This window comes from Cherax quadricarinatus, chromosome 50 (assembly GCF_038502225.1).
Source record: "Cherax quadricarinatus isolate ZL_2023a chromosome 50, ASM3850222v1, whole genome shotgun sequence".
In the NCBI taxonomy this organism is placed as follows: Eukaryota; Metazoa; Arthropoda; class Malacostraca; order Decapoda; family Parastacidae; genus Cherax; species Cherax quadricarinatus.
Genome location: NC_091341.1, coordinates 25,246,548 through 25,318,636, shown reverse-complemented (window position 1 = coordinate 25,318,636; position 72,089 = coordinate 25,246,548). Strand labels below are relative to the sequence as shown.

The window sequence follows — 72,089 nt, the reverse complement described above, 5'->3', positions numbered from 1 at the left end:
AAATAGACCACAAAGTCGGCATTTTAATTAAAAAAAACGGTCAGTTTTTTTTTTTCTCATTATGCACTGCATGCTGCAGGATTTTTTTTATATGGTGCACACTGACCACACAGACCCATTCTCTCACATGTGGGCCTACCAGCTTTCTCCTGCTTGATTTGAAGCCAATAAAATTTATGAGTATATATACGCCAAACACGGTACCTCGTAAGACGTATATATATGACCAAAACAGTCAAAGGGTTAATCAGTAAACTGATTAACATTGCCTTGCTTCTGTATTAACAATCAATTCACCCCTTAACTGTCCAAGTGTAGATCTACGTTCGCTCACCCAGGGCTCCAAATAGGCATTATTCTACATATTATAAGACGGCATTATTCTACATATTATAAGATAAAAAAAAATTTAGGATCAGTACTTACTGAGATATAAGCCCACGAAGTTGGCTCAGGATGCTCACCTGATGGCAGCATGGAGTCCTGCCACTTGCAGAAGTGTTGCCGATATACCTTTTTTCTCATTTTTATATTATTTTATATAATTTTTATGTTCTGATAATTACAATTTATAGTAGTTCTTGTGATTTCATAGCCAATCTTTGCTCTGACACTAATATTAGGTACTAAAATTGTACTCAAATAGTCACAAACACACTGACAGGTGAGCATTTTCATCTGTCTTGGTCATTTACTATTGTCTAGAAATATATACAGTACTACAAAGTAGATCCCAGCGATGTTTTAGATATGATGGAGTATATATGAAACTCCTTGAAGCATAGTGTAAGACTGACTGTCACTAAACTGCTGACAGTGCACCAGTGGTTTGACACTTGATAATCGTGCATTGCTGCAGAGAACTCCTGGCTTTGTTTTCACTGTTACACATAAACATGTCTGTCTGTCTTTTTGTCTACCTGTGTGTGTGTCTTTCTGTCTGCCTGTGTGTCTGTCTTTCTGTCTGCTTGTCTCTGTCTCAGAGTGGCTCATGAACCAACAGTTGTTACACACGATGCAGTCACGTCTGATTCCTGATCAACTGAACATGCGTATTACTTGCCAGTCATGCTTATTATGCCTTATATCTACAAGCACAGTGTATAGCACTGGATTTTTTTTTTTGGGTTATCCTAGGTAATTTACACTATGTATGATAACTGTACTTATGTGTACCTGTGAGAGAGACAGAGATAGACAGACAGACAGACAGATAGATAGATACAGATGGAGAGACAGCCAAACCAAGTCAGCCAGCTGGCCTGACGAATCATTTCTCTTTAAATAGGGCATAGGTTTTTTATTTACCTGGCAGGATGACATTACCAGTGGTATCAAAAATGAAAGGATGTTGCAAAAATATTGCACATGGGTTATTATCAAGGTTTTTGATATTTCCTCGATCACTTGTGGCCACATCCATCTCAAAGCCACCAAACTTTGGATCATCATCACTTTCCTCTTAAAAGGGAAGTATTAATACGACATGACATCAGTGAATCCCTGGTGTTTGCCATGCTATTTGCTCTAGCTGGTGCTCAGTTGAACTGGTGCTCCCACAAGGTACTAAGTGGTCCCAAATTTTTTTAATACTGCACACAGGCCAAATTTAGAGGTAGGAAAAATAAAACGTTGATCAATGTTTGGACAGTTAAGGGGTTAAGGCACAGCTTTGTTTCTGTATTTACAAAATGCAATACACTACCTTATATCATTACACAAGCCTGAGCATCTCAGACAAGCACAGCACAGCACATCACTTGAGGGGTGATGCGAGATCCCTGTAGCTAGCATGCAGTCTTTGGAATACACTACATATACAGTTGTAAAAAAAATCAAGATGCAAGTACTTTGTTTTGAAGAAAATACAGGTATTATTTGCATGCCCACATTGATTGTCTTTGGTATTTTATGCCCAGTAATATAATTAGTTCACATTCCAGCCAGTTAAAGACAAGTTCTTATAACTAGTGAGTGATAAGATCTTACAAAGTTGTTTGTCTCAGACAGTACAGGCAATCAGCCTCATATCAAAGAAAACACAGTCGCAAGAATTTACATTTATTATTTTGTATATCAATTACTTTATATTCTGCTGTTGTTTCCAGGGACTGGAGTGATGGCGTAAGAGCAGCTAAGGTTACATCACAACTACAACAAATTATCAACTAGGCTGGATTAGAAAATTGCATCTATGGAAAGTGATTTGTTAATGCCCAAAACTGAACAAAGTCTGTTACAAACAGCTTAAAAGTGACTTGTGTTAACTTTCACAAACTGTAGTCTGCAGTGTACAGTACCACTGATTAACATTAATCACACTGTTGATTCAATGGAGTGTGGCATCAACATTTACGAAGTGGCCCGTGGCAAGCCACACTTGTTAAGAGGTACATATCTTGTAACCCAGCACACACTAGACAAAGGCTGATATTAGTGCAGGTACTGCAGAGACCTCATGTAACCCAGCACACACTGGCTGAGGGCTGACTGCAGGTACTGCAAAGAGTTCGTGTAACCCAGCATACACTGGATGAGGGCTGACTGCAGGTACTGCAGAGAGGTTGTGTAACCCAGCATACACTAGACGGGCTAACACTGGCGCAGGTGCTGTAGAAATTTTGTAACCCATTGGACAAGGGCTGATGTTAGTACAGGTAATGTGGATACCATTGTAACCCAGCACACACTAGATGACAGCTAATGTTAATGCAGGTAATGTGGCGACCTTGTGTAACCCAGTACACACTGGACAAGGACTGATACTAGTGCAGGTAATGGGAGACCTCACTTGTCACTTAAAATGATCATCGACTCCAACAATACACTACAGACCTGCATCTCTCTCACTGATCTTAACCATTTACAAATATAATTTGTTTATGGTGAACTGTGAAAAATATTAGATGCCTTACAGTGTTGGGTTGCTAAACTAGGCTCAATGCAAATCATATGTGATGTACCAGAGAAATACATTTCATATTAATAAGGCACTGCAGGTACAGGTATTTTGCTATAAAAGGCACAGTGAAGATGTATACAGAATCAGCTCTACAATATAAAACCATTATAAATTCTTCACTTTGTATTGCAGTATAATACAGTAGGTGTAGAGCAATACAGGGATGAGAGCCAGTTAATGCTTGATTAAAGGACTTTTCTGGAAAAAAGGCATTGAAATGTTTTGATACTTGATATTAGTGATAGAATACCCCCACCACACCCAAAAAAAAAAAAAGAAATTTAGATGAAATTGATACCCTCAAAAATTCTTCCACTCTTTAATGAAAATAAAATGGCAGATATTTCAAAATTTCATGACAAATTTTGGACATTTGTGGATTTCTTCAAACATTTGCTAATTATGATGATATATTGCCAGCCAAGATGATATCACAGTATATCAGTTATGAATATACTCCTAATTTACATAAAATGTAAATAAAGGACAAATATCATCACTTATTTATGTTATATATATTACATAGTATGTATGTGCACACATGCACTTACGCACGTGCACGCACACACACACACATGCACTTACGCACATGCACACACACATGCACACACACATGCACACACACATTCACACACACATGCACGCACACATGCATGCACACATGCACGCACACATGCACGCACACATGCACGCACACATGCACGCGCGCGCACACACACACACACACACACACACACACACACACACACACACACACACACACACACACCAGCTGGGCTGTGGCTTGTACGTTGGTTTGCGTGCAGCCAGCAGTAACAGCCTGGTTGATCAGGCTCTGATCCACCAGGAGGCCTGGTCACAGACCGGGCCGCGGGGGCGTTGACCCCTGGAACTCTCTCCAGGTAAACACACACACACACACACACACACAAACACACACACACACACACACACACACACACACACACACACACACACACACACACACACACACATACACACACACACACACACACACACACACACACACACACACACACACACACACACACACACACACACACACACACACACACACACACATACACACACATACACACACACACACACACACACACACACACACACACACACACACACACACACACACACACACACACACACACACACACACTGTTAGGAAATATTTCTTCAGTCATAGAGTCGTCAGGAAGTGCAATAGCCTAGCAAGTGACGTAGTGGAGGCAGGAACCATACATAGTTTTAAGAAGAGGTATGACAAAGCTCAGGAAGCAGAGAGAGGACCTAGTAGCGATCAGTGAAGAGGTGGGGCCAGGAGCTGAGTCTTGACCCCTGCAACCACAATTAGGTGAGTACACACACACAGAGTAAATACATGTTTAGAGTAGTATTTCAGGTTCAGAAGGAGAGGTTGAGAAGCAGCTAGACTTGTTATCAATATTATTATTATAATCACAGGGAAGCGCTAAACCCATAGGATTATACAGCGCATGTGAGGAGGATGGAAGGTATTCAGGCTCAATTCAAGGAACCGGAGCACAGATCCAATTCCCCTCGCCAGCGTTAAGGAACCTCCCTTGAGGGGACCAGACTTGTTATATCCAAAACAGCAGTGAAAACTTAACTTGATCTGAGGGAGAGTTAGAAGAGACAGTATCGGAAACATAACTTGATCTGAGGGAGAGTTAAAAGATACAGTATTGGAAACTTAACTTGATATGAGGGAGTTCAAGAGACAGTATCAGAAACTAACTTGATCTGAGGGAGAGTTAGAAGCAGCTAACTCAGAAAGAAGTTCACAGATATTAAGAGTTAATCAAAGTTGTGAACACTATAAGAGAACCTGTTACCCACTTTAAATTAAAAATTAATAAATAGGCCCGCACATAACATGCCATGTAAAAATATACACATTATTTCTCCAGGTAACTGAGGGGGTCTATTAAACATTTAAAAAGCACATACTTTATGTTCAGACAATTTCCATAATAAATGTGTAATATTATAATAATTGTATATTTTTGGGGGGGGAAGGATTAAGTTTTTATGAACAGACCTTAATTGAATACAAATGTTTTTTTGCCATAAATAAGTCTGTAAAGATGGCATACATTTACCATAAAAAAAATGCGAGAGAAGAGTGGCCATCAGAAAAAGACATCATTGAGACGGCCTCCATCAAAGTGTTCATTGGTATAAATTCCACATAAGTAACATAGGAGAAAAACTTCCAGTAATGTCGTTAATGTTCATCAATGGAAAATCACCTGCTGCAAGCCTTAATTATTTTATAATAATAAAAAATAATGAATTACTAACAAAAGAATTGATGAGCTATGCAGGTTTCCAAAATAAGGACAGACAAACATTTCATAAAGTACATAGTTACTGGAATGAAACTAATATAAAACTACTGAAAGTTATATATCAAAATATGCAGATGAACTGTAGTCTATAGTTGTGTGTACAAGAGGGAACTCTTGTGTTGGTCACCACACTAAATAATTACTTAGTGACTAAAAGAAATTGAAGTGTTATGACATTACCTATACTGTAGTAGATTATACAGTATGTATAATGAAAATATAATGTGCTATATCGCAACACTTGAGTGTTTCTCATGTATTATTAAAATATGACCCAGACAAACTGGTGTGACTGCCAGATATTGGAGCCAGGTCCAGATGCAATTTTTATTCACACAAAACATTATCCCAGTTTTAATGGGAAATATTTTTTGTTTACCTGCAGACCATGTTGTGAATGATAAATGCGTTTAGCTTATGTAGACCAGGGTCTTGATTTACAGTCTTCTGGGCTTCATGTTTTATGAAAGCTGATTCCAGAATGTTACAGTTCAACATATGACTGGCAAAGAATGATTGATTTTGGAATGTTTTTATTCAAGAGGATATTATGTGTTTGATAAATGCAGGAAAAAAAGGAGAGGCACTTAATTCCTGTTTGAGCATATTGCATATATATGCTGTTGAAGTCTAGTTAGCTTCAGGAAATCTTGTTTGACCAATGTACCTTTTGTCACATTCCTTATATGGGACCAAATATATATATATTATATATATATATATATATATATATATATATATATATATATATATATATATATATATATATATATATATATATATATATATATATATATATATATATATTTTTTTTTTTTTTTTTTTTTTTTTTTTTTTCCCAACAAGGCAGGGTGGCCCGAAAAAGAAAGACTTTCACCATCATTCACTCCATCACTGTCTTGCCAGAAGGGTGCTTTACACTACAGTTTTTAAACTGCAACATTAACACCCCTCCTTCAGAGTGCAGGCACTGTACTTCCCATCTCCAGGACTCAAGTCCGGCCTGCCGGTTTCCCTGAATCCCTTCATAAATGTTACTTTGCTCACACTCCAACAGCACGTCAAGTATTAAAAACCATTTGTCTCCATTCACTCCTATCAAACACGCTCACGCATGCCTGCTGGAAGTCCAAGCCCCTCGCACACAAAACCTCCTTTATATATATTTTATATATATATATATATATATATATATATATATATATATATATATATATATATATATATATATATATATATATATATATATATATATATACACACCGTCGTATGCTTAGGTGAGGTTTTAATTAGATTATGCTTTATAATGCTACTGCCTTTAAAGGCCTCTAATATTCAAAATTTTCAAGGAGTGTGGAGGTCAAGAATAAATCTCATTAAATGGCAGTGTGAAGAATGTCCTCATATTTACATTCAACTTGTATTTTTTACCTTTTGAGGCCATTGTTAATGTGTAAACTTAGGTAATGCAGGCTGCTGGTTCATCTTCCTTCAAAGAACTGATAAAGCTTTCAAAATCTTTAAAAAAAAAAGATACCAAAATATTTTTTTTTATGAGAGTAGTGTATCTTGCAAATACAAATACAGGTATATGTTCACATAAGGAATAGTTATACATTGAGCTAAAAGCTGTTTAATTACAGTTTCAAACTCTAGTGAACAGTTATTTCAAACTGATCAGTTCCAACATGAATCCAATTATGCTATGCTATCTTTACAGATGTGCTCATGCCAAAATATTGTTTCCTATTGTTCAAGTTTTATATAAGTAACATAACATTTTGAAACTGGATTTAGGCCTGACATTTATGAGAAGTTAACCCTCCCTGAGAGCAAGACATGTTTATTGCTACTTTCTTGAACACATTCCACAGTGTCTTGGTGGTTCTGCAGACTCATAACCTCAAGTTGTATCCTTTATTAATTTAAAAAACTTTGGCACAGTTTTCCTCATTTCCTTCAGTGCTTCAGTAATATGGTACTGTACTAAATAAAGTAGGACACACCTTAGAAAGTTAGGTAGATATAATTAAGCTTCAGTGGATTATACACAAAGTCTAGGAAGGGTTAGTTTAAGTTTTTTAAGCCTGACTTACTGCACAATTAAAACTTTACATACTGTGTTAAGTCTTGTGAATAATTCTGTCAATACAAAAGAAAGTAAGTTTGTTTTGAAGAAAATTTGACCTAAATTTACATATAATATCTTATACAGACTATTTAAGGTCTGCCTAAACTTGATTCCTTTTTAATATTAGTGGCTTTTATGTTGCTGATTATATGTTAAGTCTGCAAGTTTTGGCTAAAAACTATAAAGCAAACAATATATATACATATCTACAGACGTAAATATTTATTTAACACACTGGCCATCTCCTACTTAGGCAGGGCAACCCTCAGTCGCACTATCACTGCCTTGCTAAAGGTGCACAGATACAATGATTCAAATGTCTCTCTAACAACTAATTTCTCCACTCCTCATCTATATATATATATATATATATATATATATATATATATATATATATATATATATATATATATATATATATATATATATATATATATATATATATATATATATATATATATATATATATCTAGGTAGTAGGTTGGTAGACAGCAACCGCCCAGGGAGGTACTACCGTCCTGCCAAGTGAGTGTAAAACTGAAGCCTGTAATTGTTTTACACGATGGTAAGATTGCTGGTGTCTTTTTTTTTGTCTCATACACATGCAAGATTTCAGGTATGTCTTGCTACTTCTACTTACACTTAGGTCACACTACACATACATGTACAAGCATATATATATACACACCCCTTTGGGTTTTCTTCTATTTTCTTTCTAGTTCTTGTTCTTGTTTATTTCCTCTTACCTCCATGGGGAAGTGGAACAGAATTCTTCCTCCGTAAGCCATGCGTGTTGTAAGAGGCGACTAAAATGCCGGGAGCAAGGAGCTAGTAACCCCTTCTCCTGTATATATTACTAAATGTAAAAGGAGAAACTTTCGTTTTTCCTTTTGGGCCACCCCGCCTCGGTGGGATACGGCTGGTGTGTTGAAAGAAAGAAGAAGATATATATATATATATATATATATGTTATTTATTTTCTTTTTTTATTAACACATTGGCCGATTACCACGAAGGCAGGGTGGCCCGAAAAAGAAAAACTTTCATCATCATTCACCCATCGCGGTCTTGCCAGAAGGGTGCTTTACACTATAGTTATAAAACTGCAACATTAACACCCCTCCTTCAGAGTGTAGACACTGTACTTCCCATCTCCAGAACTCGAGTCCGGCCTGCTGGTTTCCCTGAATCCCTTCATAAATGTTACTTTGCTCACACTTCAGCAGCACGTCAAGTATTAAAAACCATTTGTCTCCATTCACTCCTATCAAATATGCTCACACACGGTTGCTGGAAGTCCAAGCCCCTCACACACAAAACCTCCTTTACCCCTTCCCTCCTAACCTTCCTAGGCTGACCCCTACCACACCTTCCCTCCACTACAGATTCATACACTCTCAAAGTCATTCTGTTTTGTTCCATTCTCTCTACATGTCTAAACCACCTCAACAACCCCTCCTCAGCCCTCTGGATAATAGTTTTGGTAATCACACACCTTCTCCTAATTTCCAAACTAAGAATTCTCTGCATTATATCCACAGCAACCAGGTGACTGTGAAACAGAAACCTGTAACTGTTTTACATGATGGTAGGATTGCTGGTGTCTTTTCTCTGTTTCATAAACATGCTGGATAACAGGTATATCTTGCTACTTCTACCTACACTTAGGTCACACTACATATACATGTACAAGCATATATATACACACCCCTCTGGGTTTTCTTCTATTTTCTTTATAATTCTTGTTCTTATTTATTTCCTCTTATCTCCATGGGGAAGTGGAACAGAATTCATCCTCTGTAAGCCATGCGTGTCGTAAGAGGCGTTTAAAATGCCGGGAGCAAGGGGCTAGTAACCCCTTCTCCTGTATATATTATTAAATTTAAAAGGAGAAACTTTAGTTTTTTCTTTTGGGCCACCCCACCTCAGTGGGATACGGCTGGTACGTTGAAAGAAGAAAGAATATATATATATATATATATATATATATATATATATATATATATATATATATATATATATATATATATATATATATATATATATATATATATATATATATATATATAATATTGTGAGTGTGTGTGTATACACACACACACACACATGGGGGCCAGGAGCTTGGACTCGACCCCTGCAACCTCAACTAGGTGAGTTCACACACAGCAGACTGCTATATTACATGGTAGTTACGTTCCTGAAAAGGCCGTATTAGGTAAATCTGTGTTAGATAAACTGAAGAACTTATGGGAAAAATAGGGTTACGTTCCTGTGAGCCCCCAAAAATTGAACAACTTTTTTATAGACCTCTAGATCTTACAAATATAAAAGTGAATATGTAATTGTAATTCACTGTCGTGATGTATTATGTTGTTTTTATTGCTTAAGACTACAAATGGAACAGAAATAATAGTATTTCTTACCTTAAATTGTGGGTGCTGGTGTTTGTGGATGATTGTGAAGAGAGTGGAGAGTTATGCTGTGGGCCTACTGGGCTGAGGTGGATGGTAGAGGTTCTGGTACTGAAGTCGATGGTTATACTGGAGTGTGAATAAATTCTGTAATGATTTCTTCTCTATTTTACCCTGCAGTACATTATACAATTGATGGTAAGGCATCAGCTGCTTTAGACACCGTTTCAGGGTCCTCTTAGTGAAAAAGTCTAACTTTAAGTCAGTCAGTCAATAAATCAGTCAAGTCAGTCAGTAAATCATTCAGTCAGTTATTCATCACACAAACTCATACCTCATTCTTATAGGAGTCAGGAATCACGGGAAGAACTAAAAGCCATAAATGAAATCGAAAAAAAACCCAAGTGTTTCTTTTCTTATGCCAAATCAAAGTCAAGAACAACATCCAGTATTGGGCCCCTACTTAAACAAGATGGGTCCTACACAGATGACAGCAAGGAAATGAGTGAGCTACTGGTTAGCAAGCCACTAACCAGACTGAGAGTCGAAGATCTAAATGAATTTTTGTGAGAGAGCCACAGAATTTGGTAAACACAAGCCTATCTGATGTTATCCTGACGCCAAATGACTTCGAACAGGCGATAAATGACATACCCATGCATTCTGCCCCAGGGCCAGACTCATGGAGCTCTGTGTTCATCAAGAACATGTGCTTTTAACATCCTATGGAGAGGGAGCATAGACACTGGGGTCGTCCCACAGTTACTAAAAACAACAGACATAGCCCCACTCCACAAAGGGGGCAGTAAAGCAATAGCAAAGAACTACAGACCAACAGCGCTAACATCCTATATCAAAAATCTTTGAAAGGGTCCTAAGAAGCAAGATCACCACCCATCTAGATACCCATCAATTGCACAACCCAGGGCAACATGGGTTTAGAGCAGGTCGCTCCTGTCTGTCCCAACTACTGGATCACTATGACAAGGTCCTAGATGTGCTAGAAGACAAAAAAATGCAGATGTAATATACACAGATTCTGCAAAAGCCTTCGACAAGAGTGACCATGGCGTAATGGTGCACAAAATGAGTGCTAAAGGAATAACAGGAAAAGTTGGTAGATGGATCTATAATTTCCTCACAAACAGAACACAAAGAGTAGTAGTCGACAGAGTAAAGTCTGAGGTGGCTACGGTGAAAAGCTCTGTTCCGCAAGGCACAGTACTCGCTCCCATCTTGTTTCTCATCCTCATATCTGACATAGACAAGGATGTCAGCCACAGCACCGTGTCTTCCTTTGCAGATGACACCCGAATCTGCATGACAGTGTCGTCCATTGCAGACACTGCAAGGCTCCAGGCAGACATCAACCAAATCTTTCAATGGGCTGCAGAAAACAATATGATGTTCAACAATGAGAAATTTCAATTACTCCGATATGGTAAACATGAGGAAATTAAAACTTCAGCAGAGTATAAAACAAATTCCAGCCACACAATAGAGCGAAAAACTAACATCAAAGACCTGGGAGTGATCATGTCAGAGGAACTCACCTTCTAGGACCATAACATTGTACCAATCGCATCTGCTACAAAAATGACAGGATGGATAATGAGAACCTTCAAAACTAGAGATGCCAAGCCAATGACGACACTCTTCAGGTCGCCTGTTCTATCTAGGCTGGAATATTGCTGCACACTAACAGCACCTTTCAAGGCAGGTGAAATTGTTAACAGAGATAAAACACCTCGGTTACTGGGAGCGCTTGAAGTTCCTGAACCTGTACTCCCTGGAATGCAGGCAGGAGAGAGACACGATTATATACACCTGAAAAATCCAAGAGGGACTAGTACCAAACTTGCACACAAAAATCACTCACTACGAAAGCAAAAGACTCGGCAGACGATGCAACATCCCCCAATGAAAAGCAGGGGTGTCACTAGCACGTTAAGAGAGAACACAATAAGTGTCAGGGGCCCAAGACTGTTCATCTGCCTCCCAGCATACATAAGGGGGATTACCAATAGACCCCTGGCAGTCTTCAAGCAGGCACTGGACAAGCACCTAAAGTCGGTACCTGACCAGCCGGGCTGTGGCTCATACATTGGATTGCATGCAGCCAGCAGTAACAGCCTGGTTGATCAGACCCTAATCCACCATGAGGCCTGGTCACAGACTGGGCCACAGGGGCGTTGACCCTCGGAACTCTCTCCAGGTCAACTCCAGTGATGCTTCATTACGGCCACAGGCTATCTCTTGTCTAATATCTCTTTTCTTCGTTAACTCTAAGATTTAAACACTCGTACCCTTTCTTGCCACTTTCAGCAAACTGGTATGCCTACTGGGTGCCATTATTGCTTGGCCCACAACAAGGTGGCAGCTTGAGCTGGGGAAATTTTATCCGCACCCACAAACAGAACCGTGTAAAGTTAATTTTACAAAGTGTTTTATAAAATTGTGCCACAATTTTTCAGTAATGCAATAACCAAAATGTGGCAAATAAATCTGTGTAATATAATGGTGTACTATATATGTGTGTGTGTGTGTGTAAAAATAGAAAGTTGAAAGTGAACAGAGATAAGAGTAAGTTGATGAGGGTATCAAACGATTTAGATAAAGAATAATTGTACATCACATTGGAGGGAGGGAGTATGGAAGAAATGAATGTTTTCAGATATTTGGGAGTTGACTTGTCAGCGGATGGGTTTATGAAGGAAGAGGTTAACCCTAGAATTGATGAAGGAAAAAAGGTGAGTGGTGCATTGTGGTATCTGTGGAGACAAAGAAAGTAATGTACAAGAGTATAGTGGTACCAACGCTCTTATATGGGTGTGAAGCTTGGATTGTAAATGCTGCAGCAAGGAGACAGCTGAAGGCAGTGGAGATGTCTTGTCTAAGGGCAATGTGTGATGTAAATATTATGCAGAGAATTCGTAGTGTGGAAATTAGGTGTGGAGTTACTAAAAGTGGTTTGGTCATTTAGAGAGAGTGGAACAGAGTAGAATGACTTGGAGAGGGTGTAAATCTGTTGGTGAAGGAAGGTGGGGTAGGGGTCATCCCCAAAAAGGATGGAGGGAGGGGGTAAAGGAAGTTTTGTAGGCAAGGGGCTTGGACTTCCAGCAAGTGTGCATGAGCGTGTTAGATAGGAGTGAATGGAGACGAATTATTTTTTGGGGACCTGACGAGCTTTTGGATTGTGAGCAGGGTAATATTTTGTGAAGAGATTCAAGGAAACTGATTAGCTGGACTTGAGTCCTGGAAATGGGAATACAATGCCTGTACTTTAAAGGATGGGTTTGGGATATTGGCAGTTTGGAGGGACATCTAACCTATCATATCTGAGCGCCTCTGCTAAGACAGTGATTATGTATGATTGATGGTGAAAGTGTTGAATGATGATGAAACTTTCTTCTTTCTTTTTTGGGTTTTCCTTTCTTTTTGGGTCACCCTGTCTCGGTGGGAAATGGCCGACACATTAACATACATACATACATATATGCATATATATTATATAATATATACAGTGGACCCCCGGTTAACGATATTTTTTCATTCCAGAAGTATGTTCAGGTGCCAGTACTGACCGAATTTGTTCCCATAAGGAATATTGTGAAGTAGATTAGTCCATTTCAGACCCCCAAACATACACGTACAAACGCACTTACATAAATACACTTACATAATTGGTCGCATTGGGAGGTGATCGTAAAGCGGGGGTCCACTGTGTGTGTGTGTGTATGTATACGTGTGTGTATATATAATATATATATATATATATATATATATATATATATATATATATATATATATATATATATATATATATATATTATATTTAATTTATTTATTTATTTATTTATTAAGCAAATATCGCAAACCAAGCAATACAAAATGCAAAACAACCATAGGGGGAGCAGAATGATATATACACCTACACACACACACATTCACTTACATATATACACATATGTACATGTCTGTAAACACACATACATATATATACACCTACATGCATGCATACACTTACATATATACACATATATACATGTCTATAAACACACATACATATATATACACCTACACGCACATATACACTTACATACGTACATAAATACATATGAATGAACTAGCTGTGCTCCTGTAACTACATAATTTATTTAATATACTGTACGTTGCTCTCAGAGTGAAGACCAAAATCATTCAAGTGAACATTTATGCCTGGATGTATTATGGGTATTTATTATGGAACCAAGAATATATAACGAAGCAAGAGTAATTCTCATTTGATAACAGTTTCAATAGTTATTTAACATTGTAAGATTAATTCAAATTTATTATTTTGTCTTGTTTTATACAAAACATCATAATAATTGTGTATATAACTACAGAAGCTTATGATGTAAATAGTAGCAGTGATATTAAAAGCAGCAGAAGCAATGCATTTGTTGATAGCAATGTTCTCCTGGTGTGGAGACACTTCAATCAAAACACTAGTTGAAAGTTGCCCAAGGTTCAAGTACCTGAAACATTTCAGATTCCAACCCCCCACTCAACGAAGGTACCTTGATGCCAGCAAGGGGTTCTTGATTCAAGGAATTGGATCTCTTCTCCCATTCCTTGGATTGACTCCCAGGTGCTGTATGACCTCTACAGGTTTGACATTCACCGTTTATACAAATAATTTGGACTCCACTCAATATACTGATCTGTAAGAGGCACTGTTGACCAAGGTAACATGACACAAGTGAAGGTCCACTTGTGTTTCAAGCTTAACATTTTAAGCATTCTAATTCCTGCATATTTGATCATTTTTTGAGAGTACTGTATGCCATTTTTACTAAACCATCTTTAATTTATATAATTTTAAAAGTGGTACATTCATCGTTATCTGTTTCTAGGACTAAAATTGCCCAATATGAAATTCCAGAAGTTAAAATATTTCAATTAATGTTTAATAGAGGGGGCATTCACCACTTGTCTGAAAACTATACATATTGTAGGTTATTATATTTCTCAGAATTGCTGCATACATAACAAAAAATTAACTTCATGTCAACAATACTGCATTCTGTTCACTCCCTGGGTAGCAGAAACATGCATATATTTTTCCTTGGTTAATATACATTTAATGAGCATCATTCCACAATAGTCTGTTGGAAACTGAACTGCACAAATTCATTGTTTATTTGCACAAAACTTATCCAGATACAGAATTTAGAAACAAAAATAAAAGATAATATAAATCTGCAAGACTATTGTTCAGATATAAAAAAATGTGTTGGTATGGAGTGTAACAATCTATTGGAAAATATCAACAAAATTAGTGGATAATGTTTCCTGCAACTCTTGGAAGAACTTAACTGATTCAATCCTTGGAGGAACCAATAACTAGTGGAACACTTGGAGAAACTAATAATTCGTTCATATGTGAGAGGATCAAGTACACTCATTTTGACCATTTTCATAACACAATGCTCTCTTCCTTCAAATGGGCTCCTCATCCAAGAAACTAGACCTACCCTCTTTTTCCTTGAATCAGAATCGATTACATCCTTTTTCCCCATGTGTTGCATGACCCCTGTGGGGTTGGCTTTTCCGTGAATGCAATAATAATGATAATCAAGTACAGTATTACTTTATATAAAATACTAAGTAACTTTGCACACTAGTAAAATATACAAAGCACAGCTAGCAAATGGCAGAGGAAAATAATAACATATCAAAGTATACTATCAGTCTGCAATCATAATGCTTACATTAATAAACACATTTTTATTTTTTTATGCTAATCTTTACAATAAATGTGATTGATAAATTATGGGAAACAAAGACAGTCTACACGTATGTATCTGTATATGTGTGTAAATGTATATGCACAACTTTTAACAGTTAAAAAAAACTTTTTAAAGAGTTTCATATTGATTCATTAGAAAAAGTTATAATTATGTTAAGAAAATATTTTTTATTTTATTGAATCTTGGAACTGAATTTAATACACTGTACAAGTAATCGCATACTTACGAGATACTTATCTATTAACAGCAAACATTTTATACATGACAATTTTCCACATTGAGGATTTGAGTATCCAAAATTGATAACACTCTTGATCCCATATGCCATTATTGAATAAATACAATATAGTGACATAAATATTTTAACTTTCATTTGGTAAACTTAAATTACAATTAGTTCCACCAAGTTGTGTGAAGATGTCATAGAGCATGGATCTGAAATTAACAATAATGATAGGTGTGAATATAAAGTACAGTAATTCCTCCTTATTCAGAGGAAGATACATTACTAGAGGTGCCAGAAAACCCTGAAACTAAATGTCACTAGAAAAATGTGTTTTAATATTAATCTGCAAGAAAATGCAGCTACAGTACTTACCAATAGAATGGATGGTGACAGTGATAGACAAGATGACTGATTGATATGGTGGTGGTAGATGGAAAATCAGCAGGATGGTTCCTCAGTAGGATCATATGAAGACAACTGTCTTACCCCAAACCTATATTATAAATCTGAACTAATTAATTTCATCATAACTGTCTTCCTTTTAGATGCATAATTATTATTATTATTATATTTAGGGGAAAGCACTAAACCCATAGTGGCCATACAGCACCTGGGAAATGAGTCAATTATGTGTAAACCAAAGGAGAGGATAGGCTCAAAACCTAACATCAAATAATCTCTCTTAAGTGCAGGCTTACTTTACACACACTTGTTGCACTTTGGAGCCATAATGGACACTAATCCAGTGGAGCAGAATAATTACTATAATAAAACACTGCAATACAGTAGCCACATTCACAGGAGAATGAGCAAACATGTTTGTGGTACAAGGCCAATACACTGTGAGCTCAGAAAAACGACAACTGATGCATATGTGCATGCATCAACTACAGAATACCCCCATAGCATCCTTCGTTTTGGTTGCACTATTCATATTCCATAGACTTTAATCCCCTATGAGTTGAAGAAATGAACTGGTTCTTCAAATGGGATCCTTGTGGCTTAGCGCTTCTTTTTGATTATAATAATAATAATAATTCAAATGGGATGCAAAGACAGATTTAGAAAAATAGTAAAACAAAAATATTTTGCCACCTGCAGCTTGTGATGCACTTAGTGTTGGTGTATGTATATGGAAAAATGAGTGTCCACCATTTTTTTAATCAGGATGTTTCAGAGATGGGACACAGCAACAAGGGGTCACAATTGGAAGTTGAAGACTTGTATGAGTCAGATTTTAGGAAGTATTTCTTCAGTCACAGAGTTGTCAGGAAATGGTACAATCTGGAGAGAGATGTTGTGGAGAGTGTATCCATACATAGCTTTAAGAAGATATATGATGAAGCTTATGGAGTAGGGAGAGAGTGACCTAGTAGCAACCAGTAAAGAGGCAGGGACAGGAGCTGTGACTTAACCCCTGCAAACACTAATAGGTGAGTACACACACACACACATGCACACATTCATTCTCTCTCTCCCCCCCCCCTTTATCTCTCTCTCCTCCCCTCTGTTTCTCTCCCTTTCCTCCCCCCCCCCCCCTCTTTTTCTCTCACTCTGAGTTTGTATTCATCAGCATTATAGACTTGTGGTGAATAAGGAAGATGCAACCTTAATGACCCCTCACATAGTCAGTGGCACTTAAACTTCAAATACATCAGTTCTCTATACAGTAACAGACAGGACAGTAGAACAAAATATAATACATGATAAAATTGCTAGTAACATCAATTCAAACAAAATTGGAATCTGTAATATTTCAGGTACAGTATATCAGGTGTTCATTTCTGAAATTCTTGAAGAGATATCCATCAATTCAAAAAATTTGTACAGAGTATATCTCAGTAAGATATAAAGAATTAGAGACTTCAAGAAAGCCCATATAAAACTGTGAAGACAATATTAAATATTGCTTGCTATTTTTAGCCAACAGTTAAGTGGGATTCTTACTGTAATCATAATCATAATCATAATCTTTATTTCAGCATGATACAATGTTTGTACGGAGATGGGTAACAGTAGGTGTGCATGCAGAAAGCCCTTTGTTATGCAGAGCATTTTGGGCAAACTTAAGCCTGTATTAACACTCAAAAGCCAATAACTAATCGACTGCTTGTATATACGGTCTCAAAGGGGTCATAAACAATAAATTTATTAATTACAAGGAACACAAAAGTACTGCTTAGCATATTAACACATTTTATAACCCATTTATCAAATTTAATTGTTATAAGGCTTACAGGTTGGATTATGATTATGTTTATGAAGCACGTGATATAGTGTTATTAAATGAGTGAGAGTCTTCACAGTCTATGTGCTTTGAAGAATGTTGGTGACTGGCCTTGGATGCAAGTTCTGAAGTGATACTGGAATTGAACATGTATTTATCAAGAAGGGTTTGGTTATGTGCTTGCCTTAAGAATACTTGTACACAAGAAAATGGTAACTTTAACTGCAATGTCAATAGAATATAAATTTTGCTAACTCAGTAATGAAAAAATGCATTCCTGCATTACATATACAAATGGATCATAAAGTGTATTTCTGTCTAGAAGCAACATTACATTTTCAATATGAACTGCACAAATGTTTATTAGATGCAGAACCAAACAAAATTCTACACAGTATGTGATTTGCTTATTATATGTAAAACCAAACAAAATTATATACAGTATCAGTGATTTGTTTAACTTTTACAAAGGCAAAAATTAAGGTTCTTTTACACAGAAGATAATGATTTACACTTCAGTGATTTGCATTATTGCTTTAAAATAAAAAAATCAGTTACTGGTACATTTTCAACCTGAATAATTCCATTACATTTATTTGTAGAATATTATTCTTAAATGACATCTTGCACTCTTGAACAAAGCAAAATTTATGTTGTATTCAACAATTGCAATTTGCAAAAAAACTTTACTCTAGGTAACTGGGTAAAATCCAAAACATGACGACAAGAAAATAAAAACCCAGGTTGATACACGATATACTGCATGGGTTTATATTATCTTGTATTACTGGTCTTTATATTATTATGTATGAAGTCACATTTTATCAGACAGGTTAATACATTTGGGCAACGAACCGAAACTAAACTGTACGGGAATTTGGTATTGGTGATTCAGGAAGATGCATCAACCGGATGTGCTGAAGCTTTTGTTGTTCCTTCAAGATGTTCGTGCTACACAGCTGCATAATTTGTCATAAGATAGGTGTAGTCTGCTCCATTACGTAAGGTTGTAAATAAAAATATTCAGGATAGCATTGAGGCGCAGATGCAACACCTTCCTTATCATGTTGTATACTGCAGGTGTTTTCGTATGTTATATAATAATGTTAATGTTAATACAATTAGAACAAAAAATGGCCTTAACATACGGCCTTCCATTTAGATCGGAGAACTCTGAATAACCTGTGCATTAATGAAGAATATTTAGAATGGGGAACTCTGAATAACCCAGTACATTAATAAAGATTAGAACAGAGAACTCTGAATAACTGGGTATTTTAGAAAAGAATATTTAGAACAGAGCTTTGAATAACTAGATACTTTATAAAAGAATATTTAAAAAAAAGAGAGCCTTTTTTAACCATGATTTACTTAAAGAATATACCAATATTGGGAAACCTTTAGGACCAAATTTCAAAGCAAAGAATTTTTATTTTAAATTAAGTTTTATATAGATTTTAAAAAGAAAGGAAAGAATGAAAGTTTTTTTTTACATTTCTTTTAAAAAACCTTTTGGGGAGATAGCAAGAGGTTCTTAATGAAAGCAAATTTAAAAACTGGAGGGGAAAAACCCCATTTTCCTGGATATTAACTTTCTTATGGGGCCCCCACAACATTTTAAATTTAAATTTTGCAGTGAATACCAAAGAACCTTAAAAAAAATAAAATGATTAGGCCAAGGGAAAAAAAAAGGGAAAAAGAACACATTCATCAAAGGGAAAAACCAATACTCACCTGTTTAAAATCAATATCATTATAATTATAATTATTGAAAGAATAAAAGGGAAAGTTTTTAATAATTATTAAGGGAAGTCCCATAATTTTAAGAAACATGGACAAAATTTCCCGCACCGGGGCCGCTAAAAAGAAGTAGTTCAAGTTCCAATTTCCTAATTTACCGGGGATTTTAGAATAAAAAAAAATTCCATTCTTATACATCTAATAACCCCCATAATGTTTTTCTAGGATTTTAATTTGTAAAAACCCGAATGCAAAAGGGGCTTTGAAAAAGCCCGATGAAGTTTCCTTTTACTGGCAACCCCATTTCACCCTTCTCTGTTGTGGACTAGTGCAGGGAAAAGTGGTGACACAATGAATTTTTCTGTCTCGATGAAACTGTTGGGGGTAGGGACAACCCCGATAATGCCCACCATCTCAAACCAAAGACTATAAGTGGTAAACCCAAAAGATTCAAGAAGTGTTCTTTGGGGTATGGGATAAAATAATGCCATTCACACAGGAGAAGCTTTTATTTCAACTTTACTTAACTTCCCGATGCCAAAGGGGCCAAAAACACAATACTTCCCAAAACCCCTTTTTCCCAATCAAACCAAATTTTTCATTTCCCCCATTTGAAATATTTAAAATTCTGTGTACAACTTTGTTTCTTTTTTCATGTCCCAGGGATGAATGTATTTTTTGTAAACTTAGATGTCAACATTACAGTATTACCATTGTTTTAGGGGCCCTGTCTTGGAACAAATCACAATTTTTTCTAAGTAAGTTTAAAACAAAGGATCACTATCAAAAAGGGGACTACTTAAATTCAGGTTTTAAACCACTTGATTAAAAAATCCAACATCCAAAACTTTTTTAAAATTTGACCGGGATTAGTTTTTGTAAACCCCTTAAGATTTCAATGCTTTTTACTTTTCTACTTTTTAAGGATACTTTTTGGAACCCGAAAGGAAATTAATTTACAAACATTTTTTTAAACCCCAAAAAGGTTAGAGAAGTAAAAGTGGGCCCCAAGAGGATTGGTTTAGGGCCCCGTTCCCCACACACTCAGGTCACTAAGAGATTCAAAATGCATGTACCACAAACTTTATGTTCTTTTGCCCCATATTTTTCCTCATTGGTTTATTTTTACTTCAAGATACACACTGTGTATACAAATAAAAATTTTTTATAATTTTAATTTAAAATGCAAGGGGGTAAGTTACCAGGTGTTAAGTACATGGGGGAGGTATACCTTTCATTGGTGCATTGATTTAATGTTTAAGGAGCCCCTTGGGGTGCCCTTTTGTTCTGAGGAGAGTGCCCCCAAACCCCAATGTACCGATATCACTAGAATACAAATATGTAAGGAAAAGTATTTGGAACCTGATGGTTTGATTGACAAATTGGGTTTTTTAACCCATGAATGGGTTTTGATTTTTAAAAATATTTATGTACAAATAATTTAAGTTTTTTTGTGGGGGGTGGGTATTTTGTGTATGGCAAAAGTATTTACAAGGGCCCAAAAAAATTTAGGTCTTTAAGTATTTAATTAATATTAAAACCAATTTTTTCTGTTTTGATTGTGATCCTTTGAAAAAATTTGTCAATAGATTAAATGGAAAGGGGGCAAAAGAGGCAAAACCCGGGGGTAAGTCTTTTAGTATACCTGGTAAAGGTATGGTAGAGTTATTATTGAAAGAATTAAGAGTAAGACGGAGAATCAGATACGATTTTTTCAAGGAGGCTTTAGGAAAGGTGGGGGGGTGGACCGGTGTTTAAGGGGAAAATATAAGAACATAAGAACGGAGGAATACTTTTTGAAACCCATGGCCCATGCGAGGCAAGTTTCCGGGGGACCCGGGGAACCGGGGTCAAATTTTACGGCCCAATTCAGACCAGGCCTGGGATCAGGTTGATCAACCAGGGTTGCGCCGGCCACCCCAACCAACGATTTGGGACAGCCCGGCCGGGGCAGGAAAAAAGGGTTTTTGGGGCTTGTCCAGGGACCAAGACCGCCAGGGGGCTGCAATCCCCTATGTATGCTGGGAGGCGGAAAAGTCTCGGGCCCCCGACACTTATTGATGGTCCCCCTTTAAAGTGAGTGACACCTGCTTTTTTATTGGGGATGGAAAAATTCGCCAAGTCTTTTTCCCTTTTTTAAATGAGTGATTTTTAAAAGGCGGGACTAGTCCTCTTTGGGTTTTTCCCCGGGGATATAATCATTATCTTCCCTTGGGGTTCCCGGAAGAGGTTTTAAAAACCCAACCCCTTAAATTGAGGTGGGGTTTTTTTCCCCCTTTTCCCCAAGGGCCTCTGTTTTCATTTTTGGCAATTTACCTTTTTAAAAGGTGGTGTATAAAATTCCAAAAACCCCGATAAGAAGTACCCGAAGAGGTTATGGCCTTCCCCAGTTTTAAGGTTCTCGACCATCCCCATTTTTCAGCAGATTTATTGATACAATTCATTCCTTTGGGAAGGAGATCCTCCGAATATCACTTTCCCCGGGCTTTGACATTTGGGGGTTTTCGCCATTTTTTTGAATTTTTTTGGGACTTGATGAAAATTTTAATTTTCGGGATTTTTATCTGAGGGATTTAATTAAACCTCTTTTTATCAAAAACCCCCCTTTTTTTTCTCAGCCCACTGAAAGATTTGGTTTAGGGCCACTGGAGCTGCAGTGTCTCAATGGAAGACACTGTCATGCAGATTGGGGGTGTCATCCTGCAAAGGAAGACACTGTCTGTGGCTGACATCAATGTCCATGGGGATATGAAGATGAAGAACAAGAGGGGAGCAGTACTTGCCCTTGTGGAACAGAGCTTTCACCGTATCCTCGGACTTTACCTCTGACGCACGCTGATACCCCTTTGTGGCTTCACCCTTGATTATAATAAAAATTTCTGTTGACGACTACTCTCTGTGTTCTGTTGGAAGGAAATTATAGATCTATCGACCGACTTTCCTGTTTTTCCCTTTTAAGGGATTTTGTGCGCTTTACCCATAACATTGTATCAATCGATCTGCTAGAAAAATGACAGGATGGATAATGAGAACCTTCAAAACTAGGAGGCCCAAACCCATGATGACATCTTCAGGTCACTTGTTCTATCTAGGCTGGAATATTGCTGCACTCTAACAGCACCTTCGCAGGTGAAATTCGACCAGAAAATGTACAGAGAACTTCACGCCGATAACGGAGATAAAACACCCAATTACTGGGAGCGGAGGTTTCTAAACCTATTCCTGGAACAGGAGGAGAGATCATGATTATATACACCTGGAAATCCTAGAGGACTAGTACCGAACTTGCACAACAAAATCACTCCTACAAAGCAAAAGACTTGGCAGACGTGCACCATCCCCAATGAAAAGCAGGGGTGTCACTAGCACGTTAAGAGACCATACAATAAGTGTCAGGGGACGAGACTGTTCAACGCCTCCCAGCACACATAAGGGATATAACAGACCCCGGCAGTCTTCAAGCTGGCACTGGGCAAGCACCTAAAGGCAGTTCCTGATCAGCCGGCTGTGGCTCGACGTTGGTTTGCGTGCAGCCAAGCACAACAGCCTGGTTTATCAGGTGCGATCCACCAGGAGGGCCCGGTCACAGACCGGCCGCGGGACCCCAAACTCTCCAGGAAACTCCAGGTCACACTTGTCAAGGCTTTTGCAAAGTCTGTATATATTACATCTGCATTCTTTTGTCTTCTAGTGATCAGGACTTGTCGTAGTGATCCAAGCTGAAAGAAGGAGCACCTGTTCTAAAAACCCCTGTTTCCCTGGTGTGTAACTGATGGGTTTCAGATGGGGGTGATCTTGCTTCTAGGACCCTTTCAAAGATTTTATGATAGGGATGTTAGTGCTATCAGTCTGTAGTTCTTTGCTGTTGCTTTACTGCCCTTGGGGAGTGGGGCTATGTCTGTTGTTTTGTAACTGTGGGACGCCCCGTGTCCAAAAACTTCCTCGTGGAACAGGAGTTCCACGAATTTCGGGCCTTGGGCAGAGTGCATGGGCATATCATTTATCGCTTTCAAAGTCATTTGGCATCAGGATAACATCGGATAGGCTTATTAGCAAAAATTCTGTGGCTCTTTCATAAAAATTAATTTGATTTCGACTCTCAGTCTGTTAGGGTTGCAAAAACTGATCATAGGGACTTAGTAGTCATCTTGTTGTAGGCCCAATACTGATGTTGTTCGATTTTGATTTGGCAGAGAGAAAAATACTTTTGGTTTTTTCGATTTCATTTATTTTTAGTTCTTCCGCGATACCTGACTCCTATAAGATTCCTTTAGTTTGTTCCCGATGCCTGTATTTCTCTGACCAGTGCCTCTCGATTTCAGATATATTGACCTCTTAGCTGTTTGTTATTCTTTTCCGTGCCTATAAGGGAGCCCTGCCCTCTTTCTATTTTACATCTACCCTCCTTTTCTTAGGAATAAGGCTTGTGCTACATAGAGTGCCACAGCAATCTGTTCTAGGATAAGTTGGGGTCTGTGTTGTTATATATTTCCAGCTTAAAATGTTAGACTTGGTATTTGGTCCCACTTTATTTTTTATTATTGAAGTTGAATTTGGTAATGCTCTCGTCCCAATCTCATTAGTCGGTTGCTCCCCAAATACATGCTGAACCTAAATAAGGGGACCCTGAGTATATTGTTTGAATGGGACATTTCTATCAGATCAATCAGAGTGAAGATGAGGTCAGTGTATTCTCCAGTCTAGTAGGCTCTATTATTTGCTGGTTTAAATTGAATTTTTGCAGAGTTTTAAAAGCTGTGTGAGTGAGATTTTTCATCAGAGCTGCCTCCTGGTGTTATTACTGCAACAATATTATTTGCTATATTCCTCCTTTTAAATTGCCTTAGTTGAAATCCCCAGGAGCAAGATGTTGGGTGCAGGAGCTGGAAGATTTTCCAGACAGTGGTAAATTTTTTAACAGCTGTTCCTGAACTGGAATGTTGCATCCGGAGGCTGTAGACTACCACAATGACTAGGTTTTGGTTCTCACCTTTACTGCTAAAACTTCCACTACATCATTTGAGGCATTAACAGTTCTGGGAAACAAGTGACTTGCAATGTACAGGCCAACCCCCTTTGCCTGTTCACTCTGTCACATCTGTAGGTTGTAACTGGGGTCCATATTTCGTTTTCCAAATGATCCTTATGTGGTCTAGTGAAAGCTGCAAACATTGCCTTTGCCTCTGCAAGCAGTCCACGGCTGAAAAGGGATTTTGTTGTTTGTTGCTGGCTTTAGACCCTGTATATTTGCAAAGAAGAATGTCATCGGGCTGGTGGTATTGGGAACTGGGGGGATTTTTTCTGGCATTAGTATCTGTATCTCTTGGTTTGGAGTGGAGGCCATGACGTGGTTCCACTCCAGGAATGACTGGATTTGGGGTACAATTTCTGCCATTTCCTGCCAGTTTTTTTCCTTCCTGGCACTAAAAACCCTCCCCCTTGGGGTGGCTGTGGCTACCCAGGTTTCCCAAGCCTGATTTTTATCTTTTGTCCCCTTTAGATGGTGTGCCTGGAATTTAAGTTATAGCACATTCTTTCCTGTACTGGGAAAAGGTACATTTCCCGGGTGAAACTTACAGGAAGGGAGTTTCATTTTCCTGTTGTCCTATGGGCATGGCATTTTCTAGGGGGGTCAAAGTTGACGTCCCGCCTGTTTTTCCAGATTTTCCATGTCTGCAGATACCAAATGCATAGTATGTGCACAGGCTTTGGGTTTTGCTTGCTTGGTTTCGGGACTGTATTCCATGTTGGGGCATGTTTCCGCCCTTTTTCCTATCCTCCCCAGACCAACAATGGAGTCCCACCAGTTGTTTTTGAATAATCCTCACTATTTCTAGTGGAGTCCTCTTGTTTGCTATTTCCCGTGGTATTTTAGTTTGCAATATTGGTTTTATCTATCTTTGACTACACTTGTTTCCCACTCGGGCCCCGTCCCCTATGAGGCATTTTTATGTATTCCTTCCCACGATAATCCCGACTACCTGGGCAAAAATCCAGTTCACCATATGTCTCCCAGGACAGCACCTCCAGCTTCACCCACTGTCTCCCAGGACAGACTATCAGCCCCACATTACTGGGGCTACCAGGGCATCACCTCCAGCCCTTAGTTCTGACTACATGGCCAGTATCAAGGGAAGTACATTTCAGCCCCGGGCTTTTATGTTCCCATCTGTTGTAGAAAGCTTCCAGGTTTTCATGAAAGCTTGATGTTATCCTCTTTTAATACCTTGTGATTTTAGTCCACAGATTTATCTCATTTGGGGATACCCAAAAAATTTTTTTTAATACTGTTTTGTAGTGTTCGGATATCTGCACGGGGGATGACACCACCAAAAAATGAAATTTATCCATGTAGCCCGTTTGTTTGATTGACGATACACAGATTTAAATTTGAAGGGATTTACTTAATTTTAAACCTCTTTGAAAAATTTAAAACCCCCTTTAAATGAAGTCCCCAAAGTTACTAAAAAAATCCCCCCATACCCAATGACACCAAAAAAACCCGCCCCTCCCCTATATTTTTGCCCAAACCCTTTTTAAAAAGCCCCACAGTTTTTCACCCCTAAATTTCCCACCCTAAATTGGGAAACTGTTTGGCCCCTTTTGCAACCTTTTAAAAAACCAGATTTCCCCATACCCTTTTCAAAATCTAAATTTATCCAATTAAACCATTTTTTTGGTTCTTCCCTTTTGAACCCAATACTTATTAAAATTTTCCTTTTGTTTATGCCTTATCCATTTTAAACTTAAATGATATCTCCCTGACCCCAGATGGAGTTTTAATTTAAAGAGATAACAAAGATTTTTGTATTTTGGGATTTGGAAAAGGGAATAAGGTGGAAGGGGGCAATATGTGTGAAAGGTCAAAGATGAAGAGTTTTACGAAATAGTGAGGCCCAAGAGATGTAGGAAAAGGGAGATTATTTGAAAAGAGGTTTTGGACAAATGTGATGTCCCCGTGGTTTTTTAATATTTTTAAAGATGGGGAAAGAGAAGTAAATGAAGGGTTTTGCAAGAGGCGGGGGTTAAAAGATGTAACATAAAGGGAGTTGCACAGGTTTTTTGCTGATGACACTGTCCCTTTTTGGAGATTCTAAGAAAGGCAGAGGTTGGTGGATGAATTTAGGTATGAAAAAGGGGAAAAATTTAAAAAGGGAATAGGAAAGAGAAGGTTAAGGGAAAAAAGATTAGTGATGAAAGTTTGGGATATCAGATTGGAGGGGAGAGTATGGAGGGATTTTTTCGATATTTGGGAGGGATGTGTGGGAGGCCAGGAAAGATGAGGTGAATCAGAATTGAGGGGGGAAAGGGGAGGTGACTTGGGGAGTTTGGGAACAAAGAACTTTGCCCTTTGGAGGAAAAGAGGGAATGTATGAGAATATAGTTTTCCCAAATGCCTTATATGGGGGGAAGAGGGGGATGAATGTTGCAGGGGGAGAAGGCGGGAGGCAGGGAGAGCCATGTCTGAGGGCAATGTGGGGGGAATGTAATGAGAAATTTTTTTTTGGAAGTTAGGAGGGGGGTTCCCAAAACGGTCCAGGGGGCGGGGAGGGCGGGAGGTGGTTGGACAGAGAGAAATGGTGCAAACAAAATGACTTCAAGAGTGTCAGTCTGAGGGGGAAGGGGTAGGGGTCGGCCAGGGGCTGGAGGGGGGGGGTAAAGGAGGTTTTGTGGAGGGGCTTGATTTCCCAGGGGCATGGAGCTTTTTGGATAGGAGGAATGGAGACAAATGGTTTTGATATTTGATGTGGGGGAGGGAGAAAAGTAAATTTATGAAGGGGTTCGGGGAAACGGCAGGCCAGACTGAGTCCGAGTAAAGCATTTTGGCAAAAAGTGATGGAGGAATGATGGTGAAATTTTTTCTTTTCCCTGCTTTGAGGGGAACCCCATTTAAAATAAAAATCACATAAAATGATAAAAAAGATTTATTTTTACCTTTATGGGTAGTGATAAATCCACAGAGATCATTCATGCCAAAGAGAATAGGGCATTCAAATTTTTCCAAAAAAGGGGGAGAGTAGGTCCACCCTGGATCAAGAGTTGCTTATACAAAAGGCCCCTTCCGAGTTGGGAAAAAAAATTAACTGATGATCTTTTCCCAAAATGAAAACGTAGAATGGATTTGGGAATGATAACGGGAAACTGGTCTGAGACCACGAACTTTTACAATACCGGAGTATAAAAGATTTTTGGAGGTAAATCCCCCACACCCCGGTCTGACGGGCCCTCATGGGGTAAAAATTTTAGGAAAAAAAAGAAAACCCGGGGGGGAAAGCCAACCCCGGGGCCGTCCAGCACCTTCTGAAGAACCCGGGGGTCTTTTGGGTAACCCCCGTATTTATGTGAGCAGTTGAACAGATTGAACCCCTGACATTTATTGTGTTTTTTCTTTCATGCTAGTAGTGCCTTTTTTTCATTGGGGGGATGTTGCCGTTTGGGTCTTTTGTTTCCCATAGGAGGGCTTAGCGCTTTTTTTTTGTTTATAACAAATTAAAAATTTCCAAGGGAGGTTTTTCATGGAAAGTTTTGGACTAATCCCAGGTTTTTTAAGGATATAATCATGTTTTCCCCCCGCCTGGTTCCAGGGAATACAGGTTTAGGAACTTCGGTTCCCAGAATTGAGGTGTTTTAATAAGTTAGGGATAAAGGGCTCTTACATTTTCAGGCAGCTTTTCACCCCTGCCCCAAAGATAAAAATAAAAAAAAAATTTTATTTATGGGGATTTTACATTTTGGTTTTTTTAAGTGTAATAAAAAGACCCACAGACTCTGGGGAGTTATTTCAATCAGATAAAAATTATGGGAAATTGTGCTTTTCTGATAAAAAAAGTTCGATGACTCAAAATCCAAAAGTGCAGGATGTCAGATATTTCCTGACCACCAGGTTCACGAGCGGGCCCTTGTTTCACGCCCTTCCACCATTTCTCACTACCACATTTTTCACATACTGAACGACGCAGCATACTGAGCCCCCCGACACCCGGGATGATGATTGGAGTCATCCTTGCGTCATGCAGCTGACGATGTGCACCAATGATGTAAACCAGAAATTGATGACTAGAGAAACCCCCCCCCAAATTCAAATCTTGCACTTTTTTCTTTTTTGGATCTATTCAATTTTTGTATAATGATGCCAAATATTTTTCATCATTTGGTGGGGGGGGCCCTCCTCCCCTCCCAAATCCGCCGTAAAAAGATGGTAAGTAGTGTTAGGACCATGGTGCTGGAATGTAGGTCATGGACGCCCTTTGGGGGTTGACCTAAAAAATATTTTCAGATATATATATTTATATTATATATATATAAAATATATATATAAAAAAATATAAAAAAAAAATATATATATATATATATATATATATATAAAAACTGCACTACCCAAGGACTCAAACCCATGTGCTTTGGCCTGCCCCATAGTGGGCAAAAACACGACGCCCAATCCACTGAACCATACATCTTGCACCAACTGAGCCCACGGAAGTCACGAGATTATAAAGTCTTTTCAAATTCAAAGTTTATTTTTAAAAATTTTTCAATGCTGAGTTTACAAAAATTTTGGTTATTGTGTTTTTAAAATGTAGAAAAATTTTGGAAAAAAATTACCCGAACCTACATGGCTAGGCATTTGGGGAAATTTTAGATTCTTAATTTAAAATATTACAAATTATGAGGAAGTTTATGGCTAGATAAAAAGTTTGTGATTTTAAAGTAAATGTTTTTTTTTTGGCACAGTACATAGTTACAGATTGGAGATCACGGGATTCTTTTTTTTTTAAGATTGGTTAAATTTCGTTTTTTTAAAAATGAGCATGAATGGGTGAACCACCAGGTGGTATTTCTGTTTTTAGTTGACGGGTGTATCAGGGGAAAGTTTTTTTTTCAATGGTAGTTTTGAAGGTGATGAATGTCTGCAGTTCAGATTTCCCCGGTGGGGTTTCCAGATTTTGGGCCCTTTTGACATACATTAAATTTTTTGTAAAGGTTTAGTCGGACAGGGGGAATGTCGTAGAGATGTTTGTGTCGGGTGTTAGCCTGGGGGTTCTGTCACAACTATCAAAAAGATTTTAGGTCAAGGAATATTAGAGTTTAAGGCCCTGTAGAGTAGATTCACAGAGTGTGGGGGGATGTATGAACGGGGAGTTTTTAGGTTTGAAGATTTTGGGGGGGGGAGGGGATTTAGTGATTATTTTTATGCAGCTTTTTGTTGGGTTAATTTTTTGGGTGTGTTTTGAGTTGATCCTCCACAAAGCATGGGGTAGGTTGGAAAATAAGGAGTGGTATAGTGTGAGAAGGGCATTTTGCATCACGTAGATTTATCTTGAGGGGATCCCAATTTTTGGGAAATTTTTTTAAAAGGGGAAGGGGTTAAATTAGGTTTTTCAGTATTTTTGAATTTCCCCCATTATTTCGGTAATTAGAGGTTTAATTTTAAAGAAGGGCTTTCCCCGCTCTACCAAAAAATATAGTAGGTTTTTTATGAAGGGAAGTTTAGGTGCATCCAAAGTGAATTTTGACAGCCTCATTCAATTTTGGGGAGGGGGGGAAGATTAGGTGAAAATAAAATCAGTGAAAAAAAATATATATATATATATATATATATATATATATATATATATATATATATATATATATATAATATATGACTGGGCTCGGGGAAATAAGTCATTTCTGTCTGATTTTTTGGGGTTTTATTTTCAACATATGTGCTTTATGATAATTTATGTAAGTTTGTGTATACTAAAAAATTTTTATTTATTTTTTCATTTCAATGGGGTCCCCAGAAAACCCCTTCAACCCAACACGGGTGTATGCCCTCTCTACCACCTACCTTGCTGTATAATCCTGGGGGTTTTTCTTGATTATAAAAAATACCACCTACCTTAACGTCAGGTTGAATTTCTGTTTTTTTTTTTTTTTAAGATTCCACCCTTTGGGATTAAAACTGAGGACCACCATGATTTGGGTTTCAACAAATTACCCGCACATAAGAGAGAAAGTTTGACGACGTTTGGGTCCACGACCTTTGACAAAGGAACAAACCCAGAAGTTTTTAACGAACGAAAAAGTTCATAACCCCAAAAGGGATGAGCGGGGAAGAGGGACAGACGAAAAAAAAAAGGAGAGGAGTGTTTTTAGTCGTAAAAATAGAGCGGGGTTAACCCAGCAGCGAAGGCGATCGGGAAGATATTGAGAAGGAAATTCACCTTCTGTTGAACTGGGGGGGGTAGGAGGGGGAGCAGGCGAAGTTTAGCCCAGAGGGGGGAAGAAGAGCCCCAACCCAAAACCCAAGGCGAACTGGGTGAGAATGGTACCGTCATAGAAGGTACCCAAATCCGGTTATTTGTAGATAGGTTAGAGCAGGATCATGCGGAAAGAAAAGGTTGTGTTTTTTGGGTCTGGAAGTCTTCGCAAGAAGGGGTCCAGTATCATGTCGTGTTTCAAGTTTGTCTATCTGTCTGTCACTGGGGTCTTCCAACAGATTCAGCGCGGGGTGCAATTGGGCAGGAAAATTCGGGGGGGAAGTCCCCCATCTGACATCAGCCCCCACCCAGCGCCTGTTCGGACATGCATTTTTAAAAGTTTGTTTTTCCAAGAGAGAGGGCAGAGGAGAGGTTATCAGGGGGGCATTTAGGGTTTTGTAGAGGTGTAGTTTGGTGGTTGGGGGGCATGTTTCATTTTGTAGAGGCCCCCCAAGGGCCTTACTAGCATTGAGCCGGAGGAATGTGCCCGGGAAAACGAAGAAGGAGCAGTTTAAACACCGACAGTAAAGATTGTGTGAGGGTTTAAGGGGGTCATGTTCTGAGCTCAAGGTAATGGAGAATCACGTTTCGTAATTAAAATACGTAATGCTGATTTAGCTGCATTGGTTTTGATCCTCCATTTTTTTCCCCAGATGGTATCCTGTGCCCTCATTTTGTTTTTTTTGGGGAGGATCTATTTGGCATGAGTGATGTTTTTAATGTCGTCTGCATAGGCTAGGGGATGGATTTGTGGAAACAGGTGTTGAATGTCGTTTTTATAAAATTAGAGGGTAGGGGGAGGACAGATCCGGGGTACCCGGATTTAGTGTGAAGTAGACAGAGAAAGTTTGGAATTGATTTCATGGTACGGCCGTTAGGAAGTTAGGGGAGTTTAGAGTTTGAGAGGGGGGGTTTATGCAGTTTTTGTACTGCCCCCTCTGTGCCAGAAATGTCGGTTTTTCAACGCTTTAAGGGTGTCCTGTTTTTTTTTTTGGTTGATGTGGATGGGGAGAATGAGAGGTATCCGGTTTTCTGAAGCCAAACGGGCCCATCAGAAAGTAGGAATTGGCCGGTATCTTGAAGGCGATGATTGATGAGTTTTTCAAAGATTTTTCCAAAGTTTGAGGAGGCTAAAGGGGCGATAGTTTGGTTCAGAGTGGTCTTTTTTAGGGGAGGTAAAAACAGTTTTGAAAGGGAAGGGTATCAGAGGAAAAGGGGAGGATTGAGGAGGTTTGGGAGGTGTAGATAGGGGAAAGGGGTTTCAGGGTAAAATTTAAAAAGGACCAGGGGCCTGGAGGAAGGTGTCTGGGGGGTTTCCCTTTAAACCCCCCGGGGGCCCGGTCTGGACCCGGCCCCCGGGGGATGCCCCCCAACCAGGTGTTGGCGGGTGCACGCAAAACCCAAATTAGAGCCAAGCCCGGGATCAGGAATGACTTTTGGGCTTTTCCCTGCCAGCTTGAAGACGCCATCTGTTGGTAATCCCCTTTTGTGCTGGGGGGCAGTTGAACAGTCTCGGCCCTGACACTTTTTTATGGTTCTAACGTGTAGTGACACCCCCGCTTTTTATTGGGGGATGGTGCATGTCGCCAAACTTTTGCTTTTTGGGAGGATTTTGTAAAAATTCGGATTATCCCAGGATTTTCCAGGTGTATATAATCATGATCTCCCTCCTGAGGAGAGTTTAAGTCTGTGGGGGAAAGGAGGCAAGTTCTTGGGGGGAGGAAAAGAGTCCAGATGGGTGTCTGTCTGGGGTTTTTTCGTGTGTTGGGGTCTCCAGTGTTCTATGTTTGAATGTGTTTAATAGGGTTTGGTGGGGTGGGGGAGGGAAGATGTTTTCCCCGATGTTTGAAGATGTTTGTAGCAGCCTGTGGGTCTGAGATTTTGTGTTTTTTGGGGGATGTGATTAATTTGTTGGTGGGGGCCCCCGATTTTTGAAAAGTTTCCAAAAGGGTTTGTGTTTTTGATACGCTGTTTTTCCGCTTTTAGATGACCGAAGTGATTTCGGGGGTCTTGGTCAGACTGTAGAATGTTGTTTTTGAGGTAAGTGATCTAATGGGCTTGGGTTAACCCATGTGTTGTATAATATTTTATACCATTCTTTACTACTACTACACTACCTACCACCACCCCCCTTCCTGCCCATATATAGCCGTCCTGCTCCACTTCCTAAACCCAATAAAGACCCCTTGACCCAGAAACTATCGCCCCATCAGCCTCCCTGAAACTTTAGGAAACTTGAAAAAAATCAATCATCGCCTTTTGCAGATACCTGGGAAAACAATTCTACTTTCTAGACCAGTTTGGTTTAGAACACAGATCCACACAGGATGCCAAACATCATTCCAACTACATCCAATCAACACAAAAAAAAAAGAAACAGGACAGCCCTGGTTGCAAAAAAACGTTGAAAAACCTTTTTACACTGTCTGGACGAAGGGCCGAAAATTTTCACTAATCCAACCCGCCCTCAATACTTAAAACCCCCTGCAATTCCAGAGGGTACCATGAGAATCACCCGGCTGTTACCTGTCTATTTACATAAAGCCGGGGGACCCAGGACTGTCCTTCCCTACCCTTACATTTTATTAACTAACGGATTCCAACACCCAGACAACCCACACACCCAGCCAACAGACGACATTACACAACTTTTCACTCATGCCAAATAGATACAACACACACAAAAACAAAATGAGGCGACAGGATAATAAAACAAAATGGAGGATCAAAACCAATGCAGCTAAAAACCCCATTACGTATTTTTAAATTTCAGGAAACGTGATCCTCCATTAGTCGAGCTCAAAAAAGTAACCCCACTTTAAACCCTACAACCCGACTGTCTTTGGGAAACTTGACTATTTCTTTTACAAATTACCAAAGGATGCATTAGTAGTAAAGGTTTTTTGGGTTTTTGAAGATGTCCAACCCCCAAATAACCTCTAAAATCCCAAATACGTTTTATAATTTTTTTCCCCGCCCCTCTTTTAGCAAAAAAACTTTTTAAAATGGGTTCCAAAAAGGGTGGGGCTTGATTGATGGGATTCCCACAACCGATCTCTCCATGCCCAATTAGACATCCCCCGCGCTGAATCGTACTGAAGACGCTCAGTGACAGACAGATAGACAAAATTTAGACACGACATGACTACGACCTCTCTTCTTTACGAAGACATTCAGACCCACAAACCCAAAAAGCCTTTTCCTCCCGATGATCCCCTTTCTCCAACCCCATCAAAACCCTTGATTGCGAAGGTACCCTTGCGGTAATTCTTTTTACCACGTTCAGAAAACACTTGCCCCACCTTACCCAACCCCCCCCTTTCCCCCCCGCCTCCCCCCCGGGGGGCCCAACAGAAGAGCCTGAATTTTTTTTTACTGCCCCATCGCCCCTCTTTTGGCCCCCTTATTTCTACGACTAAGAACACCCTTACACTATTTCGTCGTCCCGTCTTCCCGCTCATCCCATTTGGGATCTTACCGAACTTTCGTTCGTTCGTTCGTTTCTTCTGGGTTTGTGTCACTTTTTCATTGGTCCAAGTCGGACCGAAACGTCGTCGTGTTTCTTTTTGTGCGGGTTATTTGGTATTGTTCCAGTCACGGTATTGTGCCTTTTTTTTTTATTTATGACTTTGGGTTTCAGCGCACTCCCCACACACACTGAGGCCCCTGGTTTTTTCCCCGTGTCCGTGTTCACCAGCAAAAGGGATTGGGTGTTAGTTGACTGGTGTGGGTCGCATCCGGGACAAGATTGAAAGGGCCCATTGGAAATAAGACAGACAGCCCTCAATAAACTGACTTTATTTAGTTATCCTGGCTGATTAATCCTTCCCCATTTTATCCGATAGGGTAATTTACCCCAAAATGCCTTTCTGGGCCTTAGTTTTGTATGTCCTCCAGTAAATAAATTAAAAGATCATAGTCGATTTTATTGAACAACATTTTAATAACCACCTTAAAGTTTTGGAGAGTTTAGATTTTATTATGACCGTGTCAGCCCGTGGTTTAGGCTTTTTTTTTAAAAAAATTTTTTACACCCACCCATCTTAGTAAAGTTAAGGGGAAAGGGCCAGGGGCTGGGGCCCAAAAAACAAAACCTTTTCCCCAACCTGACCCATTATGACTCTGAATCTTTTTTACTACCGAACATAATGGAAATTTAAAAATTAAAAATGATGGTATACGACAAATTCAACTATATAATAGGGAAAATACAAAGAAAGACCCGGGAGGATAATGTCAGAGGGTCTCGCCTTTAAAGACCACAAGAATTTATCTACCCATCCCCAGGAAAAAAAGATAGGATGGATAATGAGAACCTTTAGAATTAGGACGCCAAGCCCATGATTTTTCAAACGCTTTTTTGCTCTCTAGGCTGGGAAAATTGCTACACTAACGGCCCCCCAAAAGGGGAAAATTTGACCTGGGGAGTATACAAAAACTTCACGGCCCCACAAGAGATAAGGCACCCAAATTCCTGGGGAAAGGTTGGGTCCTTGACCTGTATTCCCGGAAGCAGGTGAAAAGACACATAATAATATTTAATTGGAAAATCCAGAGGGATTGTACCAAAAATTTCCAGAAAAATCACTCCCCAGAAAGAAAGACTGAGGAGATGCAACATTTCCTAAAAAACAAGGGGGAGATTGAGAGACAACACAAAAAGGTCTCCCAAGACTGTTAACTGCCTCCCAGCATACATAAGAGGGATTACCCCAAAACCCCCTGGTTTTCTTTGAAACACTGGGAAGGCACCCGACCAACTTTCGGGCACATCAGTTTCGGAAGGGGACATCCTGTTGATAAATGATCCCAATAAGGCCCGGTTCCCCACTGAACCGCGGCTTTCCCGAAACCTTCTCCAAACCCCGGATGAGGGGCAAAGTGCCATTAATAAATCTCCAACTGCACCAAAAAGGTTTTTCCCCAGTTTAGCGGGTGCCGGTGGCTCGGCTAAAGCCCGCTTTACACGGAGGCCCGGTTCGATTTCCCCGGGGGGAAAAATTTTGACACGTTTCCTTACACCTGTTGTCCTGTTCACCCCGAGCAAAAGGTACCTAGGTGTTATGATTTGGGGCGACCCGGGGGGCAAGATTAAGGACCCCAAGGGAAATAATTCCCTGATGACGCACTGACTTCCTTGTATCCTGGGCTAACCTCCGGGGTTAAAAACGAACGAAATCTTATCTTTAAAAATTTGATTGTAAAACTTTTTGTGATAGGAAGGGTGAATAATTATAATGTGAAAAGGGGGAAAAAAACCGAAAGTTGATGTAAGAACATGAAACAGTTGGGATTCAACCCGAAGAGACCTGGGGTCAACGCCCCGCAGCCCGGTTTTGGACCAGGCCTCGGTGGGCGTGATCAACCAGGCTGTTACGCTGGCGCATCAACCAACGTACGAGCCAAGGCCCGGCTGGCGTACGGCTTTGGTGTTTGTCCAGCCGCTTTTAAGACAGCCAGGGCATTGGTAATCCCTTATGGCATACGTTTCCCACACGGTAGGCTTTGTTGGTTTCCAGTCACAATATGGGTAAAATACATAAACCCGCACAAGGGGAAAAGGAGTTTTCGACTACGTTTCGGGGCCAATGGGCGAAACGTCGTGGAAACCCCCTCCCTATGTGCGGTTATTTGTGTATTTTTGGGTTTAAAAAGGGAAATTGAAAACCTTGACAGTGGGAAAAATTTAAAATAAATTATCTTGTTGGGGAGTGAGGGGGAAAATATGACGAAGTGTGTTTATTTAGGTATAATTATCATACATAGAACAGTTAATTATGTAGGGTAACCCAAAAGTCGACAAATTGTTTAAAAGGACGATGGGGATAAATATGATAATTAGTGTAAATAAACTTGATCAGTGATGATATTTTTCCCGGGAAGGAGCAGTAAAGGCGTAAAGTTTGGTGACCATTAACAAGTAACATCATCATCAGCAGCAGCAGCAGCAGCTGCAGGAGGTGGTGTTGATGAAGCCAGCAACCAGTGAGAGGTGAACAACATGAGTAACATGAAGGTAGAAGTGAACATGAAGGTGAAGTGTGTACTGCACAAGTTGTCAGGAGAGCAGGTGAGCCAGGAGGATGCTGTGCTTCAGGGAGATGCTGTGCTTCAGGGAGATGCTGTGCTTCAGGGAGATGCTGTGCTTCAGAGATGCTGTGCTTCAGGGAGATGCTGTGCTTCAGGGAGATGCTGTGCTTCAGGGAGATGCTGTGCTTCAGGGAGATGCTGTGCTTCAGGATGACACAGTGCTGCATAAGCTACACACTCACCTCCACCTCCTCCTCACTAAGGATGTTAATGGTCAGTAAGGTTATTTAGATACAGGTATACATAAATATACCAATACTCTGCATAACCATTATCTTACACCATTCACTCGTGTCATCCATTTCTGTATAAACAGTATATCCGTGTTAAAATAAACTTTTCTTTGTATTTACACATAGTAACGTATGTGTAAATTACCTGGGATCACCCCAGAAATATTCACATGAAGTGACTTATTTCGGCTCTTCATCCAGAGAATTGGAGCTGCACTCCCCTTCCTTGGAGACAACAAAATAAGTGTCAGGGGCCCAAGACTGTTCAGCTACCTACAAGCATTCATAAGGGGGATTACCAATAGACCCCTGGCTGTCTTCAAGAAGGCGCTGGACAGGCATGTAAATGCAGTACCTGACCAGCCGGGCTGTGGTTCATATGTTGGTTTACATGCGGCCAGCAGTAACAGCTTGGTTGATCAGACCCTGACAAAACTCCAGGTATCCAACCAGAAATGTCACAATGTTTCACTATTGGGTTATCCTGGGTTAAATCTACCTCAGGAACTGCAATGGAAATAAATCGCTAAGACTAATTTACACATATGTTACTATGTATAATAATTGTAATCACCTAAATTTGTGTAACAGTACTTATTTGTACCTGTACCTGTATAAACTTACTTAATATAGAAGATTTTGCTCAAATTTTTAACCAGGAAAGCTAGTCTGACTTTGGGTTATCCTAGGTAATTTACACTATGTGTACCTGTGCCTAAATAAATTTACTTACCCACAATAACTCAGTAAAGTTAGGTGGTCATTAGAAATTACTTTCCGTGCTCTCATAACATGAATATACCTTCAAGATTACTTAAAAAACTTGTATATTTTATTCACAGCCTAAAAAAATTTTGACTCCCATTTCCCCATACATCCATACTTTACAGACACTTTCTCTTATAATGTTTTAAAAAGCTGCTTGTGTACATGTATCTTATAAATTAAAACCTGTGTTACTTTTATAGCATTCATAAAGGGAAATTTTTTACCTTTAGTTTTCTAGTCAATACAGCAATAAATATTTCATATTCTTAATATTTTGACTGATCATTTATTATCTCCAAGATTCATAACCTCTTGGCGAAGACCGATGGACTACCACGGTGCCCCGTGGCCTGGTGGCAAAAGCTCTCGCTTCACACAGTGAGGGTCTGGGTTCGATTCCCAGTGAAGGGGTGGAAACATTGGGTGTATTTCCTTACACCAGTTGTCTATGTTCACCCATCAGTATAAAATGGGTACCTGGGTGTTAGTCGACTGATGTGGATCACTTCCTGGAACAAACCTGACCTAATTTGTCCGAAATGCTTTGCATAACAAGCGGCTTTCTGTATAGGAGTTTGTCATTGATGTTATCTAGGCCTGTATACCTTGTACATGTACTTGTAGAAATAAAGATACATTATTATTATATTATTTTGTATATATGTAATTCTAGTCTTCCTGATATGTCCCTGAATTTGTATTGACAAAGCCACTGGATGATAAAACATCTACAAATAAAGATACCTAGATGTTGCACATGTGTCTAATTCTTCATTATATTTTGTGTTTGCAGGATATGAATGGGCACAAGAAGTTGGCTTGGTGTCCTTCATTGAGGCTCTGCTTGCAACATGTGCCAAAGGCAATACCAAAAATCCTGCCACAGTAGCATTTGCCCTGAAAGCCTTGGCATCACTTATTGCCACTGAAGAGAACTTTGATATCTTCATTGAAGAAAAGGTTAGTGTGAATTACAGAATGCCTCATAATGGTTTTCTCTTGGTTGACATGTTTTTTTTCATTTTGTGGTTGGCAACGCACTTGACTGACACACACAAGTGTTCGTGGCTTAATCCCTGGCATTGGTGAAAACGTTGGGTATGTTTCCTTATATCTGCTGGCCCTGTTCACCTAGCAGTAAGTAGGTGTTAGTCGACTGGTGAGGGTTGTATCCTGGGGGGGGACAAGATTGAAGGACAGACAGTAATCAATGATGCACTGACTTTCTTAGGTTATCCTGAGTGGCCAACCCTCCAAGCTTTATGAAACAATAACCCATCCCTATTTCAGAAAAGTAGTAACAATATCCACTTCCCCATTACCATACAACTACTGACTATCTACCAAGACTGGTCAAAGAGTATGCTGTATTTCATGATCAGTATCAACAAAACCACTCGCAAAATATATATGCTGCAAAACTAAAGGATGAAAATATTGGCTACAGATGGTTCTTAGCCTCTGGTCAGTTTGTGTGACAATGAGAATCCTCAAAACAAGTCGCAGGCATTTTTTATACATCCGAGTATGCTAATTTATAGTCACCATCGTGGCTGTCAAATATTTATACATTCAGTTGTGTAACTTTATAAAATTGCCTCTCATTCCCCTTGCACTATATGACCCATGCAAGTTTAGTGTTTTTCATGAACATAATACTTAATTAATAATAATAATACAATAATAATAATTAATTTTAGTTCTTAGTTAAAGTCTGCCTTAAATGCTGTACAGAATTATGGATCTTTCCATTAAGGTAATAAACAAGCCAGTGACATATCCTTATAAGACAGCCTTTTTGCTGCTGTGTGTATTTAAGAGAGACTTGAGTCAATCCAGCCTGCCTAAAGAGACCATTTGAACTGCCCAGGGAAGCTAGAGGGGCATACGTGTTGTGCCATACATATGTGGAAAAATAGACACAAATGCAGTGTAATTCAATACTTTTATGACTACATTTCTCTGACACAGTGGACTTTATCAAGTCACAAACAGACTTTATAAAACCCACTGTGTGGGTGAAACGTTGTCGCTAAAGGATCACATTATACTGCATTTGTGTCTATTTTTACATTGTGTTGGTATTTTATACCATTTATCTCTGCCATACATATGTACAGAGACCTAAGCCTGAGAGCAAGAAGGGTCTGAGTGTGAAAAACAGTTACATGGGGAGCCCAACTACTAACAACAGTGTATATTACATTTTAGAGAATACTGCACATTTTTGCATCTGCTACTTTGTGTTGGGTTGTGAAGGGTATGTTAGTGATATTTTTTAATCTATGATCTCACCCCTAATTGTTTTTATTTTTTAGGTTCTTTGTCACTTCCTGCTTATTCTGCCCAACATACGGAGCGATCCATCTCTCTCTTCATCTGCACTCATTCTCGTCCAGGCTATCTACAAACATAAAGCTGGTCTCTATTGGCTGATCAAAAATGGTTTGTGAAACACAATGCCCTAGTAACTAGGTATTCCTAATATGGATACCTCCTTTTATTTCTGCTTCATTTCCAGACAGTGTTATGAAAGTATCACACCTCTTCTCATTGCCTCGAGACATATCATTACTTGTCTTCGTTAATAAAACAAAGATTTCTATTGAACTTGGGCAGCATAGCCTGTTGGTGGGCATTTTTGGCTGAAAGATCATTTTGTTGGAGATTTTAAAACTCTGGACATGCTGCAACAACAATATAGCTGAAGTGGTAATTTTTTTAAAGGGGCATTAGTTTCTGGTCAGTATTGGAAAAAAACTGAATTGCTTTAAAAATTTTATTAAATGTTTCTAATATTTTTACTTTCTAGCTTATTGGTGAAAGTTTATACATTATGTGGAGCATAAGTATTCATTTATACTGACAGCATTTAGTGATGTATGGTTTAATGATGGCTTACTAATTGCTCGAGGATGACTTATGCGGTGGATATTGGCTGAGATCAGAATAATATTTAGAAGGAAAAATTTGAGATCAGCTTTATCAGGTCACTTGCATTCTGTAATTAATGGTATACCCTTATAGTTTTAATGGAACAATAAACTCTTTAAATATAAATACTTTTATGCAGGAATATGGGAACAAATGCTGCTACCTTGCCTGCGAAGCCCCAGCATGTTTGTACAGCGAGAAGGCGTACATGTCATAACCTCCTTTATGTTGCTGACTCTTGAGACAAAGGTAAGAATCATATTACATTTGTTCTCTTTCACATTTGTGATTTAAATCATTACAGTGTGTTTAGAATAGCTGCTGAAGTTCTCAGAGTGTCATTGATATTAGAGGGGTTGTGCACCACTTATTTTTTCAAAATATGAAATTTTGAGAATATTTTATCATTTTTATATGTCAAACACTGCTGCACATAATTTTTTGTCATTAAACATCAACAATAACTTAAGGAATCCATTCTTTGTCTCTGGGGCGAGGACATGGATATACAATATAGAGTACAGTATGGTCATTGCTCCTTAACCCTTTCAGGGTCGGAACCAATAATCTGAAACTTGCTCTCAGGGTCGGAGAACTTGCAAAAAAAAAAAAAAATATTTACAATGATAGAGAATCTTTATCTGAAGGAAATGAAACCAAAAGTGCGAAATTTGATGGAAAATTTACAGAATGACGCTCTCGCAAACTTAACAGTCTCTGCGATATTTACGCATTGGTGATTTCGCTCTCTTTGAGCCTTATTTTCAAGCAATTCCATTGTTCCAGTTAACCAGACTCATAGCTGTTTGACTAGTATTACTTCTATTCTGTCAATTGAGTACAAGTAACTGTCCATTTGCCTATTTCAGCTACCCAATAAAGTGATTAGAAATTGGTAATTTGGCCAATTTCACACAAAATTAAAAAATTGCCAGTTTCAAAATTGGGTTCGGAATAAGCAATGTAGACATTTCTGGCACTAAAACAGCATTTACTCTGTTCATTAGTCTAGTCCTCAGGCCTCTCCTATATTACGCTTGCTTTCCATTTTGAATTTTTATTCACACAAAAAATAGATTTACTGTTAAGCTGAATACTACATTATTGTAATAATTGTATAAATAATAATAGCGCATTCATTTATGTATAGTAGACCCGCCAATTGGACAACCGATGTAATTTGTATGCTCTGGAATATCAGCAAAAATCGAACATTTCCTCTATTTTGAGCTCAGTTTCAAGCTAATTTCACTCCTGAAACCAATCAAAATCATATCTTTTTGTGTAAAATATCTTCCATTCTATCAAACCAAGAAATTGAGAATACAGCCATAAAAACCATACAAAAAACTCCGTAAGGTTACTGTTTTAAACCAAAAACACGGTCAAAGTATTTTTTCCCATTATGTACTACAAGCTGCAGGATTTTTCTTATATTGTGCACACTTACCGCTCACAGCTTGTCTGAGTGAGCTTAACTCATGGCGTAATACTAAAGGACCAACCAGTGCTTCAAAGCCATAGAACAATGGGACCCATCCTGAAATCACACCTATCTAACTTTCATGCGAGCTCCAGTATTGGTATTAATGTAGCTGTGTAAAATTATAGTGGGTATATTATGTGATTATTATTGTAACTTAAGACTTTTCATTTTTTTTGCAGCATTTTGAGTCTTTGCTCAAGGACTTATTAATCATTTCGGATAAGTTCTGTGAGTTACGGCGACAAGTGAGCAAGGCAGAAGGCGAAGAGCTCAAACAGAGTAACTTGTGTGTCTTACAAATTTTTAAGCAATTATTTTTACAGGTAAGAATACCTTTATTCTCTTTCCTCTTAATTCTCTATTCTATACTTTATTCTTTTCATAGCTCTCATTTTTCATATTCCTTATTCTTTCATGACTTTGTCTCTTGTTTTTTGTATTTTAATTTTCTAGTTTCCTCACCCATTTGTATGTGGCTGTTAAGGCAGCCATTATTCTTTTCCCAAATCTCATTTTCTTTTTTTCTTTTTTTGTAAGCAGTGGGCAGACTCTTTTCTCATAAGATAATATAATATATATAAAAATTCTATGGTGAATGTATCAACCATTGTTAGACGTTTAGCATTCCAGATGTGTGGTTGCCAGTGGGGTTGCCACATTTCTATTTTAATATAAATATTTTTGAGCCTCATAAGAAATTTATATTATGTTTAGGACATTTGAAATCTATAATAAAATATTAAGCATGATTGCCTTTAAATGAATATTTTATTATAGGCATTCTTAAGATTTGGCTTTTTTCTTAGTATACAAAGTCTGTCATTTGACTTATGAGTTCCATAACTTGCTGTTGCATAACTTGCTGTTGCATAACTTGCTGTTGCATAACTTGCACATTGGGATCTTTAATCTTGTGCGTTATCTTTGTTTTTATTGTAAAAGACTTTCTTTGAAGTGTAAACTGGGGTAGTCATTCTCATCTCATCTTAACCATTTTCCCAGCTTTTAACAGTTTCTTGTGCACATTTCATTGCTGAAGGAGATGAATGTTAGTTAAACCTATTGATTAGAATGATATTGGTTAAAAGTAAACATCAGGGGCAAGTCTAGGTACAGTAGGGAAGCCTCTTTCCCAGTTATTCCTAATTTCAGTCAAAAACTGAGGCCACATTTTAACTGGACACTATGGAGAGAATAGTTGCATTATATAACCTTCAAAATCATTTATAGCTTTATAAAAACTTCAGTTATGAAGTATTGAGCCAGAAACCTGTGAGGATACAGAGTGCACACATTATATATGTCCAGATGCTTGTGACAAACTGATAGTTTTATTCTCTGGCATAACTCCTAGAACCTTGCCAGGATGCAGAATGTGTATAACATTGTCCAATCTTTGTAAGAATAAATTCTGTGAATTGTATAATTCAAAACTTCATTCTTATTCTTACTTTTCCATTACTTTCTCCAGACTCTGGGGAAAGTTTCCGTTTACTCAGCAATTGGGAATGTTGCAAAAATTAATCAACGACTGCTCTCGTTGCTGAATTACAAGATTTCAGTTACATCTGTGACATGCTGCACTGATGTGTTGATACTTAATATTTTACACAAGGTAAGTATATTGCAGGGAAAGTCATTCCCGGACAGAACTTATCTCACACACACGCACGCACGCACCCACACGCACACACGCACACACACGCACACACACGCACGCACGCACCCACACGCACACACACGCACACACACGCACACACACGCACACACACGCACACACATGTGCACACACGCGCGCACACTCGCGCACGCTCACACACACACACACACACACACACACACACACACACACACACACACACACAGTAGCAATCAGCGAAGAGGCGGGGCCAGGAGCTGTGACTCGACCCCTGCAACCACAAATAGGCGAGTACGTACACACTCACACACACACACTCACACACACACACACTCACACACACACACACACACACACACACACACACTCACACACTCACTCACTCACTCACTCACTCTCTCACTCTCTCACTCTCTCACTCTCTCACTCTCTCTCTTTCTCACTCTCTCTCACTCTCTCTCAGTATTAGATATAATGAATAAACAAAATAATGTACAGGGGATGTGAACCTTAGTCTGTAAATTGACAGTCTGATGCTATACCATCTCCACTGTCAATTTGCAGACTGTGGTTCATGCCCCCAGTCCATCTTTCTGTTTATTCATTGACAGTTGTTTATTACAACTTATTCTAAGCTCACTAGATATAATGTTTACTAGGAGAGACAAAATTCTTAATATAAATTATTCAAACCCTGTTAATACAAGGGATTGATGTACAGTATACTGTGTAGTGCTAGTTACAACTTAGGGAAGGAGGAAGAAAAACACAAATATGATTTGACTGGCATTATTAAATTGATAATCAAAAACAGTACATATTTCAGAAAAACTAGATAAAATATTAGTTTGTTATTAGTTGTACTAGAGGGAGATAACTAGCATCTTCCAAGCTTCTGCCATTTTATGTATATATAATACTGGATATAATACATGCAGAGCTACAAAGAAATGAATCTAAATCGCAATTCCTAATACAGGAGGGCCCCGTTTTTACAGCAAGTGGGGTTCCGGGCTGCTGCTGTAAAGCAAAAACATCGCTTAACTTCGACTAAGCGCCCATACTTATCTTGGGTCTAGCTCAGTGGTAAAGTACTGTGGACTCTGATACAGAGTTAGCAGGTTCGAGTCCTGCTGTGGACATAGAGACAATGTTTATATATATATATATATATATAACTGGTGAAACAACCTTTTTTCAATTTAAAATGCATAGAAAAGCCTGATAACATGTTTACACTATCATGTATTAAGTGAGCAATAGAGCTAGATCTGAAAAAGGCATGTACAGTACACACAATCCTTATTCTTCTTTCAACACACTGGCAGTATCCCACTGAAACAGGGTGGCCCTAAAAGAAAAACAAAAGTTTCTATATTTAACTTTACTAATGTACACAGGAGAAAGGGTTACTAGGCCCTTGCTCCTGGCATTTTAGCTACCTCTTACATCACGCATGGCTTATGGAGGAAGAATTCTGTTCCACTTTCCCATGGAGATAAGAGAAAATAAACCAAAATACGAACTAGTAAGAAAATAGAAGAAAACCCAGAGGGGTGTGTATATATATGCTTGTACATACATGTGACTTAAGTAGAAGTAGCAAGACGTACCTGAAATCTTGCGCTTGGTAGGACAATAGTACCTCCCTGGGTGGTTGCTGTCTACCAACCTACTACCTAGGACACATTACTTACCTTAAAATATTTTTGTCCTGGCTTATAGTGAGTGGTCAATATATGTATTGTAGGAAGTCTGAATAAATGAAGAATGGGTATAATTGAAAACCTCTGCATTAGCAAAAAACACTGAAAAGCGAAGCTCAGTAAAGCAGGGCCTGCCTGTATAAAACTCTCAAAAAATTACAGTTAGGTGGTTCACTAAATTTATAGTGGTACAGTATTCACTTGTGACTGCATTGTGGTATTTATACTTAAGTTCCAGGAACAGTTGATGGGCTATGGCATTTTAGAGCAGTTTTTACTGGATTCCTTATGTTGGGACATGATATCGCTTACCCGTCTGCTGTTAGAGAAGGGCTACATTGAATCCTTTCTCAGGTGAGAAAAAGACAATGTCTTTCTAATCCTTTCTTATTTTTTTACAACATTGGCTGTTTTCCACCAAACAGGGCAGCCCAAAGAAGGAAACACATTCACCATCATTCATTCAGCAGATGAGTGAATGATGGTGAATGCATTTCCGTCTCTTGAGTCACCATACCTTGGTGCAAAACAACTGTCGTGGTATTTTGTTTTTCTTTGTTCCCTTGGGAACTTCTTGCTTTAAGAGCATGACTCCATGTAGAATTTTACCCAGTCATTTTTCAATCACTTGCTAGTATTATTGACTTGTCAATAGGTTATCAAGTGAAATACGTAGATATTGGGGTTAGTAATGAGACTGTCTTCATTCTCTGTTGATAATGTTGTGCCTGAAATTGTCTGTCATCAGGTCATCTGTCAACACTCACAAGTACTGGATGATTATGGTGCAAAACCTGAAGGACACCAAGGATATTGACTTGACCTCAGTCGAAGCCTTGCTCCACATTGTCACAAACTTCCAGGTAGGAATGTTAAAAGATACTTTTATTTTCTCATTCAGTTTTTTCACTGTATTACAAAAATCATTGTTGAAAAACATATTTTATAACTGTATAGTATTTAGCTCTATTTCATTAATAAATATAGAATTCAGTAATGAAAGAGTGTCTGTCCTCAGCATGTTTAGTTCAGTGATGTTATATTGCATATATGCAAATGCAACATATTACAGTACTGTCGCATATCTCAAGACTTACTTCCTTAATTAAATTATTTGTTTTTTTCTTTCTATATGTAAGCACTTATAACTTTTTGCTCAGGTATATGCAAGTGCAATAATAGTATTGTTATAATTCTTTCTTTTGTTTTTTAAGTAGCTTACAGTATGCCATAACAGAGTGAAACCCCCTTTCACAGAAATATGCATCACAGTCAGAGAGCCTCTTCAACCTTCTGACTGAGGTTGAGTCATAAAATTGTAATGACAGTTGTAAATAACTCAAAGTTCTGAGGGTTTCAACCCATTTCAAGCCAGTGGTAAAACTAGCAGGCTAGTGCGTCTTCCCCTCTACTATACATTTCACAACTGTGTTGTTGATAATTGTCTGTAAAAACCAGCATTATGGTCACAGTGGGACCAATGTTAATGTTCTTATGGTCTATAGAAATACACCTATTTGCACGAATCTTGTTAGACCAGCATGGTACAGTGGATAGTGCACTGGTCTGCTAGCTTTAGGTCTACCTTGCCATGGGTTCATATTTATGTCCAAAAGCTTTCTCACTTTTCATCAGGGAGTGTTTATGACACTTTTTTCCAAGCTTTGCATCATAAGTAATTTACAATATTGTAATATCCTCAGGTAACTTCAATACTTGTACTCTACCGATCTTCCCTGGATGACTTATATAAAGAGTGTCCAAAGAAAAGAGAAGTTATGTTAAAATGGAATGATGAGATTCATAGTCGCATTAATGTCAAAGAAGACATCAAGGTAAGAAGCTTGAGGTTTAGCACTTCACAGAAATAATAATAGTCTCTGAATATTAAGATAGTATATAATGTATGGGGAACTGGAGAAAAATCCTTCCTCCAGAAGCCAAGCGTGTCATAAGAGGTGACTAAAATGCCAGCAGCAAGGATCTAGTAACCCCTTCTCCTGTATAAATTTCTAAATGTAAAAATAAGAAAAACTTTGAAAGCGTTTCTTCTTGTTCAGGTCACTCTGCCTTTGCGGGAAACTGCTTTTTTGTTAAAAAAAATCATTCTAAGATTCTTCATCTCTTTGTCTTCTATTAAATCCTTCAAGAGGCTCAATTAATAAATACTCTATTTTCTAAAATTAATTTTTCTTTTCAACAAGTTCTGATTTTCTTTTTAGGTTGAGGCATCCAAGCTGGAGAAGCAGATTGTTGAATCACTAGATAAGGACCCACACGAGGCCATCCGCCTGGCTGTTGTGTGTATCTCAACTTTCACAGGTGCTACAGAGTATCTCAATCAAGTAAATGCTCCATTGTTTTCTTAGTTCTTTCATGATAATTGTACTTTTCATTCACCTCCATTAAAACACTTCTTATCAGATGTTATATTCTGGGAAAGTAATTGACTTATTTTCAACCTGTTTTTCTAATACCAATGCTATTTTTTATTAACTGTATGCTTAAGCCAATTTCTCTGCATTCCCAATTTAGGTTAGGTTAATGTCAATTAATTTTAACCAGGTACAACATAAAAATATCACCAATAAATGCCATAATGCATAAATTTGTTACACTTAATGTATGATCAAGCAACAGGGAGACTTCACCCCCCCCCCCCCCACTAAATATGTGAACTTCACAGTTTAATGTCATAGTAGTTGTACTGATGTTTTTCAGTCGTAGCAAAATACCCATGTTTACTGAGGAGCATATTTTTGCTATTTTCAGTAGCAATTTTTTTTTTTATGTAGTTTTACTTAAGAAATCTTAACAATGCATTATGTTAGGATTCTGTAAATAATGATGAACATTTTATGCACCAGCTGCCCTTCAAGGAGAAAGTGCCTTAATAATGAAGGGCTCTTGATCTGATGAATTGGAGCTGCCTTCCTCTTCCTTGGATCAGACCTGATTACTACCATTTAATCATGCCATATGTAACCCTTATAGGTTTATTGCTTCACAATGAATTAAAATAATCATATATAACAGCTGTGCTCATGTTACATTATCAAGTTTTTTTTAACTAACAGTTTCTGAATAAAATATTAGTTGTGTATTGTAAAGTAGTGAATCTGTGATATAAATATACTATATTTTTCTTGCAGACATGTGCAGTGACAGTCTTCCAAGGGTTGGTGTTTCTGCTGAGTTCACAAGACTTCGATTATTCTCCGATGAGGTATCATTCAGCTCTACAGAGAGCAGTAATTGATGGACTGCGGGAGCTGGTAGAAAAGTATGATTTAGCATCATGTCTCTCTTTCTTCTATTCACCATCTTTTATCTTCATTGTTTTTTCTGTTTTTTACTACATCAGTTGCTTCACATCAGAGTAGGATGACCCAAAGAAGAAAATATATGCGCTCTCATTCATTTAATAGCTGTCTTACCAGTAATGCATGGACATCATAGTTCAAATCACACCACAGTCTAGACTATCCCTGCTCAACCTTCAGAGTCCAGGCACCGTGCTTCTTACTTTTAAAAGCAGCTCATCAAATCCCAAATACTACTTGTTTTCACTTAAACTGATTTTAACACACTGGCATATTTCTGTGCAATAATCAAGCCAGTATCACTCAAAACCTTCTCCATCCCTTCCTTCCAACTCTTCCTGGGATATTTCCTGCTCCTTCCATCCATCATGGATTTATATACCTTCTTTGCCAACTTGTTCTGCTCCAGCCTTTCTAAATGTCCAGACCATTTAAACAACCCTTTCTCAGTTACTTAAATACATGTATACATTATCACTTTTCATAGACTGATGTTAAACCTGAAAATATTTGTAGCTAACAGAAATTTGTCTTCCACTTTTGTATTCTGGAAATCATTGCAACTCCTAGGGAAGTAAAAATGAAAAGGAGATTAGTGTCATTTTATTTGTTTCTTATTTTTTAATACACCAACTGTCTTTCACTGAGGAAGAGTGGCAAAAAAAAAACAAAAAAATTCATTCACTATAATTCATTCAATTGCTGACTTGCCCGACGTACGCTGTCATCACATTTCTGATGACCATCTGAACTGCAACATCCTTACCTCTTCTTCAAAGTGTAATCACTGTACTTCCACCTTCAGGGCTCAAGTTTGTCTAACCAGTTTTCCTGAATCCCTCCATAAATGTTACGTTGCTCACGCTCCAACAGTGAAACAAGCTTCCAGAGTGAAACATAATTTGTAATAAAGCAAGAGCATTTTAAGCAAAGTCTGTAAATTGGGAAGTTGCCAGTAGACTCTTAACTGACTTCAAGGGAAAACTTGCCAAGTTTCTTAATTTGCCAAGCTACATTTTCTATGCTAGACTGTGTGCAGTGAGCACCAACAGTTTGTTTAACAAGACCATCAGTCAAGAGCCTTGGTCTGAGACTGGATCACTTGAGTGATGATTGCCAGGACTATCAGCAGGTGGCATAATCATTTTTTTTTTTTAATAACAGCGGGACAAGCATTTTTCTTTGATGACTTATGTTAAAAACATTGCTAGTCCATGTAGAACTGTATAAAAATTGTCAGTACCTTTTTTGCAGATTTAACATGGACTGGAGAAAGTGTTATGCTTCTGTGTGTCTGATGGCCAAGTTATGTGATGTTGTAAATATTCCAGGCATTTCCCCACAGGTCAGTACTATTTGCATTTACCAGTTTGTGGTTACAGAAGTGGTTATGTTCATGGCTATTTGGAGTTGAAATATACTTTATCTAAAGTGATCTCTTCGGTAAACACACATTCTTTGATCTGAAAAATGCATTTCTGTATAACCAGCCCTGGTGGGCTCACAGCTTTTGTTGCCTTTCCTGTCTGTTGTATTCTTGATGGTACCTTACCTTTGATGAGTTTCTGGAGTCCAGCCATGCTCCAGGCTCATCGGGTGCTAGCCTGGTCAACCAGGCTGTTGCTGCTGGTGGCCGGCAGCCCCACATATCCATCACAGCCTGGTTGATGGTGGCTTCTGAGTCTTGTGGGGGGTCCCAGCTGATGTTTTTGGATTGAATTGGCTTATCTTTGGTATCAAAATATTTGCAAAAGAATGTCCTTTTAATTTTAGAGATATTTTTTTTCCAAAACTGCACATGTATTGTCTGAGCATTCATGTACTACCCACTTATTTCTGTCTGCTTGTCCTCTCCCCTCTACTTCAGGTAAGAGAATGGCAGTCATTAATTTTGAGGGTTATGTCAATTACCTCGTTCTGTTTAATGATATAGTTTTCAACTTTCAGGTTAAAGTGTGCACACTGAAGGCCATGAACTCTTGTATCAGTGGCTTTATACCACCAGTCATGTCAATGTTGGTGAACAGTGAGCAGATGGAGAACAACAGCGTTGAACTTATGGGCAGGGTATGTATAGTGTTTAGTATTTTTTTTTAACACATCAGCCGTTTCCCACTGCTGTTGGGTGACCTGAAAATGAAGAAACATTTTCTACATCACTCACCCCATCACTGTCTTGGCAGAGGCTTACCAATACTACGGTTCAAAAACTGCAACATATCTCCACCCCTTCTTCAGTATTTATCTTTCATAAGTATTATAGTGGTAGGTTGGTAGACAGCAATCACCCAGGGGGGTACCACCATCCTGCCAAGCGAGTGTGAAACGAAAGCCTGTAATTGTTTTACATGATGGTAGGATTGCTGGTGTCTTTTGTCTGTCTCATAAATATGTAAGATTACAGGTACGTCTTGCTACTTCTACTTACACTTAGGTCACACTACACATACATGTACATGTTTATTTATACACACTCATCTGAGTTTTCTTTGATTTTATCTTAATAGTTCTTGGTCTTATTACTTTTCCTTTTATATCCATGGGGAAGTGGAATTAGAATCTTTCCTCCATAAGCCATGCGTGTTGTAAAAGTTAACTAAAATGCCAGGAACAATGGGCTAGTAACCCCTTTTCCTGTAATAATTACTAAAAAGAATAAGTAGAAGAAAATTGTCAAAGTGGGAAGTCTGAATGTGCGTGGATGTTGTGCAAATGATAAGAAAGAGATGATTGTGGATGTTATGAATGAGAAGAAGCTGGATGTCCTGGCTTTAAGTGAAACAAAGCTGAAGGGGGTGGGAGAGTTTCAATGGAGAGGAATAAATGGGATTAGGTCAGGGGTTTCAAATAGAGTTAAAGCTATACAAGGAGTAGCAATATGTTGAAGGATAAGTTATGGCAGGAAAAGAGGGACTATAAATGTATTAATTCAAGGATTATGTGGAGTAAAATAAAGGTTGGATGTGAAAAGTGGGTTATAGTAAGCGTATATGCACCTGGAGAAGAGAGAAGTGTAGAGGAGAGAGAGAGATTTTGGGAAATGTTGAGTGAATGCGTGGGGAGTTTTGAACCAAGTGTGAGAGTAATGGTGGTTGGGGATTTCAATGCTAAAGTGGGCAAAAATGTTGTGGAGGGAGTAGTAGGTAAATTTGGGGTGCCAGGGGTAAATGGAAATGGGGAGCCTTTAATTGAGCTATGTGTAGAAAGAGGTTTGGTAATAAGTAATACATATTTTATGAAGAAGAGGATAAATAAATATAGAAGGTATGATACAGCACGTAATGAAAGTAGTTTGTTAGATTATGTATTGGTGGATAAAAGGTTAATGGGTAGGCTCCAGGATGTACACGTTTATAGAGGGGCAACTGATATATCGGATCATTATTTAGTTGTAGCTACAGTTAGAGTAAGAGGTAGATGGGAAAAGAGGAAAATGACAACAACAAGCAAGAGGGAGGTGAAAGTGTATGAACTAAGGGAGGAGGAAGTTCGGGTGAGATATCAGCAACTATTGGCAGAAAGGTGGACTGGTGCAAGTATGAGTAGTGGGGGGGGTTGAAGAGGGTTGGAATAGTTTTAAAAATGCAGTATTAGAATGTGGGACAGAAGTTTGTGGTTATAGAAGGGTGGGCACAGGAGGAAAGAGGAGTGATTGGTGGAATGAAGAATTAAAGGGTGTGATAAAAGAGAAAAAGTTAGCTTATGAGAGGTTTTTACAAAGCAGAAGTGTTATAAGAAGAGTAGAGTATATGGAGAGTAAAAGAAAGGTGAAGAGAGTGCAAAAGGAGAGCAGATGATAGAGTGGGAGAGGTACTGTCAAGAAATTTTAATGAAAATAAGAAAAATTTTTGGAGTGAGTTAAACAAGTTAAGAAAGCCTTGAGAACGAATGGATTTGTCAGTTAAAAACAGAGTAGGGGAGTTAGTAGATGGGGAGACGGAGGTTTTGGGTAGATGGCGAGAATATTTTGAGGAACTTTTAAATGTTGACGAAGAAAGGGAAGTGGTAATTTCATGCACTGGCCAGGGAGGTATACCATCTTTTAGGAGTGAAGAAGAACAGAATGTGAGTGTGGGGGAGGCGCGTGAGGCATTACGTAGAATGAAAGGGGGTAAAGCAGCTGGAACTGATGGGATCATGACAGAAATGTTAAAAGCAGGGGAGGATATAGTGTTGGAGTGGTTGGTATTTTTGTTTAATAAATGTATGAAAGAGGGGAAGGTACCTAGGGATTGGCAAAGAGCATGTATAGTCCCTTTATATAAAGGGAAGGAGGACAAAAGAGATTGTAAAAATTATAGAGGAATAAGTTTACTGAGTATACCAGGAAAAATTTATGGTAGGGTTATAATTGAAAGAATTAGAGGTAAGACAGAATGTAGGATTATGGATGAGCAAGGAGGTTTCAGAGTGGGTAGGGGATGTGTAGATCAAGTGTTTATATTGAGGCATATATATGAACAGTATTTAGATAAAGGTAGGGAAGTTTTTATTGCATTTATGGATTTAGAAAAGGCATATGATAGAGTGGATAGGGGAGCAATGTGGCAGATGTTGCAAGTATATGGAATAGGTAGTAAGTTACTAAATGCTGTAAAGAGTTTTTATGAAGATAGTGAGGCTCAAGTTAGGGTGTGTAGAAGAGAGGGAGACTACTTCCCAGTAAAAGTAGGTCTTAGACAGGGATGTGTAATGTCATCATGGTTGTTTAATATATTTATAGATGGGGTTGTAAAAGAAGTAAATGCTAGGGTGTTCAAGAGACGGGTGGGATTAAATTATGGGGAATTAAATACAAAATGGGAATTGACACAGTTGCTTTTTGCTGATGATACTGTGCTTATGGGAGATTCTAAAGAAAAATTGCAGAGGTTAGTGGATGAGTTTGGGAGTGTGTGTAAAGGTAGAAAGTTGAAAGTGAACATAGAAAAGAGTAAGGTGATGAGGGTATCAAATGATTTAGATAAAAACTGGATATCAAATTGGGGAGGAAGAGTATGGAAGAAGTGAATGTTTTCAGATACTTGGGAGTTGACATGTCAGCGGATGGATTTATGAAGCATGAGATTAATCATAGAATTGATGAGGGAAACAAGGTGAGTGGTGCGTTGAGGTATGTGTGGAGACAAAAAACGTTATCTATGGCGGCAAAGAAGGAAATGTATGAAAGTATAGTAGTACAACACTCTTATATGGGTGTGAAGCTTGGGTTGTGAATGCAGCAGCGAGGAGGTGGTTGGAGGCAGTGGAGATGTCCTGTGTAAGGGCAATGTGGGGTGTAAATATTATGCAGAAAATTCGGAGTGTGGAAATTAGGAGAAGGTGTGGAGTTAATAAAAGCATTAGTCAGAGGGCTGAAGAGAGGTTGTTGAGGTGGTTTGGTCATTTAGAGAGAATGGATCAAAGTAGAAGGACATGGAGAGCATATAAATCTGTAGGGTAAGGAAGGCGGGGTAGGGGTCGTCCTCGAGAAGGTTGGAAGGAAGGGGTAAGGGAGGTTTCGTGGGCAAGGGGCTTGGACTTCCAGCAGACATGCATGAGCGCATTCGATAGGAGTGAATGGAGACAAATGGTATATGGGACCTGACGATCTGTTGGAGTGTGAGCAAGGTAATATTTAGTGAAGGGATTCAGGGAAACTGGTTATTTTTATATAGTCGGACTTGAGTCCTGGAAATGGGAAGTACAATGCCTGCACTCTAAAGAAGGGATTTGGGATATTAGCAGTTTGGAGGGATATGTCGTGTATCTTTATACGTATATGCTTCAAAACTGTTGTGTTCTGAGCACCTCTGCAAAAACAGTGATTATGTGTGAGTGAAGTGAAAGTGTTGAATGATGATGAAAGTATTTTCTTTTTTGGGAGTTTCTTTCTTTTTGGGTCACCCTGCCTCGGTGGGAGACGGCCGACTTGTTAAAAAAAAAATGAATTACACATTAGAATTTAATTTTTTTAACATGCTGGCCATCTCCCACCAAGGCAGGGTGACCCCAAAAAAATTATTACACTATTTACACTATCACTCTCTTGCCAGAGGCACGCAGGTACAACAGTTGAGATGTCCCTCTAAATAGCAAATGTCACAAACCCCTCCTTTCAAGTGTAAGCACTGTGCTTCCCACCTCCAGGACTCCAGTCCAGCTAACCAGTTTCCCTGAATCCCTTTGAATATAGAACATTATATAGACAAATCTAAAATTAAAGCCAGTACTTATAAATGAAGTTAATTAATTAGTTATACCATTACAATATCAGAAACTGATAATCTAAAAATGCCATAATGACATTGAAGAATTAGAGATTTTTTACACTTTATTTCAAATATGATAGTTTGAATGTTAAGTCATTATGATAGTGTAGTAGGAAGTTAACTCACAACATACATTACTTCTTTGGTTTTTCCAATTTAACTTCATTTTTACTGTTAAGAATGGGTGAAATGTGATTTGTTCTCATCCAATCCTCCTCTTTACAAATCTCCTTTCGTCTCTCCTTATACTGGTATATTCATTTCCAACACTTTTCAGGTACTAAGTATATACCTGGGTGACAGAGACTGGGAGGTGAGGGACTCAGCATTAGAGATTCTTGTCACCTGCATGAAGCTAGCCAAAGAAAGTAAGTTCTAAATCACTAGCATCATCTTCTTGAATATCCTCTTATTTTGACAGTAAAATTTTGCAGAAGTTAGATTTTTTTTTTTTTTTTACATACTGGTCATCTCCCACCAAGGTAGTGTGACTTGAAAAAGAAAAATCTTTATAAAGCTTTTCTTCTTTTTACATTTAGTAATTTGTTCTATTGTCTAAGTAGTATTATAGTTTATTTACCTAATATTTTAATTACAGTTGATCTGTTCAGTAACTGAGAATGTCATATAATTAATATATCTTATTTAGCAAATAAAAAAAAAGCACCTTTTTAACCAATGTGCAAATGACACCTGCTGATATATTTTTTCCTCCTATAGTATTTCCTTTGCAAACTGTGCAGTCTGGTCTAAGACAGGGGTGGAGGGGCAGTGAACCCCTGAACTATTAACAGATATACAGTATTATGAGTATAAGGGTGCTCCTGGACTTACACTGGTTCGACTTATGATATTTCGACTTTACAGTGGTGCAAAAGCAATTATATTGGAGATGAAACGTGCAATTATTCCAAGTATGAAAATGGCAAGTCTGTAACTTGTATTGATTTATTTACTTTTCAATACTGGTATTTAGTTAGTTCTTCTTTCACCTAACCAGTTGCATCCCACCGAAGCAGTGATTATTATTACAGTGATTATTTGTTAATTTACTCATTCAGTGACAGTAGTTTTTTATTTACTTAATTATTTAGTATATATGTGTTCATTCTAGGTAGTAGGTTGGTAGACAGCAACCGCCCAGGGAGGTACTACCGTCCTGCCAAGTGAGTGTAAAACGGAAACCTGTAATTGTTTTACACGATGGTAGGATTGCTGGTGTCTTTTTTTTCTGTCTCATACACATGCAAGATTTCAGGTACGTCTTGCTACTTCTACTTACACTTAGGCCACACTACACATACATGTACAAGTATATATATACACACACATTCCTCTGGGTTTTCTTCTATTTTCTTTTTAGTTCTTGTTCTTGTTTATTTCCTCTTATCTCCATGGGGAAGTGGAACAGAATTCTTCCTTCGTAAGCTATGCATGTTGTAAGAGGCGACTAAAATGCCGGGAGCAAGGGGCTAGTAACCCCTTGGTGGGATACGGCCGGTTTGTTGAAAAAAAAAAAAGGGAGGAACTTTTGTTTTTCCTTTTGGGCCACCCCGCCTTGGTGGGATACGGCCAGTGTGTTGAAAGAAAGAAGAATATGTATTCATATTTGACTTACAATATTTTCGACTTACGATGGGTTTGTTGTCTTGTAAACCCATCGTAAGTCGAGGAGCGCCTGTGTATTCTTAAAATATGTAGTTAAGTGGTGGTTAGGTTTCACTTTATATATGTATTCAAATTTTCTCGCCTATTGCTAATGAGATGCTGATGTAATTTCTAGAGTATCCGCACTTTGTTGACTGGCTGCTGCGCTACAAACTAAACTTGGCTGTTATGACCGCTCTGGGGGATGTTGAAGGCTATGTAAGAGCCAGTGCTTTCTATGTCCTTGCAAATATAATATCCATCGAGAAGGTATGTTACTCAAGTGTATTTTTTGCTAAAATAATTGTTTTAATGAATAAAACAAGATCATGATGTGAATGTTTTATTTTACCTTGAATTTTATATAGTTTTATTTTCAAAGTTTCAACTATTTTGTCTGAAGAGGCCATATGTGACCTTGTATGAAGATTCTAGTCATTAAATATTGTTAAATATTAGGATTTTCTTGCAAATTCATAAACTAAAAAAAATATGTAATGAGAAAATTTTCTCCATGCATATCATAAGAAGTGACTAACATGCTAGGAGCAAGGGGCTAGTAACCCCTTCTCCTGTATACATTACTAAAGTTAATAAGAGAAACTTTTGTTTTTCTTCTTGGGCCACCCAGCCTCGGTGGGATACAGCTGGTTTGTTGAAAGAAGAAGAGAAAATTTTCTGTTTGAAAGAAAAATGTAATCAGAGATAATAGGCAAATTGTTCTCAGGGAAAATGTCACCACAGGGATGCTATAGAAATTGGTATTTGCCATGAAAATGTTTCTGATTTTATGTAAATGACTTGACAGAAGGAACAGAAAAAGTATATGAATACCTGAGGATGTTTCAAAGATTATGTGCAAAATAAGTGATAAAAATTACTAAATCCTTGCAAGATGACATGGATTAGCTGAGTAAATGGAGTGATAGATGGATAATATAATTTAACATAATAAAGTGTCATATAGTAGAAGTGGAAGAAAGTATTAATAGGCTACTTGAAGAATACTGATCATGATGAAATATTTCTTTTATCCTTGTTTTCCTTGTCTTTTGCATACTTAACTTTTGAATATAGGTATACACAGAATTGAAGGAGGAGAATTTGGCACATAAAGCGCTGACTTTTTCACTGCGGGAAGGAGAATCCACTGTTAGAAAAGCTGCCTTAACTCTTGTACAAGAGCTTTTCTTGGCAGGCAAATACAGGTATGATTGTGATTACAGTTCAGTCATTTACTCTTGCTTTATAGATAACATTACCAGGAAAGTTAGTTGGGATGATAGGAATTAAATGTATATTATAAGTTGCACTTTTTTATGCAGCAGATTTTTATATTCTTGGTACTAGAGATAATATTTGCAAGAAGCATTTTAGCATACCATTATTTATCAGCTACTGGGTATTACAGTTTTCTATAATGATCTTTGACATGTGTATAAAAATGTGTCATGACATAAGTTGCCCTTTTATATGCTAAAAATTCTTGTAAATAATTTATAAAGATAAATAGTCAAAGATTTTAATATATTTCCTTACAAATTCCTTGTTGGAATCAGCCAAGAAGAAATAAATGGTTTGGTCGTAAGAGTTGTACAACATTCTGCAGAAGACCCGGATGACGAGGTACGAATAACATCTCTGGAATTTATTCACACTCACATCCTTTGGACTCTTAATAAATCAGGTAAATCTATTTATTTAACACCATTGTGCTCATTGAAGACTCATCATTTATTTCACTAAAACCATAAAGAAGATTATTCCTGTGTGTTGAAGCTTGTGAACCAATGTTTGAGTAGTGGCCTCTTGCTGAACTTCTTATTACACCAATAATAATTATGATGATTTAGACATATGTGCAATATTTGGGTATCTTTACTTGTAGATGTCTTGCCATCCTGTGGCTTTATCACTACAATACATGAACAAGATGAGGTAATCAGTCTCTCATCCTAGGTGGAGGGACTAATTACCTCATTTTCCATTATTTGCTATTGAGTGCCTGTTGGTGAATCTGTTTTCTTCTTTGGATCACCCTGTCTTGGCAAGGAGACAGCCATTACATTAAAAATATATCTTTATATTTCAATCAAATTTTACTTATAAATGAACAGTACCAACTTTTTTTATACCAGATCATTTTCATCAACAATTTTTTTTTTCCAGGAATGGTTGATGGAGAGTTTCCCCAAGTGACATTTAGCAAAGGCAAGATTATAAAACTAGACAAAGAAAAAGTGAGGAGTCTTGTTTACACTGTTCTCACTTGGTAAGCTGTAAATAATTTTGTTTTTAACACATCAACCCTTGATAATACTTACATATCATAAGACTGATAAACTTCAAAGCAGTCTGTTACAGTATTGCTGGTGATACTTTGGACAATTTATCCAGAATGTCTCATAAATTTTAGTCATTTTTCACTTGTTGAACTGAATTTTAGTGCTATTAATAAAAAATACATTTAACATAAATATGATAAAAAATTGTACTATGTAAAGATCTGTCAATTATGCTTTTTTTTCCTTAGATAGGTGGCTATGTGCACACAACCTTAGTCTTGGCTAGGTAGCATAATATATAATTATGCATGTAGACAGTTTTAAGGTACTATTTTGATTCTTAATACTTGAATGTACAGAAGCTGATGTGAACTGGAATGCTTTGGTTGATTTTGTTTTTTTGGCAATACAGTAAATGACATGGAGTATAAAGTATAGAAATATAGCTTTATATTTTCATTGTGTTACAGGATTTGTGAGTGTGGTTACTTATGCTCTTTACTGACATGTGTGAAGGATCTGGTGATCAGTGTAGCAGCTAAAGCCAGAGAAATTTTCTGCTTCATTAATGAACTTGTCACACGTTATGAGATACATTTGGAAGGCAATGTCAAAACTAGGTTTGTCATAGACTATGTTTTAAAATATGTTTTCTTCAGTAAAGTAGGACCCCCGTATCCATGGGGATATGTTCCAAGGACCTGCTGTGGATGCCAAAAATACGGATAGTAGCAAACACTATAAGTCCTATACATACCTATTATAAAGTTTATTTGATAAATTATGCACAGTAAGTGGAGAATTATCACTTTTTCACTGATGAGAAGCACTTCACAGTTTCTCTTAGGCTTTGAAGAACTGCCATCTTTTCTACTTTTGTGCTTTTGAGTCATTATTATGTGAAATTAAGAGGTATTTTTTGGCCACAGTAAATTGTAGATAACTGAAACCGCAGATACCGAATCAGTGGATGTGGGGGTTCTGCTGTAATTTCATTGTGTAATCTGCCTGAAATGACATTCTGACTGTGAATATGATCCACACACTCAGTTTCGATATCACAGGTTGATTGTACACTACGTACTTATATTTTTTGCTGATGTCACAACTACTGAATTTCCTGTATAGTGCTACATAAGGGTTTATAATTACCATTTTAGTAATAAAAATGCTCCCTTTTGTCTAATAACAGAAGTGGAAACATAAACACATATGCAGTTTAATGTGATCCTTTATTGACAACGTTTTGCCCACACAGTGGGTTTTTTCAAGTCACAAACAGATCTGTTTGTGACTTGAAAAAGCCCACTGTGTGGGCGAAACGTTGTCAATAAAGGATCACATTAAACTGCATATGTGTTTGTTTCCATAGTGTTGGTATTTTATACCATTTATTTTCAATAACAGAAGTACTTGTGATTCTGAAGGAATAAATGAAGCAGCTTTGTTTACATAATTTCTGTAATTGAGTTTTAATTTCATATCAGATGTACCATGTACTGTACCTATACTGTACTTAGATTTTTGCACACCTAGTAAATATTTTCCATGTTTTGGCACTTTCAACTGAAGTATTGTACATATGACTTTCAGAAAACTGTTGGAAAATAGTATTGCAGATACCAAAGTCAAGGATCGCGTGAAAGTGGATGCTCCGAGTGTTGTGAATGTTGCTGGTCATCCCGCTGTCATCATCCCACAGTCTAAAACACTCAGAGATGAAATTGATAAAACCATCAGTGATATTCTTAGCTCTTCATCTCTGGAGTCTGTGACAAAGTAAGATTGGACTCCTGTTTTAAACAAGTGATCATGTTCATTTAATTTTTTTATTTTTATTCATGTTACTTAGTAATATCTCGTATATGAGTAGTTTAGTGGACTGTCAAATAATTTCTTCAATACTTAGTGTAAATTAAATTTGGGATTTTTACTTTTTTTTTTAAATTCAGAATTTCAGGGATCATTGTACATTTTAAATTTTAATTCAGAATTTAGGCAAATTCAGAATGAGAGATATTATTGTATAGGTGGAAGGTTCAGTGGTGCTTAGAACAAGAAAAAAGAGATGAGAAAGTGAAACCAGGAAAAATTTTTATTGTAAGATATATTGGGGTAAATCCCTAATGTTAACAAACCATATATTAACCCGTAAACGGTCCAAACGTATATATACGTTTTTTCAACATTTGAAAGTATGTAAAAAAGTAATCTTTTTTTTTTTTTTTTACATTTGAAAACGTGTAAAAAAACTTTGATCTACTTTTTTTTTTTTTATATGTATTTGAAAATATGTAAAAAAAAGCGTAGATCTACTTTTGGAGCACTGCGCATATGAACATAAATCTGCTTGGACCATTTACAGGTTAATAATCTCATTTGTTGCACTTTATATAAATTACGATACTGCTTGTGAATAGGACAAGAATAAAAGAAAAAAGAACACGTTTTACTTTCTTCCATGTTTTTCGTATTCTTTTTATTTCTGTCAATTTTTTGCTTACATATCTTTCCATGCATTACAGAATTAAGCGATCAGTTAGTGAGTCCATGGACAAGTGTCCTCTCTACTCTAGGGCTTTTCTTCTCACGCTTGAAGATGTTCCAGCAGTGAAGCCAGCATTTCCACTCTCCTGTCTGTTACAAAGCATAGAGAGTCTTTGTCAGTGCAATAGCATCAATGAAGGTAAATTTTTATGAAGATAAATTTATGCACAATAAGATTTTTTGAAAAACACAAGAAATGTAGAGAATAGATGGATATAGAAGATAAATAATTAGGTTATGTAGTTTATTTATCCTGAGATATTCACATTATTTTCATATAGTCGGACTTGAGTCCTGGAAATGGGAAGTACAATGCCTGCACTTTAAAGGAGGGGCTTGGGATATTGGCAGTTTGGAGGGATATGTTGTGTATCTTTATATGTGTATGCTTCTAGACTGTTGTATTCTGAGCACTTCTGCAAAAACAGTGATAATGTGCGAGTGTGGTGAAAGTGTTGAATGATGATGAAAGTATTTTCTTTTTGGGGATTTTCTTTCTTTTTTGGGTCACCCTGCCTCGGTGGGAGACGGCCGACTTGTTGAAAAAAAAAAAAAAAAATTCACATTATAACAATCTGGTTCTTACTACCTTTGCTACCAGTGATAATTCTGATATTTATTCTATTTCCTGCTCCTCTTGGTCTTTCCAATTCTGTACATTGGTGAAACTGGTCACTCACTTTCTGACATACAAAAGAATACAAAGAAAATGTTTTGATTTCTTGACACAAACAACAGTGTTAAAGTCCATAATCATCTCATAATGTAGTCTTCTACCAAAATTATCTGACCAACTTCAAGCTTAGTTTCTATAAGTACTTGCCTTCCCCCATTAAACTGTCAGACAATCTAATCTTCAAAGTAAAAACTATACCTACTACCAATTTACTGCCATGCATGTATGAAACTTGTATACATGTGTGCCGCTGACAGGTGGTGTGGTATACCCCATCCAATAATTATCATGAATAAAACAACACACACACACACACACACATGAACACACACACTTATGCTTATTACTCCCCTCTCCTCACCTCCCACCCACTTTTTCCACATTCCATCCTTACCTATCCTTCTTCATCCCCCAGCTTACCAAACCACTGGTTAAAAAATGCTGAATCTTCAAGATACATAAATGCTATGACCTTGGTTGCTTCCTAACCTCTCTTCACCTGACCTGACCTCTGGCTTTAATAGCTTTTTTCTCTCAACCGCTGCTTGATAATAGAGAGCATTTTCCTTCTGAAGACATTTTCTTAATAATATCTTGCAATTCCAGTTATTTTTCATTCTGGTTAATGCAAAATATTGATTCTGATTTTCCAGATAACAAATACCAAATTAATGAAATGGTTTCATTATTGGACGACATTCTCCTGGACGGAAGCGAACAGCAATCTCATATTGATGACCAACGGGTACGGGACTGTTACTGAGAACTCTCAAGCACCTCTCATGAGGTTTTCATAGATGACTGTGATTAATATGTCACAGAAAGATTATACCCTTGGCTAGCTATTCCTAAGGAAAGAAAACAGAAGAGAGATAAGAGTAATTATTGTTAGAAGGCTAATTAATATCTTAGATGATATAAGAAACTGACTTTGAGAGGAAAATTCTCCATAAATTACAAATTATCAAATTTCCTTTTAATCGTTATAAATTAATTTAAATGAAATGATAAGTCTATGCAGTAATTCTCAAAAATCTCAAACAGGGCAATGAAGGGAATGATCATAATGTCTAAATCATTGTATGTATTTGAGCATTATCTTACTACCATCCTTGTCCTATTTGAATACTGTTTAATATGAGCTATGCAAGTATAAAACATTACCAAATATTTTCCTACTAGAAAATTTGTTTAATAATATATTCTATAAAATAGAAATAACCTAAATGATATATCATGCTTGGTATTTTTTTTCAAGGTGGGCATGGCTACCTGTAAGGGGAATGTAACTTTTTTTTCTTGTTATTCATAAACTCGACTGGGACATTCCATAGGTAGTGTAGCTTTGTACAAAACATAGAATGGTATTAATTTTTGGTACAAAAATATTATGATTTTATATTGAATAGTAATTATGATAGAAAATATTTTACTTATAGTGATACCAGGTAGTTGTTCATTAATACTAATTGTCCTGCTCTAAGTTGTTTATGAAATTAGTTCACATTTACAAGAAGACAGTTGGAAACAAAACTTACAGAGGTACGGGAGGGCCCCGTTTTACAGCACTTTGCTTTACGGTGTTTCCCTAATACAGCACTTTTCAGTTTTACCCATTTTTCATTTATTCAGACTTCCCACAATATGTTCACAACTCACTGTGAACTAAGGATGAAAATATTTTAAGGTAAGTAATGTGTGTACTATATATATGTATTTTAAGCCTCTGCCGTTCATTTAATATATGATAGTGTAAACATGTTATCAGGCTTTTATATGCATTTGAAACTGAAGAAAGATTGATTCACTTTACAGCAGTAGCCTGGAACTTAACCTGTGGGGCCTGCCTGTATTCAGAATTATCAATACAGTATTAAGCTCTAGTAAAGGTACAGTTATTTCCATTGGAAAATAGCCGCATAGTATGCAGTGTCGTCCAAGTTAGATTACTTAAAGCAGTAATGTAAGATATCTCAGCTTAGTCTAGTTTACTGTTACTTTAATAGTAGTATTTGTGGCAGCAGTGGTACTCTTGTATAGAAAAGTGTGAAAGTATGTATTGTGACTATTTATGGGAAACAAAATTTATTTAACTAACCTTGCTGTATTTCAAGAGTTGGGACACATATTACAGATAGCATAACTTGTAATATTTTAGTTACTGCATTTTTTATGGTGCATGAAAAATATTCTTTGTACAGCCAGACCTTGTTAATCAGAATTTTTTTTTTTCATTACTGGCTGTCACCCATCAAGGTACAGTAACCCACAGAGCAAATACCATCATTCATTTAGTAGGAGCCTTGCCAGAGGTGTAGAGACAACATACTTCAGATGACCCTCTCAGTTCATACCACCCCACCAAGGTAGAGTGACTCGAAAATTTAGAGTGAGTGATGCTGAAAGTATTTCTATCACTTTGTTGCCAGGGGTGTGCCAACATTACAGCTCAGATTCCCCTCCAAACTGCAATATATTCGCCCCTTTTTCATAATGCGTGCACTCTAGAGGAGGGGTGGGGATACTGAAGTTTGGAGGGGCATTTGAGCTGTAATGTCAGCATGCTTCTGGCAAGACAGTGAGAGTGAATGATGTTGAAAAATGTTTCTTCTTTTTCGAGTCACTTACTTCGGTGGAAGATGGCCAGTGTGTTAAAAAAAAATGGCATGAGAAGATTTTGGCAAATTATTTACATATGACACAACCTTAATAACTCTTTCTGTCAGAGCCTGGAATTATGCAAGATGAGCACTTCTCTAAGTTATCTAGGGACCTAAATTGGAAAATGTCTGCGATATATAGCAATTCTTTCAACACATCCTCAATGTCTTTCCTAGTTGACACCCGTAATTTTTTTTTTTTTAACAAATCGGCCGTCTCCCACCGAGGCAGGGTGACCCAAAAAGAAAATGCTTTCATCATCATTCAACACTTTCACCTCACACATAATCACTGTTTTTGCAGAGGTGCTCAGAACACAACAGTTTTGAAGCATATACGTATAAAGATACACAACATATCCCTCCAAACTGCTAATATCCTGAAACCCCTCCTTTAGAGTGCAGGCATTGTACTTCCCATTTCCAGGACTCAAGTCTGGCTATATAAAAATAACCGGTTTCCCTGAATCCCTTCACTAAATATTACCCTGCTCACACTCCAACAGATTGTCAGGTCCCAAATACCATTCGTCTACATTCACTCCTATCGAACACGCTCATGCACACCTGCTGGAAGTCCAAGCCCCTCGCCCACAAAACCTCCCTTACCCCTTCCTTCCAACCTTTTCGAGGACGACCCTTATCTCGCCTTCCTTCCCCTACAGATTTAAATGCTCACCATGTCATTCTACTTTGATCCATTCTCTCTAAATGACCAAACCACCTCAACAACCCCTCTTAAGCCCTCTGGCTAATACTTTTATTAACTCCACACCTTCTCCGAATTTTCACACTCCGAATTTTCTGCATAATATTTACACCACACATTGCCCTTAGACAGGACATCTCCACTGCCTCCAACCGCCTCCTCGCTGCTGCATTCACAACCCAAGCTTCACACCCATATAAGAGTGTTGGTACTACTATACTTTCATACATTCCCTTCTTTGCCTCCATAGATAATGTTTTTTGTCTCCACATATACCTCAATGCACCACTCACATTTTTTCCCTCATCAATTCTATGATTAACCTCATCCTTCATAAATCCATCCGCCAACACGTCAACTCCCAAGTATCTGAAAACATTCATTTCTTCCATACTCCTCCTCCCCAATTTGTTATCCAGTTTTTCTTTATCTAAATCATTTGATACCCTCATCACCTTACTCTTTTCTATGTTCACTTTCAACTTTCTACCTTTACACACACTCCCAAACTCATCAACTAGCCTTTGCAATTTTTCTTTAGAATCTCCCATAAGCACAGTATCATCAGCGAAAAGCAACTTTGTCAATTCCCATTTTGTATTTGATTCCCCATAATTTAATCCCACCCGTCTCTTGAACACCCTAGCATTTACTTCTTTTACAACCCCATCTATAAATATATTAAACAACCATGGTGACATTACACATCCCTGCCTAAGACCTACTTTTACCGGGAAGTAGTCTCCCTCTCTTCTACACACCCTAACTTGAGCATCACTATCCTCATAGAAACTCTTTACAGCATTTAGTAACTTACCACCTATTCCATATACTTGCAACATCTGCCACATTGCTCCCCTATCCATTCTATCATATGCCTTTTCTAAATCCATTAATGCAATAAAAACTTCCCTACCTTTATCTAAATGCTGTTCACATATATGCTTCAATGTAAACACTTGATCTACATATCCTCTACCCACTCTGAAACCTCCTTGCTCATCTGCAATCCTACATTCTGTCTTAGCTCTAATTCTTTCAATAATAACCCTACCATACACTTTCCTGGTATACTCAGTAAACTTTTTTTTTTGTCAACAAACCGGCTGTATCCCACCGAGGCAGGGTGGCCCAAAAAGAAAAACGAAAGTTTCTCTTTTTAAATTTAGTAATTTATACAGGAGAAGGTGCTACTAGCCCCTTACTCCCAGCATTTTAGTCGCCTCTTACAACATGCATGGCTTACAGAGGAAGAATTCTGTTCCACTTCCCCATGGAGATAAGAGGAAATAAACAAAAACAAGAACTAGAAAGAAAATAGCAGAAAACTCAGAGGTGTGTGTGTATATATATGCTTGTACAGTATGTGTAGTGTGACCTAAGTGTAAGTAGAAGTAGTATGTTTATGAGACAGAAAAAAGGACACTAGCAATCCTACCATCATGTAAAACAATTACAGGTTTCCGTTTTACACTCACTTGACAGGACGGTAGTACCTCCCTGGGCGGTTGCTGTCTACCAACCTACTACCTAGGACTCAGTAAACTTATTCCTCTATAATTTTGACAATCTCTTTTGTCCCCCTTCCCTTTACATAAAGGGACTATACATGCTCTCTGCCAATCCCTAGGTACCTTCCCCTCTTTCATACATTTATTAAACAAAAATACCAACCACTCCAACACTATATCCCCCCTGCTTTTAACATTTCTGTCATGATCCTGTCAGTTCCAGCTTCTTTACCCCCTTTCATTCTACGTAATGCCTCACGCATCTCCCCCACACTCACATCTTGTTCTTCTTCACTCCTAAAAGATGGTATACCTCCCTGGCCAGTGCACGAAATTACCGCTTCCCTTTCTTCGTCGACATTTAAAAGTTCCTAAAAATTTTCTTGCCATCTACCAAAAACCTCCATCTCCCCATCTACTAACTCCCCTACTCTGTTTTTAACTAACAAATCCATTCATTCTCTAGGCTTTCTTAAATTGTTTAACTCACTCCAAAAATTTTTCTTATTTTCATTAAAATTTCTTGACAGTGCCTCTCCCACTCTATCATCTGCTCTCCTTTTGCACTCTCTCACCACTCTCATTACCTTTCTTTTACTCTCCATATACTCTACTTCTTATAACACTTCTGCTTTGTAAAAACCTCTCATAAGCTAACTTTTTCATTTTTATAACACCCTTTACTTCATCATTCCACCAATCACTCCTATTTCCTCCTGCACCCACCCTCCTATAACCAGAAACTTCTGCCCCACATTCTAATACTGCATTTTTAAAACTATTCCAACCCTCTTCAACCCCCCCACTACTCATACTTGCACCAGCCCACCTTTCTGCCAATAGTTGCTGATATCTCACCCGAACTTCCTCCTCCCTTAGTTTATACACTTTCACCTCCCTCTTGCTTGTTGTTGCCAATTTCCTCTTTTCCCATCTACCTCTTACTCTAACTGTAGCTACAACTAAATAATGATCCGTTATATCAGTTGCCCCTCTATAAACGTGTACATTCTGGAGCCTACCCATCAACCTTTTATCCACCAATACATAATCTAACAAACTACTTTCATTACGTGCTGTATCATACCTTGTATATTTGTTTATCCATAAATATTTATGCTTGCCAAATTTTCAAAATAACACATGAGGCTTTTGTCTTTCTGGGCCATGAAATCATAATCTATTTTCCAACACTACTCTTAGCATGATCTATGAAACATATACTCTCTCCAATATATTTAATGACTACTTACTCAATAGTTAGTGTATGCTTCATAGGTTTCACTGATGCATGAGATGATCTGACACTCACTACATCTATAGGACTATTATTATCTAATGTAATTCTTGTTTCACACCTTTTCTAATAATATCTCGTTTATCACCATTACCAGCATTCTTGGAAGGCAAGAATTAGGGTCCTTGGTAGCCATTCCAGAGTAAACAAAAATAAGTGTCAAGCACTCCTTCCAGGAAGCAAAGAAACTATCAGTAGTTTAATTTAGTCAGACCAGGTGCTGGGATAATGGTCCCAGAGTAAACATTTGTGTGATACAGTATTTCAGGTTGTATTGTACCTATGAAAGTTTGTGGTAAAAAGTGTTCCTAAGCATAAACAATTCTTCATGTTACATTTATGTGTTGAGAGAGTTGACAAGAAAGAGAGAAAGAGATAAATATATGATGAAAATAATTGAATTTTGAATATTTTCTGTAAAAGTGGCTAGTTTATTTTGTACTGTACTTTGTTTCTATTCTGTGGATAGTTCCATAAAAGTATATGAATACACAGAGACCTAGGAACTAAACCCTAAGAGGGTTAACAAGCTGTACATTGTCATCAGAGTGCAAATTTTAATGCTAACCAGAATATACAATAAATATCTTTGACCAATGAGTACATCTTTGGTTTCCAGTGTTTATGATACCCAGTGAGTTTACTTGACTGCTGTCACATTGAGATATTATTCCTCATGGTCAAGTATTCTAACATACAATTCGTTATATTTGGTTACATTATGTTAATTTAAGTGTACCTAGTTTAACCTAAAGTAATATAAAGGTAGAGTATGTAACAGGCTGGGTAAATGCAGAGAATTGTCTGTTGCACTAAATCTGGAAGAGGGCATTGTGTGTGTGCATGTTTTTTTTTTTTTTCAGCTTTCATAAATTGTTTTAAAATCATGTTTTCTTAGGGCAGGTTGTAACTAGCATAGTGTTATACTGTGTTTACAGCAGTGACATTTGTATAAACATACTCTTAATACCAATAGATTTAGAATATTTGATCAGAATTGATGGTACTGAATTTTGTTTTTATTAATAGGATACCTTGACATCATAAAGGTTTACACATGGCCTGTCTGTGTTCATTAATATGGCTGAATACTTTGCATTAGTTTGATTTTTATCTGTGTATATCCCAAATTGCCACATGTAATTATAAGCAAGCCTAAGCCATACTCTTACAGTATAAAATGATAGTGTTTACATTGTAAGTTGCTATGTAAATGTGCTTGACTGCATTCATGTTATTTTGTCATGTTTCTGTGACATTTATATTCATTATCATTCCTAATAATATTTCTGTCCTGTAATGCCTAAAACAGCCAGGCCAATGTTATACTCAACTTCACTTTTGGTACTTTCTTTTGCTATTTTTTCAGTTTTATGTATGAATAAGTCATTGTGAGATGGAACCCCCAAAAATTTTGTATATATTATTTCCTTTCTCTCTGTTTTTTGCCTATCTGTACAAAGCTTTTAGAGTGAGCATGTTGCTCAAGTCTGTGAGTCAAGTGCATTCAGCAATGTCTTCAAATCAGTAATTATCAAGTGGTCAAGCTTATTGTCAAAAATTAACTGTAGTATCATTACACTGGCAGGCAATTCAGTTTGTAATGTCACTACCCAATTACTGATTCTTATGTCTAACTCGACACAGGTCTTATAGTTATTATGACCACTGTACAGCCCTCGTGGGTTTAGTGTTTAGCTCTGATTGTAATAATAATGATTATTATGAGGACTAGTGGGAGCAAGCTCAGATGCAGCCCAGCAAGTGGGGCCATATTTACAGGTATCAGTGGAAATAATTTGTGATATTTGTTTACTAACAATTAGCCATAAGATTTATTCTTGGGGTAGTTGCCTTTGCAAATAATTTAAGCAAAGAATTAAAAGTAATGTCCTTCTTGGGGTACTTTAAGAAATGTAGTGTCACAGTAATACATCCTCCATGTATGGGTGAAGTGCTCTTCTGTGTATGTAATGGTACACTTCATATACGTTTTGAAATCTAAGACAGTATCACTGCATATTTTTTGCTATTCCTTTATATCTATGTTTACTTCTGGGCATTTAATAAGATGTGTAAAGACAATGTTTGGATGATTTTTCAACTTTTTAATGCAAAGTTCATTGTTAAGGTCATTTAGTTTGACACTAATTCCAAACTGCTTCTTATTATGGAACTTAACCCTTTCAGGGTCCAGAGGCCAAATTTCAAAGTGCACACCAGTGTCCAAGAATTTTCAAAAAATAATTTTTTTTTTTCTTATGAAATGGTAGAGAATCTTTTTTTGAAGGTAATGAAACAAAAAGTACGAAATTTGATGGAAAATTGACAAAATTATTCTCTCGCGAACTTTGATGTGTCAGCAATACTTACGCATCCGCGATTTTGCTGACTTTGACTCTGATTTTAGGCCAATTACCTTATTCCAGTCAACCATATTCTTAGCTATTTCACTAGTATTACTTCTATTCTATCGATTGAGCACAAGAAATTGCCAACTCGACTGTTTCATCTACAAAATAAAGTGATTGGAAATTTAGTGCAAAGTTCACAATAGAGTCTAGAATAAACAATGCAGGCATTCCTGGCACTAAACTAACATTTCCTCTGTTCATTAGTAACATTTTCAGGCTTTACAAATTCCATTTTGATTTTTAATTCACATAATGAATTTTTATTCAAACCAAAAAATAGAAGATTTACTGTCATGCAATATTGTAATAATTGTATATATAATATCAGCACATTTGTGAACGTATATTAGACCCACCAGCTGGCATGCATTAGACGTGTGAGGTCATTCGTTTACTCTTGAACATTGGCAAAAATTTAACATTTCCACTACTTTGAGCTCAGTTTCAAGCCATTTTCAGCACTAAAACCAATCAGAATAGAATCATCTCTATTTCTGTAATATATCTTCCATTCTATCAAATGAGACCAAGAAATCGCAAATACAACTGTAAAAACATACGAAAAAACACTGCAAAGTTGCTGTTTTAATTGAAAATTACAGTCTCGGTTTTCTTTCTCTTATTATGCACTGTGTGCTGCAGGATTTGTTTTATGTGGTGCACACATACCACATAGATGTATTCTCTCATATCTAGGCCCAAATTTACCGTTGAATGAGCTGAATGAGCTGAGCTCATGGTCTACGGTTTGGACCCTCAATGTAAAGCTGTAGATCTACGGCACGGACCCTGAA

The 72,089-nt window shown here is 37.8% G+C and overlaps 2 protein-coding genes across 7 annotated transcripts in view; both read left to right on the top strand.

Moving 5' to 3' along the window:
• The window catches only part of LOC128695272 (protein tincar-like), a 382,958-nt gene extending 379,236 nt beyond the window's left edge, over positions 1 to 3,722 (top strand). For all 4 annotated transcript variants that reach the window (XR_011393371.1, XR_011393370.1, XR_011393369.1 and 1 more), the window contains exon 16: positions 2,109 to 3,722. The gene's annotated coding sequence lies outside the window, so the exon portion shown is untranslated. The remainder of the gene's footprint in view (positions 1 to 2,108) is intronic.
• A 33,317-nt stretch (positions 3,723 to 37,039) lies between these two features.
• On the top strand, positions 37,040 to 65,934 carry LOC128695412 (uncharacterized). Of its 3 annotated transcripts, XM_070095590.1 has the most exons (23): positions 37,040 to 37,225; positions 37,359 to 37,422; positions 39,004 to 39,170; positions 40,529 to 40,655; positions 41,284 to 41,393; positions 42,810 to 42,953; positions 44,102 to 44,245; positions 46,208 to 46,329; positions 46,724 to 46,838; positions 47,679 to 47,810; positions 48,198 to 48,320; positions 49,128 to 49,258; positions 50,553 to 50,643; positions 51,246 to 51,365; positions 55,827 to 55,917; positions 57,333 to 57,466; positions 58,274 to 58,404; positions 58,756 to 58,883; positions 59,366 to 59,468; positions 59,952 to 60,101; positions 61,075 to 61,260; positions 62,007 to 62,167; positions 63,358 to 65,934. In XM_070095590.1, exons 1-23 carry the CDS (start codon positions 37,121 to 37,123, stop codon positions 63,465 to 63,467), a joined length of 2,889 nt encoding a protein of 962 aa, XP_069951691.1. In that variant the 5' UTR covers positions 37,040 to 37,120; the 3' UTR covers positions 63,468 to 65,934. The 3 variants fall into 3 exon arrangements, with proteins under 3 accessions (XP_069951691.1, XP_069951690.1, XP_069951689.1); XM_070095589.1 differs by having other exon boundaries at positions 37,061 to 37,422; positions 49,128 to 49,201; XM_070095588.1 differs by having other exon boundaries at positions 37,061 to 37,422.
• The last annotated feature ends 6,155 nt before the right edge of the window (positions 65,935 to 72,089 follow it).

Coding starts and splice junctions, on each gene's coding strand:
- LOC128695412 (XM_070095588.1), top strand. CDS start 37,203: ATGCTGTGCTTCAGGGAGATGCTGTGCTTCAGGGAGATGCTGTGCTTC. Junction 41,394..42,809: donor TGCTGACTCTTGAGACAAAG/GTAAGAATCATA, acceptor TTTTTTTTGCAG/CATTTTGAGTCTTTGCTCAA. Junction 57,467..58,273: donor ATATAATATCCATCGAGAAG/GTATGTTACTCA, acceptor TTTTGAATATAG/GTATACACAGAATTGAAGGA.